A 68,894-nucleotide genomic window follows, 5' to 3' on the forward strand; every position below is an offset into this window, starting at 1 on the left:
TTTCTCAGAGAGTAAAGTATCACACAGGTGAGTCTCACTGGAGCAGGTGCAGCCGAGGCTCCGCCCACAGGAACTCAACTCCGCTGGGATTTTCACCAGTTCCACCTCGTTTACCGAGGAAAACAACACGAGAAGCACAAACCCTGGACGCTTGAGACCATTCCAGAAGCGGCTGACCTTTCCTGCTTCACACAGGAATTCCCCAGCCATCATTACTAAAGCGGACAAAAGGGCAAAACCTTTCGTTCTCAGAGGAAAAATGATAAAAAGTCCACCCACTCACATCTTTTGTTCACTCCACTTCCTGTCAGGCCAGAAACTGGCACACATGCAGAGCAAATGTGATCAGGTGTGTGTGTGTGTGAAGGCCAGCCATCAGCCGGTCATGAGACATGCATGTCCTCATATTGACCTTTTGACCCCTGCACATCCCAGAGACCATCTCCAACGGCAACCAGCAGCAGTATCACTGTCACATGCTGCATGACTGCACTAACACACACATATTCATGCACACACACTCATTCCCGCACACACACATACTCATTATCCAATTAAACTAGGCAGAGAGTGAAATAACAGCCAGCAATGTTGGAGATTCGCTGAGAACATCGGTTTCCGACAGAATGAACAATAATCCACGAGAAGTCTCAATAATTCACTTTAGTTTGCAGCTTGTTCGGTCAAACTGTAATTAAAAGAAACGCTGACAGAGACGTTTTTAATTGTAGCAAAGATAAGGTTTTCATGGATTAGTATCAATCAGCAAATGGTTTAGTTAATAAGCCTAAATCAGCCTCGGGCTCTCAATTTAAACGGGGTTTTTTAATAATAAATCTCGTGATTAAACAGCATTATCATATCGCACAAATACGGTCGCGTTAATAATAAACAGGAGAACATTTTCGACAATATCTTGCCTCAAAATTACCCTTTAAAAGTTTTATAAAATGTGTGTGTGTGTGTGTGTGTGTGTGTGTGTGTGTATATATATATATATATATATATATATATATATATATATATATATATATAATTATTAGTTATTTTTTTAAAGGTTGAACTTGACGGGAAACATTCATTTCAACGTTAAACGCGTCAGTGAGAGTCCTTCAGAAATAATTATCTACAGAGATACAACAATCATTATAAAATAAGAACGACGAAATATAATAGGCTTCAATAGTTTACATATAAATGATAGTTGTAACTATTGTTATTATCATTCAGTCTTTAAGACAAATTTGCATTGGAGACACAAACAGGATCATTCTGATATAGATCTCATTATATGAAAATCATTTTGACAGTATTTTGCTGTAAGTTTTAAACAAATAGCTATTTGCAATAAATAAGGCGCCTTATTTATGGATTAGTCCAGGTAACGACGAGCATCTCGCGCATCTGCGGGTTTAACTTTCTTCGACATAAATTAATTCTAAATGTAAAAATGTATAATTATAATTTCTGAACTATCCCAATTAATGAATGTATTATTATTCGTATCATTATCGTATAGGCTATACGATTCGTTGTAATTTAAAAATATACTTTTCATTAAAAAACTGAAATCTTTGCAAAGAACATGATTTATAATAATTTATAAACAAAAAAATAAATAAACAATCGACTTAAGACTAAATTAATTTATAGTAATAATTCTCAAAGCTCAAAAAATGTCAAGACGCGATAAAAGAAACTTCAGATCGCGATTATCAGAAGTGACAACTCACTCAAGAACACGGGAAGACAGTTTACCAGCTACACATCAGTTCAACACACAGAGAACAGCTGCATGATGAGTCCCTAAAAATGCTGATCTTTAGGATTCAAACGCTTGCAGACAAAGTGACGTGGGCAGTCATATTCCCACGTCTCCGCGCCTTTCCCAACTTCCCTAAAAGCAACCGGGAGAAACTCACATCAAAGCGTGCAGCAGGCCTCAGATCCGCGCGATTCCCGCGTACATCCACACCGCCGGGAGACGGAGACGCGCGGCGCTTTCCCGCTATATGTGTACGTTTGAAGCGACACGGAGAAAAGACGCTCTAAAGGGAGACGCGCGTCTTTTCTCTTTTCTTTTCTTTTTTATATACACAGAAGTGCTTTTTGTTCCTCATTTTTTCATTTAAGAGGGTAATGGAAGGGGGGTGTTCGTTTGATCACATGATTACAATTCACCTGAGATAAAACAAAGGACGCAAAGAGCGCCGGAGACCGAGACAGAGAGATGCTCTCATGGTCAGGATCCCCTTATCAGAGTCAACATTCATGGATAATGAAAAAGGCAATGATTTTGGCTTGGGTGGAGGGGGGCGTCGCGAGACGCAAATACAAGAGGTTATTGTTGACCAGAACAGCGCGCGTGTTTGTGTGCGTTTGGCCCGTCTCTTCTCGTCTTTCTATGTTTTCTGTTTAAACGCGTTAAATGCGCTCTCTGTGTATTTATGTGATGCAATTATGACACTAACACGTAGCACGACACGATGCTGCAGGAGTTCATTGCAGCGCAAAGCGCGCAAACGCGGGTCAGGACTGTAGGCCTGCATGAGCGCGCACTGTCCTGCGTATAAATATAAGGTTTAAAATCAGCAGATAAGTCGCAATCTATAGTCCAGATGAATTTACACTAACAGACAGTTTATTCTGGTAAGAAAGAAGACGCTGTTGCGCACAGCAGGTGCGCAGAGACGCGCTGCCGGAGCTGCTGCAGGTCCGATGGCGCTCGGTGGGGTGGAAGGGCTCCTCTGGTTCACCCCGCGGCACAAACAGTCCAACAACGCGCCAGTGTGATCGGAAACAGTTGAAAGAACACCCTAAAACCCCCGTGAGCCAGCAACCACCTGTGAAGGTCATTTAATGAACGACGAAATCATAAAACGGCATATAACAGAACAAACATAGCTAACATCATTTGAAAAAAAAATGCATTTTTACATTGCAGCAATGTCAGAACTTCATTGTCAGCCGAGAATCTTGGACAACAATAGGTTAATAATTATTTAAAATTAAATAAATAAATAAAATAGACAACGCATTTGCAGATTCACGTTTCCTGCCGGTTGACTGTCATATGACATAAAATGAAATAATAAACAAATACAATATTTATTTATTTTTTCACTGATTTATTTTGATTTGTTTTATTTTCCAATTATTTGTGTATTTGATAAAAAAAATTTTTTTAATCTAATTATCAGATTTAGATAATTATTCGATTATTTAATAATATCTCAAATCTTATTCCCAATGGTGTATTGGAATAGAACACAAATGTCTACTTTTTTATGTCAGAAATTAAATATCTAGTAATAATATGCGTTTAAGTCTCGTCATGAATATGAATGAGGACTGATTTTAAAATCACAGACTCCAAATATAATTTTGTTTATTAAACGCTTTGGTAACACTTTATTTTACTGTTTCCTTATTATACGTTACTTAAGGCCTACTTACTATTATAATAATAATAAATTATGCATTATTACATACAAGTAACCCTAAGCCAAACCTTAATCCTAACCCTACCAATATAGTAAGTGCATGTATTCAATTAATATCACGCAGTACTTAAATGTATAATTACACTGTAACAAGGACAACTTCAGAATGATTTCAGAATTGGGGGGGAAATGGGTTCCTCAAAGAACAGTTCTTAAAAGAACCATTATAGTGTGAATAACCTTTTATTATTATTATTTTCCACTATTAAGAACATTTAAAGTTCCCATGGATGTTAAAGTTTCTTCATAGAACTAAAATGCCACTAGAAATCTTTTATTTTTAAGAGCCTTATGACAATGACAGCATATAGCCTAACTAGACCTATTTGCAATAAAACAACTCCAGGCCAAACCTCTGTAACCTAGAGGGTTATCAAGAATATAAAGATCTAAGTATGTGAAAAAAATGAATAAAATGCTTAAACGCTCAAATAAAAGTGTGATTACACTCTAAGAGTCCACATATTAGAGTCGTTGATTTGCAGCAGAAATCACCGCCCTCCGTTGAGAGAGTTCAGGGAGAAGTCCGACAGCCAATCAGCGCGCGACCCGACGTGCCTCTGCTGCTCCTTTAAGAGATTTTTTTCCACGAATTAATTTTTTTTCTCGCTCCTCACACAACGAGGCTCTTTAAGCCCCGGCGCGCGACACAGAGCAGGCATTCAGAGCGCGAGCGAGGGGGCTGAACCGACGGACTCTCGCGCTGGGCGGGCGACCTGCTTCAGTGCAGTAAGAGCTTGACATTATTACCTCTCTCTCTATCACTTACTCTGTGTGGGAATATACGGCAATGCAATGTGTAGAGAAACCGATAAACGGAGAAATTTGTTGTATCGGTGTTGTTTATAATAGCCTACATATGCCCTGATTTGAGTCTGCTTGTTTAAGTGTAAATTCAGTTTTTCTCTGTTGTGGTTTGAGTGTTGGTAACGGGGGAAACTCTAAGGAATAAAGTTCGTTTCTTTCTTTCTGGATTAATAGTGTAAAATACTGCTGCCCTCTAATTTTATGAGCAAGAAACTCTTTAAAACTAAGTTGGTATCACGAGGTCTTCATTTCGAGATTTGCGCAAATGTGTAAACCAGAGACGTGTTTGGTTAATCTGTTTAAACGGGAAAAGTTGCTTAATCTGTATTTGAAGAAACAGTTTGACATGCACTTCGATCGTTAGGCAAAACGCTCGTTAACTGACGAATTTAAATACCTGGATTTTAAGTATCCTATTTTTTTATCCATGTAGGATGTTGCAGTCATAATAAATAATTTAATACATGTATTTTAAAAAACGTTTTTTAGAATTCAGCCAATATATTTATAGCCAATAGTCTATATTTGGTATCTTAGCCTTTGAAAAACGTTTTACTCGTGCATGATTGATCAAATGCTGTTTCTCTCCAAATTGCTGAACATAGCCATCAGCTGTAATATTCTAATATAAACATAGAAAAATGAGGAGTACAAAATCTATATAAAATTTTAAGTCTGACACATTCCTTTCACAAAAAAGATTAAAACAAAGAAAGAAAAAAAAAAGTTTCATGTGCCGATATTCTGATTCAAACTCTGAAACTGGTAGAAGTTTGAATCTATTTATTTATGCAAATAAAGTTGGTTTAAATGTCTGATTATTGTTCCATTCAGGAGAGAGGTGTTTTGGCATGAGTGAATTAGGGGCAAATTATTGCCAAACCAGGCGTAATGATCCGCCCTACTGTACTGTGTGAACCTTGTCAAGAATATGCCGAAATAATCCAGAGAAAAACGAAGTGAATAAAGTTTGAACAAATAAAGTTAGCGGTAGCAGACAAATTATAGTGAAGTGAGTGGTTAAAACGAATGAACAGAAAGTTTGTAAGTTCTCTCAAACAGTCGCTTTGTACTGAAATGAGTTGAACGGGAAAAAGAGCAAACCCAAAAGAGCAATTAGTTAAAGAAATTGACCGATACCTGTGTTAGCCCACTAAAAACTAATTATTATGTCTCATGAGGTGCATTATAGGCTATTTCTGTAGCAAAGAAACCTCCACACAAGTCAATCAGACGCAGATCATTAAACGGCTGTATTCCCGTGAGCCTGACAAATGTGATTATTGAATGAATATTAAACGGATCTGTTATCACAGAAGTGAAGTCTCCAGTGTCTGATCTTAATTAACACTGGTGTCGGACGGTTTGTTGTTCTTGTGTTCGGGTGAGATTCGATCCACTAGGACAACAAAAGCTAATTCAAGTTCAACTCTGCGTGACAAGTCGCATCTCTAGAGTTTATCTATAAAACAGTAGTTAATTGTTGTGTTCAGTTAAGAGAAAAGCTGATTATGTTACTGAACTTCACTCGGACTTGTACAAGCAAAGTTGATAATTTAATATAATGATCACAAGTATATATTCACCTGGCTGCTTGCTTGAGTTTTCCTAATCACACTGCATGACTCTCTGTGTTTGTCTGCTGGTTATAAGTCGTCGCTTGTGCTTTCAGCGACTAACACTGTGTGATTCAGCTGCCGCAGCAGCGCCGCTCCGTGTTTATCTAACAGCGGGAGGACTGAAGCCCGTATTATTCCAACACTTTCTCTCCCGGGAGCTTGAACAAACCGACAAACCTTCAACAGTAGCTTGTTAGCAGAAGTGAAGCTAAAATAACACACACACACTGACTGCCGCCGCATGATTGCTGGAAAAAAGACGAATTCTAAATAAAGTCAAAGCCTCAGTGTTTGTAGCAGTTTTTCATGAACAGGTTTATCTTGTTCGTGGGGCGTTTGGCTTATAAACAGCAAAGAGGTTGTGCGGTTATATCCCATTACAACTCCATATTCATAGTATTAGCCATATAGTAGCCTGCAAGATGTCTGTTAAAAATCGCTTGATCTGGAAAGCATCTGCTGTGTACAAATTTCCAACAGACGCCTGTAAGATGTCAGTTTTACACATTCTAAATAATAAAAATCTTAAAGAATTCTAATAGACCTGTTCTGATAGGAAACGTCCAAATGGAATGACGTATTGCAGATAAGTAAACACTCTAAAAAAAAAGGTCTTGCAGATGTCAAATGGATGTCTCCGTGATGTGGTCTGCGTGTGCTGTCAGCGGACATTGAGAAGATATACTTTACAAAAACATGTAAGGGTAGCGTGACAACCAATTATAATAATTAATAAAAATCCTTCTGTATGTGTTTTTGCAGGTTTTTCAGTAGATCTATATCCTTGGGAAGACGGCGGATGGATTCATTCTGAAAGAACGGCGATAGTGAAAGAATAAGAGTGTTGAATTTCCTCTGTAGGACCTCAAATACATATTCAACAACAATAATAATAATAAACATTGGCAACTGTTTTAGAGAGGAAAAAAGGCAGTTTTTAGAGAAAAAAAACCACATAAAAAACAGAGGCCCTCTGAGGAAAATCTAGACCTACCTTAGACACCTGTGGTCGCAGAGCAAGAGGACCGATGTCGGCGGAGGAGCACAGTATGTCAGAGGTGGAAATGAGTCCCGGGGTCTCGGATGACGGTCACTCCATGTCCCCCAGTCACTCGTCCGGAGCTCCCGGCGGGGCAGACTCCCCTCTTCCCGGTCAAGCGTCTCAGATGCCGGGCGTCGGTGATGATGAGCCTGGCGTCTCCGGGGTGTCGGTGAAGTCCGACGAAGACGACGACCGCTTCCCCATCGGCATCCGCGAGGCGGTCAGTCAGGTGCTCAACGGCTACGACTGGACACTGGTGCCGATGCCCGTGCGCGTGAACTCGGGCAGCAAGAGCAAGCCGCATGTTAAGCGTCCGATGAACGCGTTCATGGTGTGGGCGCAGGCGGCGCGCAGGAAACTGGCGGATCAATATCCGCACCTGCACAACGCCGAGCTCAGTAAAACACTCGGGAAACTCTGGAGGTGAGAGCAAAGAGTAACGTTTGACCCGTGTACCTCTTACTAGAGATGCTGGGGCGCCAACATGATTCCGTGATATTAGTATCATGGTATTTTGATATATACAGTCAACATTTGAAGTGGATCATCAAAGTTGTCCTAAAACCTCAATGCGTTCTTGTTTTAGGACAACTTTGATTAACGTTTTTGACCCGCTTCAAATGGTGTTCAATGCACAAATTCGTGTTTTTATTATTATTATTATCATGTAGCACTAAGGGCAACTTTATTTATATAGCACATTTGTGTTTTACATTAACTTTTTTTTATAATAAAAGATGCATATTAATAAATAATTATAGCAGAAATAAAAGTAAAAATGCATTAACACACAAGAATAGTAATTAATAATAATTGACAACCAAGTGTGACTCTAAACCACAAAATCAGTCATAAGGGTCAATATATATATATATATATATATATATATATATATATATATATATTACATTGAGATATATACATAATCTGAAAGCTTTCCATAGATGTATGGTTTTTTAGGATCTGTTAGAATCTAAATTCTACGAAAATCACCTTTAAATTTGTCCAAATGAATTCTTAGGAATGCATATTACTAATCAAAATATACGTTTTTATATATTTACAGTATATATATATATATATATATATATATATTTAGGAAAATTATTAAATATCTTCATGGAACACAATGTTGACTTAATATCCTATGATTTTTGGCATAAAAGAAAAATCTATAATTTTGACCCATACAATGTACTGTCAGCTATTGCTACAATTATACCCCAGAGACTTAAGACTCGTTTTGTGGTCCAGGGTCAAAAACAAGAAGAAACAAGGGTGCATCTCTATAAATTCAAAGTGACCAAATTGAAAGTCCATCTGCACATTCTCAATCCCTTCACTGTCAAAAAGCCACCACCAATTTATTAGTGTAATTCTATCAGTTAATAATAATTGATGCTGCAGTTTAATGGCTCTCTTAGGTTGTGCTGTCGATCTGATGGCCAAACCTCACTGTCACAGTTATATTAACTGCACGCCCCACCAGTGATGTTGTTAACTCAGCCTCTGGCTTTGAGTTTCTCAGGGGCTTTAGCTCAGAATAATCATTCCTTCAACATGCCAGATTAGAGGGACAAATCCCTTCAGGAGCTGCTGTGCAAAAGAGCAAAAACACACACATACAAAGGCCACAGTCTGTAAACAGCACTATTAAGCTGAGCTGGAAGGCCAACTTCAGCTATTACGGTGTGTATTTTTCTAAAAAAAGTTTATTTTTGTTAGAGAGCGAGTGTTTGGTTCTGCTGGATTTATAGATGCAGTGGCTGAATGAAAGTGTCTCGCTCTACAGATGACAGCATAACAGGTGGAGGTTTAAACTTTCATTTAACGATTTAAAGTTAATTCAGACACCAGCTGGAATATCAGACACAAAAAAAGGTTTTCACATTTAACTTATGTTTCTCATACTGTAAATAGGGCTAAGAGCACTGATGAACTGTTGAAATTCTGTTGACTGAAATAACATTTCATTATCATTTTATGAGTGCCTACCCACTGAGTTTATTCTGATGATTAAAAGCTCTTAATTTGTCCAGTGATTGGGTTACTACTTGACTATTAAATATTCTAGTATGCCTTTTATACTGTGCAAAATATAATCATATTACTCGTGTGTGTTTCAGGCTGCTGAATGAATCTGATAAGAGGCCGTTTATCGAGGAAGCCGAGCGTTTGAGGAAGCAGCATAAGAAAGATTACCCAGAGTACAAGTACCAGCCACGTCGACGCAAGAACGGCAAACCAGGATCCAACTCTGAGGCCGACGGCCACTCTGAGGGCGAGGTCAGTCACAGCCAATCGCATTACAAAAGCCTGCACCTGGAGGTGGCACATGGTGGGGCCGCAGGATCGCCATTGGGAGATGGACACCATCCTCACGCTACAGGTGAGCTACACCTGCCTACACTGCTGTCAAGACATCTAGGGTCCCTTTTATTCATCAAGGATGTATTCAATTGAAAGGTTACAGCAAATTGTTTATAGTGTTAAGGCCTGTTTACATCAAGAACAATAATGATAACTATAATTAGTTAACTTTAAAATTATAAACGCAACACTTTTGTTTTTGCCCCTTTTTCATGAGCTGAACTCAAAGATCTAAGACTTTTTCTATGTACACAAAAGGCCTATTCGTCTCAAATTTTGGTCACAAATCTGTCTAAATCTGTGTTTGTGAGCACTTCTCCTTTGCCGAGATAATCCATCCACCTCATAGGTGTGGCATATTAAGATGCTGATTAGACAGCATGATTATTGTGTGCCTTAGGCTGGCCACAATAAAATTGCATTGTGTCTTGGGCTTAAAAATCATAATTTTCTTCTTTCAGGTCAGAGTCATAGCCCTCCGACGCCCCCTACCACTCCTAAAACAGAATTGCAGGGGGGTAAATCCAGTGAGGGGAAGCGTGAGGGTGGAGCCTCCAGGAGCGGTTTAGGGGTCGGAGCAGACGGAAGCTCTGCCTCCTCATCCGCCAGCGGAAAACCGCATATTGATTTCGGAAATGTGGACATTGGCGAGATTAGCCATGATGTGATGGCCAACATGGAGCCATTTGATGTAAACGAGTTTGACCAGTACCTGCCGCCCAATGGGCACCCGCAGTCATCGAGTGGCACAAGCGCTGGTTCTTCAGCTTCGCCATACACTTACGGCATCTCCAGTGCGCTGGCAGCCGCTAGCGGTCACTCCACCGCCTGGCTTTCCAAGCAGCAGCTGCCGTCCCAGCAGCACTTGGGATCGGATGGCGTCAAAACACAGATTAAGAGTGAGACGCACTTCTCCAGTGATGCAGCGGCTGCAGCTAGTGGATCACACGTCACTTACCTGCCACACTACAGCGCCGCCTTCCCTTCGTTGGCATCCCGCGCGCAGTTCGCCGAATATGCTGAGCACCAGGCATCCGGCTCGTACTATGCCCACTCTAGCCAGACTTCTGGCCTCTACTCTGCCTTCTCCTACATGGGCCCTTCGCAGAGGCCCCTGTACACCGCCATTCCAGATCCTGGCTCCGTGCCACAGTCACACAGCCCGACGCACTGGGAGCAGCCCGTATACACCACCTTATCTCGACCATGACACAACGTTCTGGTTTGGTATCCAGTCGCTGAAGGGTCCAACAGAAGTGTGACTGAAAATCATGACAAACGCTCACCTACACCACAATCTGCACAGACTGAAATCTGAGAAAAACTTCTGCAGGGAACATATTCTCACATGCCTCAGGCTTATAAAACCTTCACGACCCAACACAGATTCACTCAACGCTAGATGAAATGAAGGAGGCAGAAATTTGACTCCAGTGGTCCTTCATGAGACAGATTACCAAAGTTCTGAGACCAAAACATTACAAAAATCCAACAAAAATTGGTGCAGTTTCTGAACTCTGTTTAGTTTGGCAGTAACACTCAAACCATACATCGACCCGCTCAACACTCAAAAATAAATACACACAAACAGACTTACACCTGATGCTATTATCTGTACATCCATGTGTGTGTGTTTTTTTTTTATTTGTATGAATGAATAATCTTTTATTAACCAAAATAAGGCCATATTGTATCAACAAATAATGACGTTTTCATTGTTGTAATCTTTTCTATTGTTGTTACTCTTGTTGTTTGTATTGCCATAACTACACTGAAAAGTCTTTACCACTGTCTAGTGTTTCTTAATGACATTTGTGTTTTATGACTTTCAGCGTGTGTAAATATCAGTGCCAGGATGCGATAATTACGTGTTTTTTTACCGATTACTCCAAACACACAGGTGGAGTACTGTAATGCAATGTTTCTGTCACATTGGAATTAGCCTAATTTCGAGTTTCCGGTATATGAATGACCTTTTTTTAGATAACACCGCAAGTGCTGCAGTCCATCGGCTACTGTTTGAAAAATATGAATTAAATCACACGAATCTATTTTCAAAGCGCAAATTTGATCACCCGTTAGCCTATAGGAATATTTTTATGCCCACGTGACAATGTAATGTGGGATTTTGCAAGAGCGCCGTTTTATATTTTGTGGAAATAACGTCATTGCGGTATTATTTTGTAAAGACAGTATGTTACTGTAAACTTTATTTAGTTATTCTAAATTTTCTTCCCTTTGGTACTTTTATAGTTTTGGCCCTCTTTATTAATACTATTCAGAAACAGCAAACCAACAGCTTTCTTGTTATATATTACATAATTTTATTTATAATTGTTGTTTTTGTTTGCATTTTTTATCAGTAGCGTTTTATTCTGATGTTGGAAACTTTGTGTAATTTTGTGGTGGGTAAAAGTGTTGTTGTTTTTCTTTATCAGTGTAAATAGATGAGATGCAGTGACTAACTTCCCTCACTTTAAATAAAGCTGCAGTCTGTACAAATGTGTCCTCGTCTTCATACTCACTTCAAACTTGCCTTTTTTTTTTTTGCTTTACTTGCTTTACTTATCTTCTCCACCTGTAAGATCAGGAAAAATCATTACTATGTTCAGATTAGCACACTACAAAAGTAGGCTATTATTTATTAATATTACAATGATTATACAAATATGTAGAAACAGTTTTCATTTAGAAATTGGTAGTAAATTCACAACTCAATTAAAGTTAAAAGTTTGAATTACTAATTTCTTCAAAACTGTTCAATAAATGTTTTACTTGTGTATTTAATAGACATTACCCAGCAGAATACAGTAGCCTATGTATACAATATATTACTTTTTTCTGCATTTTAGACACATGCCAAACTGCGTGCTGTATACAATAATGCAGTATGCTTGATTTAATACATTTAAAACACACTGAAGTCATGTGACAGTGTATACTAAGCATGTGTACACGCATTATGCTAGTATTCCAATGTAAACAAATTCAGCATGAGCTTGTAGGTTTCTTCTGATTGGCTGAAACCAATATCATGATAGCGACATTTCAAATACCTCTGCATTTCTGCACTGTGTGTGTGTGAATGCTGTCCTGCATGTGTGTGTGCTGAGAGTTGAGGCTGATTTCTAATTCCCCTGATTTAATCATCTGTGTGATACTTTGGTTAAACAAAGAGACTCATTCAGCTCCGGCTGAGCGAAGGGAGGGAGGGGGTCTGGCCTGCAGTTTCACTGGATACAAAGACACACACACACACACACACACACGCACACACACACACACTGCAGGTCTGCAACAGGATTTGGACATTCCTAAACAGTGAGAGAGAGAGAGAGAGAGAGAGAGAGAGATGGAGAGAGAGCAAACCAGAATCTGAGAACTTTTAATTTTCTGCTTCTGTATCATCATATGGTCCATGAGTCACAAGGACAAAATTAATTTCCCATAAGCCATTGCAAATGTGTGCTCAGAAATCAATCTGAGCGTACTAATTACTGAATACTGTGCAGGACTGTATATTGGCTCACATATTTAGCCTTGATGTGGATTGAAAATTAAACATGCAGCACATCGAGGCCATGCATAATACAGCATAAACAGTGTGCATGAGAGAGAGATGTTTGAAACTAAGTATATTGTTGGTTACTGCATACTATTTCACAAACAGTTTTTAATAGTATGCAGTATACTAGTATTTCATTCTGAAGTCCCTGTTTACATTCATTAAACTCCACCTACAGGAGTCTGACGCCTCAAAAGGCTGATTCAGCAACTTTACAGCACAAACACTGGCTGGCCAATACCTCATATTACATGATAGTAAGTAAAAAACAATTGTGTCTGAATTCCTGCTCTGCCTTCTAATGTTCATACTGTCCATCCTAAATATATCCAAGATTACAATAAATGTGTCCCAAACCATTGCATGTTGAAAAAGTATGCCCAAAGTCCTTGGATGGTCCACTATTTCAGGTATATTTTTGAAGTGGGGACTGCATACTCTGCTTATAATGCCACAAACATGGCAAATGAGCCCAACTGATGGTTATAGGGAGGTCTGACTCATTGAGTATTACTATCGATCAACATTTAACCTGGTAAATTATTTAATATTATGTGTGTAACATTTCATCTGCAACAATTTTATAATTTTTTTTAAGCTTATAAACATCTGATTTGGCCATTAACTTTTTAAATGCACCATTACGCAAAATAATCAGACTTTGACTAGGCAAGACGTGTTTGCATTAATTGTATTATGAACATGAACGCATATTTTAATTTTAGTGTATATTGTGTTTTACTCCATAATAATATTCTAGTTGAGGGCAGTAGTGTAGTCTAGTGGTGTATAGGTATGGGCCCAAACCTCAAGCCCAGGGGCCCTGTCCCCTAAGTCCTGCCCTGAATGTATAGGGTATGCCAATGTATTTAAGGAACCAAAGGAGCATTCCGTACGAAAGCTGAACACAGTGTGTCCCATATACGACATGACCACCTAAAAAAAAAAACTCCGAACTGATAAATAAGATCAGTTTTGGTGAATGCAAACAGCCAGATTATTGTACGTTTCCAGCATCCAGCCATGCAAGAAAACATGCAATCTACCTGAAGGAAGATGTAATCATAAAGAAAAGATGTCTTTTACTGTAAATGTTGTTAAACATTAAAAAACATTTTACATTTAACTTCTAACTTAGGCCTTTTCTTAACTTTGGACCCCATTCTTGAAACACAAAATGACCAGTAAAGCATCAGCACCAAAAACAGTCCATATCGAGGTCTGTTGTTAAGTGGCAGTTTCCGGGTCCAAGCCTCAACTCGCTTCACTTGAGAATACTATCTCACAGGGGCGATTACAAGATTTTCATTTCTAGTACAACCCTCTTTCCTTAGCTCAAGTGTGCAAACCTCTTTGCTACATGCACTGGAAATTGTATTCCCATCAGTAGATAGGGACTGATCGATATATGACAGAACAAAAGCACCCCCTAAAAATGGACTCGACGCCCATGCTACATTAGCATTAATTCAGATTAAACATTTAAGATAGTCTCGATGCTCACAACATCCCGAACAGAAATCAGTTTTATATTTTTATTTTCATTGTCTGGCTATCTTGGATTTCGGTATGAAGTTAAAGGTTAGGATCATATTTTTGGTAGTATTATAATCACATTGTTAGGGTATATTAGCACATTTTGTTGTTTTCTCCTGACACGTGACGTCAGACGTAACAAACGTTTTTTTTTTTAATCTCGACTGTCCCGTATTTTCTGAAGTTGGGAACCCGACTTTGGAGAGGATTAATTAAGGAAGTGAAGCGGCACAACACACACGGTAGGCCACACATGAATGACAACATGACGAATATATCCCGCACACATCCATCTACAGACATTAATATTACCGGACGAGCTTTTTTAACGGTCGTTTACAGCTCATTCAAAAGTACCGTTACTCACACTGTGATTTCTCTTTAGACCGGACCGCAGAGACGCTCTTCACGGACACTACTCCACCCACAGGAACTACACCAGCAGAACTTCCTTCACTTAGAAAAGTAGTTTCATCTCAAAAGGTGAATTCAGACACTTTAACCCGCGCAAACAATCAATAGCCTGTTTACATTTAGATCCCGCCGTTCGCGCGCCAGTTAAGTGGAAACGCTTAGTCATCGCTGACAAATTCGAAAGAAATCCCGCGAAACACTTTTCATGGCGCGAACTTTATCAGACATAACTTTCAAGAATTTATTTATATATATATATATATATATATATATATATATATATATATATATATATATATATATATATATATATATATGGTACATCATTGCAGTTTCCACCACTTTTTGAGCATTATTCAAAAACAATCCAATTCATTCAAAATTTTAACGCTGCCATTTTTACAAACTATTGTAATGAACAGCTGTAAATTAAATTATTTTTATTTAGTGGTAATCAACAGTTTTAACCTGCACGCATTTAGTATAAACTGTTAAACACATTCAGTGTGAATCTACAGATAATGTCACATTGTTTCACAACAATAATGAGAAAATAAAAGAGCACATCCTATGATTTTCTACAAAAAGAGTTTAATATTTCCTGAATAAAACAAAGGAATGAAGATGAAATCAAATGAAATTGAGAGTGGGCTCTTCCTCAGTGCACTGGGTGTTATTCGTGTATTTCTGCTGCCCTCCTGCGGACACACACATGTACTGCTGGGTGAAGTATAACACTCCAGAGCAGAAGACATGAGATCTGTGCTGTAAACACTGCAGTGACACACATCTGAGTGTGTGTGTGTGTGTGTGTGTGTGTGTGTGTGTGAGAGAGAGATTCTCAGTCAGTAATGATGAGCTCGTCGCAGCCCCAGTCCTCATAACTCCCATCCGGCAGATACCGACGGATGATGATGGGGATCTTCCTGCTCCTGATCAACACACACACACAGCATTACAACGCATACCACACACAAAAACACTAATTCTGAGAATGTGTCAGTTCTTTTGTCCATACACTGTTAATATCATTTTACTTTAAAATGTAAATCAAGAAGTAAAATAAAATATATATTTTCCCCATAGAAAAGTATAGTTTTTATTAAAGAACATACAGGTATTTAAATGTCTGTAATCACGTAAATAAGTAAATCATGAATAATTAATGAAACTTTATTATATCAGTAATGCAATAGCGTGTTTTGTCATACTTGAGCTCTTTCATGGCGATCTGCAGTGGATCCGTCTCTCCTTCCAGCTCCACCATCACCGGCGCACACATCCTGTCACACAGGAAGTGATATCACTGTTGATTACTGCAGCATTACGACCATTTATTAGTAGCAAATCTCAACTGCCTGATACTTCATATATTTTCAAATAAACAGTGTTATCATCCAGCTCTAAACTGCTTTACGTGACTAAGGCATTAATATATATTAAAATATTTTGAATACTGGCACATTTACAGAAATGTTAATAAATGTCTATTGTTCTGATAAATGATACAAAGATATAAAGTTCATGTTTTTATTGTTAAAAAAAACTTAATATGAAATGATGAAAAAAGGTTAATTGAAATAAGATGTAAACTAAAGGTAAATCAGAAATGCTGCTTTTGCAACAAAAAAAAAATAAAAAATACACTAATTGAGAATACAAAAACAAAACCAGAAAACTAAACCTGAAAACATTAATAAATACTGTATTAGTATATTAATAATAATAATAATAAAAAAAAACGGTTTAGAGACATTTCATCAGTCGTGATATCAAGAGAGAGACAGCACAGACACTAGACAGGGATGAAACACTCTGGTGTGTGTGTGTGTGTGTGTGTGTGTCAGTGCTATCAAACAGAGCTTACTCTGAAAGGCTACGCACTCCGCTGTGTATACACTTGTGTTTGCTTCAGAACTGATGTGTATGTGGTGTTAGAAGGGTCAGAGGTCACTCACGCGATCTGTAGTGCCCGTGTTCCCAGCACTCGCGCTCGCTCATATTTAGTCATGTATGGAGTGGTGATCCTCTTCTGATTGGCCTGCTGTCCTTCACCTGCCGGCAGGATCTGGACGTTCTCCTGATCCTCCTGCACACACACAGAGAGAGAGAGAGAGAGAGAGAGAGACACACACACACAGAGAGAGAGAGAGAGAGAGAGAGAGAGAGAGACACACACACACAGAGAGAGAGAGAGAGAGAGAGAGACGGACACATAAGACTGTCAGGAGAGTCTTGACACTGATGCACAATCAAACCGTAACTGAGATTATGAGCTGAGAAACGACCGAGACTAAATTACATTCAATACAAATACTTACCAGATGTAAAAAGATTCTTATTATACAATATTCTGCATTACAATAAAGAATGCTAGGGGTATTAATTGATTTAATTGACACTAACAATGTCAAAAAATAGAAACAAAATCTCATGGATCTAAAACATGCACCTAAAGTACTCAAGTGGGTTTTGGATTCTGAGCTTGAAACTCTAAAACTGCCTTATTTTCATTAAAAGTACTTAAACTCACATGCAGTGTTGCTAGACGTATGATAATCTTTACCTCTGTACGATCAATAATGAAAAAGATCCTCTAATGTACGGTAATTTCAGATTTTTATGAAGATTTAATTGAAGGCAGTTGCAGTCATAGGGCTTCTTTACTCATACACGAAATCGGCTCATTACAGACCCTCTAAATGTGTTCGTGTTCAACTCAGAGGATGGTGCCCTGCTTTAAAGCAAACGAGCACTATGTTGTGGTCTGGCAACACGCAGTCTTCCAATGAGATGTGGAGTTAACTGCACCACGCAGAAACAGCTAAATTCCTTCTACACTGGACGCAACAGAGCAAAATAATTTTAATATGTTTTTATATGCACCGCAAAGCAGAAAGTGACTGAAAATAATGGGATAGTATTTTGTTGCACTGCTTCCGTCCAACAATATGCCTTGTTATCTATTGTGGTAATTTGCAGGTCGTGTCAAAATGTTGTTGATTTAAAAAGGATAAATAACTCTTTTGACTCATGTACGGTAATTTTCTTCCAAATACGATAATTTCTAACTTCTGGTACGATACTTGGACATTTCCAATCTAGCAACACTGCTCACATGTGATACAACAATCACTCATAGTGTGGCAATGCAAGCAAACATGTCTGGTCCCAACAAGCTTCATTTAATACAGAAAAACCTTCTGATCTATATTAGTCAATGATTGTTTGTCAGAACAGTTGCTGTGATTTTACAAAGACAGACATGTTCCTGGATCAACATCACTGACTTATCCTGAATCCAGACTTAACCCTATCCCTAAACCTACCCATAATGTATTCCTAAAACCAGAGGGAAATGATAGCTGATTAACAAGAGTGTAATCCTGAGTGTAAGCCTAAAACAGATGTTCCCTGAAGAGTCTGATTGGTTGATGGGATGTTGATCCGGGAACACAGCTGTATTTGGTGAAATCACGTGCACCTGTCAGAAAACACTGCTCTCACATCTTCCGCGTTCTCCAGATCATCCAGAGCCTCTTCATCTTCAACATCATCGAAATCTCCGTCGTCAAAACTGAGAACAACAAAACACACGACCATGAGATAAACCAGACACAGGCTTGAGCTCACGACATTCAGTCCAGACATGAAAGCGCATAAACATGTATCTTGTAAAATTTAAAATATATCGTTTATTCTTTACAGGTTTCTAATGAACTCATCGTGTTGTTTACACACTCGCTGACTTTAAACGACAGTAAACATCTTATAAAAACCGTGACAGACGCATTCAGAACTCACTTGTCTTCGTTGTCGGACATTATTATGGTGTCGCGTGTCGTAAAAACGATTTAATAGTTAAATCCGTAGATAACTCCAGTGTATTGTTATCGTCTCGCGGAAGATCGACTGCAGGACGAGTGGAAGCGTGGAGTGAACTTCCGGCGGTGCTGCAGTTTTCACAGTCCGTGCAGAAACACGAGCAACAACACTGACGTGCCCCAAACAAACGCAAGTTAGTAGGACAAGTAAGTAACGTTCAGTAAGTTAATACATAAAATAAACGCTTGCATTCGTTTTGTAAAACATAAATATATATATTTTTGTTGCGCTTTCTGCATTTAGAGTCTTAACCAGCAGATGGCATCAGTTAGCTACAAAAGGGATTCGCATCAGCGTGAAATTATTTATCCAATGTTCACTTAATCTTAATGTTAAAAGTTACATGTTTAATAGCAATCTAATCTAAATGAATGATATTTCAAATTCAAAGTCAGTGTCAGTGTTTCCAGTCAGTGTTGTGTCTGACATGATGATGAAGAGACAGATGTCAGGAGTCAGACAAGATGAAGAACAGAATATCAACATGTCCAGCAGAGAAAACAGAGCTGAGACTGAGAGATGAGTATATTAATGAATATGAACATCAGTAAAACAGCTTTAAAATAAAACTACGTTGTATTCAAAGATGTGGACGTATGCAGGTGAGATTGTTGTATAGAGTCTCTTCAGGTACAGTATGAACATCTACTAAATGAATAAATGTAGATCATAAAAACATATGAAGGACAATTACTACAAGAGAAATGTGTCAGTCCTTTTGTGAGATTAACGATAGACAAGATTTATTCAAATGTCTAATCTAATATCTACTTCTAATGTTCTTAAAGTAAGAAGTTTCCACATTTCACTGTACTTGAGTATTTCTAAATAAAAGGGTATACATGTGTTTAAACATTCGCTGTCAGTCATGCTGCTGTTGATGTTTCACTTCACGAGTCTATCTGTTTCTGTAAGTTGTATGTTAGATGAGGTCTAGTGCTAATTAGTTTGTGCACAATAAGGACAATTCCACATCAGTTTGGTAACAGCGCCACCTATTAGTCAAAATTGATAAACCAATAAATCATAGTGGTTGTATTTATACCCTTTATTTTTCATCCATTTTGACTAAAATCATTTTAAAATGGCATCGCTTGCTCATTGTTGCACTTGGACTGATGATCGGTTGTACTTGGCACCACAATTGCTCCTTGCAGCTATATTTCACTTGTTTCGTTACTTGTTAGTTCTTTGAAATAGTTAAGGAAGTTTAGCAATTTCTGAGTGAAAATATTTCTATAAAATAAATAAAAAGGTTAAAAAAGTAGGTGTAGATGTTATAAATCTGTCAGCATCTGCCAGACTTGAAAACACACAGGTATCTCTACATGCATGGAAATTACACTCCGAATAAAATGTCCACTAAGCATAAAAACTTCTAAACTTAGAATATTATATTATCTGTATTTCTGTATATATATACAGTACAGACCAAAAGTTTGGACACACCTTCTCATTCAAAGGGTTTTCTTTATTTTCATGACTATGAACATTGTAGATAATAAGTATCATTATCATTTATCTAGCACAAAATTAATGAATGAATGATTTCTATTTTAAATGAAAACTGTTATTTTTTTAACCTTATTCATTTATAAATTAATGTAATGAATAAAAAAAATGTATTATTTCTAAAAATTAACCCGTTTCACCCCACCGGTCACAATAGTGTTTGTAAAAAAGGTTTTCATTTATAAAGCTCTATAACCCTTACTGACTGATGTGTTAGTGCACTTCCTGCAAATATGAAAAAGTCTCAATTAAATATGTTCAGTTTCACATGATTAGTGGATATTGTCACATGACCAGAGCAGTTTACTTCCTGTTTGCACCTTGAGAAGATGATGACTGCATCAAAGATCCAAAACTAAATATATGATGAAGATTTCTGGTACACGTGATCTTTAGGGTGTCTAGTATTAATATATTCAGTTTTGTTGAATGTGGTCATAGGATGAGTAAACATGTGGATGGTCACAATAGTGACCACTGGGATAACAGTGAACTTAGGTGTATACAATGTGAATTAAATTGCAGTTGCTAGTGAAAATAACAATAAAATGCTGCAATGACAAAACATTGCACTAAATTAAAAAATTCAAATGTAAACAAACAATTTCCAATAATGATGTTGTAATACTTAAAGTATTAATATAAAAATGAAATACAGCAAAAGTAACAATTTTCAAATGTGGCAATGGTTGAGTAAATGTCTGAATGATTAATGAGTGTATGAATCAGTATATAAATGGATTAAATGATTATTATAAATTATTATATGATTGAATGGAATAATAAACTGATTATATGATGAATTATTATAACTGAATGAATGAATGAATATATAAAGAATACAAGTGAAAGAGTGTAGAACAGCACAGACGTGTGGTTGATCTGTTGAAGCATCACACGCAGGTTGGTCTGGACATGAACACGGTCATGACAAACTCCCACAACACATGCTGAAAGAACATCTCCAAGAAGCTCATATCTACCCACTGCAAAAGCTGACATTCGCAAATGATGTCCATACTTGGTAAAGAATTGTGTAAATTCAGTGTTTTCACTGTGTTCCTCTTCTTCATCTCGTCTGTATCTCTGAGCATCTTCAAACATCTGATTACTGTAGTATCCTCCTCCGTTCTGCTCTATCATTGAGTCAATCTTCTGCAGTAGATCATTCACCTGCTCTCTGTTATTCAGATCTCTGTTGTTGAAGACGTGATATCTGCCTCCACACTGCTGAACTAGATGTCTTAATCTACAGTTCTCCTCAATGAGTGTCTCGAGGGGCTCTTCTTCCAGCAGATCTCCATGAGTGAAGACAATGATGGAGTATTTTAACACTTCTTCACCAAACATCATCTCAATCTGCTGAGGAATCTGCTGCTCCTGCTCAGTGATCCTCATATTCACAGCAAACACAATGAGAAAAGCATGAGGTCCAGGACTGGATAAATAAACACTTCTCCCTATTTCCATCCCTAAATTTCCAGGCCTCATCTCTGTGTCAAAGAATCCAGGAGTATCAACTACAGACACAGATCTGCCTGAAACAGTGGCGTGTGCTTCTGAACATTCAGTGGTTACTGCATTCATTCTCAATGCAGATCTGAACACTTTCTGTCCCAGTATTGTGTTTCCACATGCACTTTTCCCAACTCCAGTTTGACCCAGAAGAACAATCCTCCTGGACTCGAGACAGACAGCAGGAGCCTGTTCAGCATCTGCTCTGTTTGCTCTGTCAGGAATCACTCTGGTCAGTCTCCCTCCTTCTAATGCTGTATCAAACACAAAACAGATGTAAGTGAGAGTTTAGATGCTCATCATTTTACAAACCTCCACCACACACAGATCACATGTGAAAGGACTGATGTTGAAATCAATCACTGGTTGAAATCAGAAGATTGTGTCTTCTTTGTGATGGCTATGTCATGGGTTAGTGTTTGCTGTGAATTTTAATGTTTACTTTTTTGTGTGTGTGTGTGTGTAGAGATTGAGAAATAAAGCCTTGTAAAGGGATCATATGATGTAATTGTAATTTTTCCTCTCTCTTTGGAGTGTTACAAGCTCTTGATGCTTGAAGAAGATCTGTGAAGTTACAGAGACTAAAGTCTCAGATTGAACAGTCAGACACACTCTCCTAAAAACTGCTTGTTCTAACGCACCCCACATGTCTACGTCATGATGTGGGAAGTTTTACATAACACAGCCCAAATGTTCACGCAAAGAAAGAAGGCACAACTTTTATTCTCTCTGTTGCTGCCGCTGCCATGTTGTGAAGATGCTGATTAGTTGTGAAACTACTTTGTTTGTTCTTCCAAAAGAGGACACAACTAGACATCAGTGGTTAAGGTGTATTTACAACACTGTTCCAGAACAGTTAAACCCAAATATTCAGATGTGTCCAGCTCATTTTACAGAGGACTGTTTCCTGAACCTGGTACAATGTGTCTGTGGCACAAAGGCTGTTTCTGTCAAGTGGGCCATTTCCAACTTTTTTGGCTCATCTTGTCAGGGACACACAGCATCACAGTACGTTAAGGGGGCATGTCAACATTTTTGGCACATGCTTAAGGTATACAGCCAATCACAACACACTGGATAGCTGGCCAATCAGAGCACACCTCACTTTTCAGAATGATGAGCTTTGTAAAAATCATAAAGTTTAAAAAAATTAGTTTCAGAAAGGCGGGGCATAGAGGAGAAACAATAATGTACATTATGTGGAAACGAATGTGCTTTTTAAACCTTAAACCGCACGAATGCATTGCATTATACCAAATAATGTTCTTTTTAGCAACGTCATATGATCCCTTTAAAACTTTGATGGTTTTCTCTGATTGTTTCAGGAAAAGAGTTGAATTTCACAGCATCAGGAGTGTAAAAAACAGTATGCAGATCCATTAATTTAGTCTTTAGGCACAAAAAAAAGCCTGACAATGTTATATGTCTTCAAGAGTGATGAAATGAGATGTCAATCAGCAAAAAAAGTTGCAAGTAGTGAATTAATACCTAATAAATAATTTGTAATAGACTTTGACACAACTTTACTACCACAGTTTGTTACCAAAAACTTTTCATTAGGACCATATGATCTTTTAAAACCCTCACCGCTTAACCCCAAAGATCTCTGGAGAATGTTTATCAGCAGTAATCGAGCCTGGTCACTTGCTCCTCTCCTCTTGTTGTTGTTGAACACATGGTATCTCTGATCATATTTCTTAACAAGTGTCTTCAACCCTCTATTTCTATCAAGCAATTCTTGTATTGTCATGTTTTGATCCTCCAGTTCGTCTCCTCTGGTGAAGAGGATCCAGGTTTTATTCAGGCGTTCTTCTCCCAGCAGCTTCTCAATCTTCTCCACAGTTTTTCTCTCTTCTTCAGTGAAACGATCAGCTTTGATGACCAACAGAAACACACAGTGACCTGATTCACATTTCTGAAAAACATTCTCATCTTCGCTCAGCTCTGGGTCACAGAATCCTGTTGTGTCATAAACATTGACTGGAAACCCATCAACAGTCCCAGACTCAACAGTGCTATCAGGTCTGCTCTTTAATAGGAAAGCGTTTCGTCCCAGTATTGTGTTTCCTGAGATACTCTTTCCAGCACCTTTCGTCCCCAGTAAAATTAAGTTTAGATATGCTTTAGTCTCCATTTTTGTTGTGTGTGGCCTCCAACTAAATAGGAAAAAACAGAATGAGACACCAAAGACTAATTTAATTAGGTATTTATGTTTATATTCCATCTAATCATTTCTCTCTCGCTCGCTTTTTTTCTTGTTTCTTGACTTGTTTTGCCCTAACTAGCAATGACTGGTTCTGTGAGGACCAAATCTTTATGAATCCATAAATGTTGTTATCAAAGTATGTTTTCATAATATACTTCATAACACCTGTAAGTATTTGAAAGGACAACAACAAAATGGAAACATAAGCTCTTAGTGCTCCACTCTTGTACACATTAAGTGACTATAAGTTTAGCATGATTATGATTTGACTGAATAACAATAAAACAGAACGAAGTAGGCTTACACAAACACATGCTGTATTTAATTAGATGTCATGTAGGAGAATGCAGTGGTGTATTTCATTAGGAATGGAGCTGCAAAACCAGGTCTTAAGGTTGTTGTTTTTTTTTAGCTATTTTATGCAACTCCCTTTTTGTCTTATTGTTTTACGTATTTACATATGTCTTACTGTCATTAGCTTTACTAGTAAGATTAAATGTCACCTTAAGGCCATCAATAATACATGTATAGCATATATTTCCTGAGTACAGTTGTATTATATCATTATACTTAAATTAAATACTTCACAGTAATATTCAGTCAAGTTTTACTCTATCACTACTGTCATGACAAATGTAGTATTTCCTGATTTTTTCTGTCTTATTATAATATATCCAGTCAATGAACAATTGAAAACAATTTTAACATGCATGATATGAAGCAGTGAGGTCAAACCTGAGTGTTTCTGTCAAGCTCCTGAAGTCCAAATGAAAGTTTTCTGCTGGTCTTTAATCAGCCGGAGGTTAGTGAAACGACATATCAGAAAGTCAAAGTGATCTTTTTCGGTAACACATTATTTGAAGTTGTCCTTGTTACACATGTTAATTATTCATAATAAAATGTAAGTAATCCTAAACCTAATCCTAATCCTAATCAAATAGTAAGTACATGTAGTTCATTAATATAACTCACACCTTATAACTTAATATAAGTGAAAAAAAAAAGAAATGTATCATGAATAAATTTGCTAAAAGTTTTAAAGAAATTTATTGTGACTTCTACTTTATTTAGGTTCACACATGCACATGAATTCGTTCTTAACCTCGTCTGGTTTAAACACCTTAATTATTTTTTACGTTTAAGTGGATAAACACAGTAAGTACGATAATAGACAATGAGTACTCAATCTCTCTCTGAGCGTTAAATAAGAATAGTTCTCCACAGCTGTGGAACTGTACTCTGATCATTAAAAAATCTGAGATTGTAAAATAAAACGTGACAATTACCTGTTTTTCCTTTTACATCTGATCCTGATGAACCTTCTCTTTTCCAGACTAAAAGAGTCTTTGTTTTTCAACAGGAAGATATTTTGAGGCTCCATCTCATGGTATTTACATTTTTCTCTGTGATAAAATGTACCATGTGGTGATGACTTGCATGCTTTGAAGGCTGATGGAGGAGCTGAGGAATGAATTGAGATCTTCTGCAATGTGATGTCTCTGCCTGTCAGATTATTTGATTATACAGTAGATTATATCAGACTGACTAACCTCTCGGTTACTTGAATCAGGACCACTTTTGTCAAGTATATTTATTACAATATATTTATTATATAGTTAGCCTGTTAACTGTCACTCACGTTTTTGAAGATAGACTTGAATTTGCATGATACAAACCTACATTTTTATAATTCATGACTGAAAACATTTTGTAACATGATTTTGATGTGCCATTTACATGGTAATGCAATGTCTGATTTTAAAATGGGTTTTAAAGGATAAATTTTGAGATTTTATGTTTTAAAGTGATATATAACTTCTGATGATTTCTAAAAAGTGATAGAGAAAAAGGCAACGAGGAAGTCTTTTTTTTAAACAAAGGTCAAAGCTCCTTTTGTAATGTAGATTTCTGAGGGTGCACTCTTGTCATAAATTGATCTATTACTTTTCCTACATAATTTTAACAACAATTATTTGTATAATACATATTTGGGAGTCTTAGACCTTTCCAACGATATATAGTTTGTCAAGATTAGATTAAATTTGATTGTAATATAGTATAGTCAACGCAGGCGTCCCGTATACGGGACGGGGTGACATTTAACAGGCTTTAGTGTTGGGAGTATGGCTATGTTCTGGGCAACACTCCACATGCCTGTCATGTATTTATCCATGCGTGGACAGAGCGGGGAGATCAGCTGAACAGAACAGAACAGAACCATTATAAGCATACATAATTACAATTCATTATTACATGTGTTGTAACACAAAACGTGATAGAGAATGCTTCCAATGAAGTGACTGTAAAGGAAGAACAAAAGTCAGATCGGATAACAGGTTCAGTTGGTGGAGTTGGGGTTGGAGGAGGGAGTTAGTTTCAAGCAGCAATGCAATGGAAGAGACACTGAAGAATGGTAATTTAAATATACCTTTTGTGATCAGTCTCGAGACTGGATAGGTACAAGTCGGTTACAGCGGACTGTCGGCTGATGCAAGCTTGACTGACGTGGCCTGACTGAACTAACGTGATGCTGAATATATGCAACCCTCGTTCCCTGAAGGAGGAAATGGGAGACTTCACGTTGGTTATGATATAGGGTGGCCATTTGCGCCATTCATACGGGACAAGTCCCAGCCAGGATTATAATAATGCCTAAAACATCTAGAGCAGTTTGACCAATAACATGCAGGTATTGTACATAATCGACCAATCGTGGGGCTGCGTGTGAGAAGGTGAGATCTAGAGGGAACGATCAAAGCGCTGCAAATATGCGCACGTGTTTGTTCGTTCGATTGACTTGAAGTATCGCTGCACAACCACCCCTCCCACCCCCCCCCCCCCAAAAAAAAGGCACTAGCAACACACCAGGTTTCAAGAATTCATTGGCTGAAAGGCCTGGTGCTGGACGCTCCACCGCGTCTGGCCCTCGGAGTGCTGGAGGACCTCTCAGTGTCACTACCCATTTCAGATGAGAACACAGGAGGGAACCAGTTCGATACACAGGCTATAGAACCTAGCGAACTTGTTAGGAGTTGCCCAGCCTACAGCTCTACAAATGTCTGTTGGTGATGCACCATGAGCCAGGGCCCAGGATAATGTGACACCCCTGGTGGAGTGAGCACTCAGCCTGAGTGGACAGGGCACATCTTCTGCTTCGTAGGCCGAGGTAATGGCATCCACTATCGATCCAATGCTTATAGGCAGCCTCCCATTCTGCTGTCAACTGTTACAGACAAAAGAGCTGGTCTGAGGTCCTAAAACTCTCTGTTCTATCCACATACTGTGAGTGTACAGGACAGAGCAAAGCTAGGTCTGGGTCTGCGTCCTCCAGGGGCAGCGCTTGCAGGTTCCCCACCTGGTCCCTGAAGTGAGTGGTAGGAACCTTGGGCACGTAGCTATGCGGGGGTCTCAGTGTTGTCCTGGAATCAGCCGGTCCAATCTCAAGGCTCAGTTCGGTGATCAGGTGATCAGGTCCCCCACCCTCTTGATCAAGGCCAATGCAGTCAGGTGTAAGGTCTTTAGAGAAAGAACCTTCGACTTGACTGACTGCAATGACTCGAAGGTGGCAGCTTGTAGTACTCTAAGGACCAATGCCAAATCCTAGGAGAGAGGAAGGCCTAGGAGGATTTAACCTCATGGTCCCCCTAAGAAACCTGACAGTCAGATCATTCTTCTCTATTGACCTCCACTTTGTGGGGTCGTAATGGGCCGCAATAGCAGCAACTTAAACCTTAAGGGTGGAGGGGTACAGCCTACGCTTCAACCCTTGCTGCAAGAAGGGAATATCTCCAGGGCTCCTCCCTTTGGGAAGAACACCATTTGACCAACAGGATCCACTTCAGCGCATAGGCCTGTCTCGTAGACCGAGCACACAATTAAAAAATAGTGAATGCTGTAACGATAAACAAATCTCCATATTCATCGGGAAGAAGGAGGCGGGAACCGGCGCACAATCAAAACATAATTTTAATATTCAAAATAAACAAAACAGCGCGTCAGCCCCTCACGGGCGACTGACGCGCACAAATAAAAAGCAAACACATCAAATAATGTCCCAGGCCTGGTCCTCTCTCGTCCTCCATGGTCGTCACTCCAGTTTTATATCCTTCCATCTCCTACGTGGGACTCGATACTGGCGGTGGGGCGCAGGTGTAGCTCATCTCCAATCACTACACCTGGCCTCACTCCTCGTTCCCACGCCTCTCGGCCCCGCCCCACTCGCCACATACCCCCATCGCCCCTCGCAGGCCGGGGGGTACCCTCGAGACTGCGCTCTACTCAACACCCCCCTCCCCCCCTTCCCTCCGGGGGGGACCGCTCACGGGGACCTGCGGGAACCTGGGGGTAGGACAGACGAGGCGAGAGAAAAGGAGATGGAAGGAGGAGCGACAGGAACGAGAGAAGGGAGAGAGGAAAAAAAAAAAAAATCCGGTTCCCAGACGCACTGCTGCTCGGCCCTCCACCGGCTGGGTGATCTCCTCCGCGGTGCCCGGCGGTGGCACTGGACGGCCCTCGGCGGACGGCACGACACTCCTCCGCCGCCCGGTGGACGGCGACGGCTCCTCCGATTTTGGGCAGCGGCAGGAGTCCCCGGTTCCCTGCCCCTCCGGATTCCGTCACGGAGGCGGCAGGCTCCGGCCCCCTGGCGAACGGCGCCGACTCCTCCGCTCCCTCACGGACGGCAGCCGCCCCTCCATATCGTGGGCGGTCGGCAGCGAGCTCGCCCGTCCCCGGCAACTCGCTCCAGCCCACCGCCTCGAGCGTCCATGGCGGCACATACCTCGACCGCCCAAGGGCACCGCGGATTCACCACAGCGGCGAGGGATCTTCAGCAGCGCGTCCCTCCTTCTCCCGGGCTTCGGCACCACTGTAACGATACGAACTTCCTAATCATCTGGAAGAAGGAGGCGGGAACCGGCGCACAATCAAAATGAAACTTTAATTATTCAAAATAAATACAAAACGGCGCGTCAGCCCCTCATGGTGACTGACGCGCACAAATAAAAAGCAAACATAAAATAATATCCCAGGCCTGGTCCTCTCTCGTCCTCCACGGTCGTCACTCCAGTTTTATATCCTTCCATCTCCTACGTGGGACTCGATACTGGCGGTGGGGCGCAGGTGTAGCTCATCTCCAATCACTACACCTGGCCTCACTCCTCGTTCCCACGCCTCTCGGCCCCGCCCCACTCGCCACAAACGCTATCTCAGGAACAGCATGATGAACTTTTATATTTGTCTGTGATTTAAGGCAATCTTTTCATATAGTAGATCATGATCTTTTTTATACTTAATTATCCAGTTACTAAAAACATGTTTCTTTTAGAAAACTGCTTGTGGTGCCATTCTAACAGGGGTGCCTTAACCTGTTCCTGGAGATCTACCTTCCTGTAGAGTTCAGCTCCAATCCAGGACCAGGTTTAGTCATCCCTGACTTATAAACAAAGAAACACAGGGTTTACTAACTTTTACTTTAGACTTAACAACCATCATTAATTGTTATTGAAATTCTTTAGACTACCATATTTACTTAAAATACCCCCTAAGACTTTAATAGTTACATTTTTTTAATTATGATAAATTAATGTGCACATTTGAACAATGTGTAAGATCAGTGTAACAAATCTGCATGCTATATTCAAATTATAGTAAAACCTGAACACTGAAGTCTTCTGAATTTCAAATAACATGAACATCATTCCAGCCAAAGACTGAAAAATATGCATTGCACAGAGAGAATGACATATACTGATGTGCAAAAAGAGGCTTTTTAAAGAAAACTTCCAAACTTGTTAAGGTTTAGTAAAGTAAAAATTGGATCATGTTCTAAAAAAATTATTAAAAAAAACCTTGCTTCGTGTTCTGGGCTAGCCTTGTCATGGCACTTGTATACTGTTGTTGTTCTCTTGTTGGTCTGATTGCTTCCATTGTTCCCATTTGTAAGTCACTTTGGATGAAAGAGTCTGCTAAATGATTAAATGTAAAACAAAAAACAAACAAAGTAACTATGTATGATCTAGACAGTGAGATATCTGTTAAAGATCACTTGATCTGGAAAGTATCTGCAAACATCCGACAGACGTCTGCAAGATTTCAGTTTTACATAGCCTACTTTCTAAATCATCTTAAAGGCTACATCTTGCAGATATTAATTTAGATAGTAAAATAGACTTCAATGTGATGTACTTGTGCTATATTGTTATGCAGAAACTCAGATGTGAATTACAGATTTTGTCATTAGGAGACATGCACGCTAACTGGTGAAATGAAAATATAATCTCGCCGAGGAAAACAAACACTGACATGTCTGCACAGGCTTTAAGGTTTTGTATACCTGACTGTCTGGTGCAGTTTGAAAGCAGTCAGACATCTCTTTGTGTGTTTGTGTGTGTGATATAGATGCCAAACACTAACCCAAATAAAGAAGACCAGGATGTGTTGTAACAGTTTTTGTTTCAGCATCTTAATAAGTTGATTTTAAGTACATGGAGTGCCTTACAATCTGCAGGTGTGTTGTAACACATTCTGGGGTAAGTTGTAACAGTTGTACAAAAGAAGCAAACAAAGCAGCCACACAATGAAGTGATTCAGAAACAGGTTTATTGAGACAATCTTTAAGAACAATACAAAACAATGGCTCACTTTCTTGAGCTGCCAAAAAAGCACCATATAAACAAAATGAAAGTTCTAAGGTCTATATAAGAAGATGCAAAAATGTTTTACAATTTACCCCACCCCTGTTGTCCAATGTTTAGTTAGCTTTATTAGCATAATGGTTTAAAATCAGCAATGCATCATGCCCGAGAATCTACAGCTTATTCTAATGCAATAAAAAAAAATAGTTTTTTCTTTATAAAATCTGCATATATCTATTAACAGCCTTGACAGTCATTCACATACGACCAGTGGGGAAGTGAGTGAATACTGAAATGATCGTAGGACTCCTAGATTATACCTGATGTGGAAATGGTGTTGTTACAAAACCTGGTCTCCACACACAGCCCCGAAGAACCACAGCTTCCCTCAAAGCATGAAATGATGTAAATGTCTGTTTTATATTGTTATTCACTACACATTTACAGTCTTTTGTTTCAGATCAGTGGTTCAAGAGCTTGCAATCAAACTCAGCAAGTGACGTGACTTTAGGAAATGAGGCTTCACTGCATCGTGTGATCTGAAAACACTTTAATATGACACTGAGCTGGAGAACCCACGAGTGTCCGATGTTTTAACACGTCTTTGTTCAGTTTTATAAAGGTAGGTTCATTTTTAATATGAATGCATGTATAAAACAGAGATGAGAGTGATATGTACTTTCAAGCCCGACTAATAACACACAAAACAAGGAACATTTTACAGAAACGTCATATTTAATGCCATTTAATGATTTGTAGATTAATTCACTGAGCTTGGGCTGAATTTTAGTTTCATTTACTCTATTCTGACCAGCAGGAGTCACCAGCGCTTCAAAACATTGACTCAAACCCTAAGCAATCTGTTCATCTGATTTAAAGCTGGGAAAAGCTTGTTTTTCTTCCCACGAGGAGAGACAACAGAAAGAGATGGAGGACTGGCAATGATGAGATCATGGTTAGACTGGGACACATGCAATAACTAATGCTCAAGACATCTTAGCTAATAAATAAGTATGAAAATGGTAGATCTAAATGATAAATACTGTTAAGATGTGGCCATGCTACACACTTATAAACTCAGTATATATACAGCTCGAAATACACAGTTCAGTTTGTCCTGATGGCTGGGTTTATTTTCAGTTTTTGGACATTATTTAATGAACATGCTCTTTCCGTTCTTCAGCTGTTTTTCTTCTTTCTTCTGCTGGTGTTTTCAGTCTTACAGCTGGATTTCTTGAACATCTGAAGGCGTTTAAAGCTCCTGCTGCATTTGTCCAGCTGTGTGTCCGTCTGCGTCAGGAACTCTAGAGAGAGATGGAGAGTGTTGAAGCAGTAAAACTACAGCACAGTGAGAGAGAAGGAGAAAGAGAAAGTTTCTCACCCATCCTCTGGATCACAGCGGTCAGCATCGTGTCCTCCTCCTTCTCCCTGATGAAGAACAAGAACACATCCATCAGTAATAACACACAGTCATCATGTGACCTCCCACTGCTGACCACGTGACCTCTGACCTCTGCCTGTCCTGATCCAGGCTGCTGATGATGTCATTCCTCTGCTGGATGATTGACAGCAGGCGTGACATCAGCAGATGTTCCTGATGTCTGTCGTCAGAGCTCCAGTCCTGCTCTGAGAGTGACACACACACACATTCACAATCAGCTACAGGACTCAGATCGGTTCATTCACTGTAAACTCTGATGTTCTTACCTGGTTTGTTAAAGAGGCGTCTGATCTCAAACTCCACATCGGCCTGTTGATCCTCCAGACGCTGCTGCTTCACCCTGAGAGCACACACACGTTACACACACATTATTCTGCTGGTCATGTGATGTATCTGTGTGATGTGTGTACTCACATATACACCAGCTCTGTGTCTCTGCGCACTAACATGCTCTTCTCATGAACCAGAAGGAACCAGTCGACAAGAAGATTCTCTGACACACACACACACACACACACACAGTTAGCTTGGCTGTTTACTGCATCTGTTAGCAGCTACTATAGTAATTTACAGTAGACTAAATACTACTGTGTTTTTGATATGTAAAAAAAAAAGTTGTAGTTACATTTTCAAGTAACCTTTTCTTAATTAACCCTCTAGTTCAAGAAAATGATATTCTAAGTGCCCCACACATGAAGTTGTAATCATGACGTAAATGTTAAACAAATCACTTGTGTTTACCGTATCTGCTTACCATTGGTGCATCTCCTCATCTCGGTCTCCAGCTGCACTCCTCTCCTCTCCAGCTCCAGCAGACGCTCCTCCAGCTTCTTCTGCTCCACACACACCTGCTTCTCTGACACACGTGTGTCTGTGATCACCTGAACACAATCCATCAGTCATCCACACACTCAAACATCTGTGCTTACAGAGAGAAGCAGATTCAAGCCCAAAGCTCAGAGGCAGAAGTGTTGTGTTTGTGATCCTGTGCTTTATTAATAAGCGTTAATATCAAAATTATGTCATGAGGGTTGATTTTTTTAAACGAATCATCTGAAAGCTTAATAAATCAATTTGCCGTTGATGTATGGTTTTTTTTATGATAGGACAATTTTGGGTTTTCAACTATTTGAAAATCTGTAATTTTCTGAGAGTGCAAAGAAAAATATCTAAATACTGAGGAAATCGCCTTTAAAGATGTTCAAATTAAGTTCATAGCAATAAAAAATTTGTTTTAATATATTTATGCTAAGAAATGTATGGTAGCACTTTATTTTACAGTTCTGTTCCTCATGTACATACTATGTACTTATTATAGTAATTACAATAACTATGTAATAACTAGGTACTAACCCTGAACCTACCCCTAAACCTAACCCTACCCCATGTAGTTACCTTGTATTACCAGAACTTACTTAGATAAATACACTGTAAGTACACTATAAGTACATGTTAGTACACGTACTGTAAAATAAAGCAACCAATATCTTCACTGAACATGATCTTTACTTAATATCCTAATGATTTTTTAAATAAAAGGAAAAATGTATAATTTTGACCCATTGTCTGTTCTTGATGATACATGCTACGTTCGACTGGTTTTGTGCTCCAGGTTCACATTTACTGTTGGACAAACTCCAACTGAATTAAACTGCAACAGTCGCTGCAAATGTTTCATCGCAAAGATCTTTTCACATGTAACTTTGAAGAGACAAATATTTATGACTGTTTTTAAATCTGAATATACACAGAAACAAATGCATTGTTGAAACTGAAACCTAATCGAATGTATGAATTCATATAATAATTCAATTTAAAGGGTTACTTCACCCAAAAATGTAAATAAGCCTGCGTTTTATTCACCCTCAAGGCATCCTAGGTGTATATGACCTTCTTCTTTCAGATGAATCAAGTCGGAGTTACATTAAAAGCTGTCTTTGATATTTCAAGCTCTGTCATTGCAGTCAGTGTGTGTAACATTGCTTCAGTCCAAAAATGTGAAATAAAATTGGCTAATTTTTTGGACTGAAGCAATGTTACACACACTGACTGCAGCAACAGATCTTGAAAGATCAAAGACAGTTTATATACAGTATTATAACTCTGACTGGATTCATCTGAAAGAAGAAGGTCATATACACCTAGGATGCCTTGAGGGTGAGTAAAACATGGACTAATTTTCATTTTTGGGTGAACTAACCCTTTAAGGGTTTTTTTCCTCTAAGATTATCTTGTATTGTACGTGAACCTCTTTTTTTTTTGTTAATATGAAGTATTGTTCACTCCAGCAGCACAACAAAGACAGTTTGTGTCTCACCTTCCTCTTTATTAGCGGAAAACCATGAACAGAAGCTACAGTCTGGTGCATGCTGGGAACTGAAGATGAGGCTTTGTGTGCAACTGAGGCTTCGCAGCTGGTGGGGTTTTTCTTGACAAAGAGGAAAACAGAGAGACAGTCTCATGTTAAAACACACTCACACACACACACACGAGAGTCTGCAAAGAGAAAAATAACCCACAACCACAAACTGTGACTCTTGAGCGTCAGATGTTTGTTTGTCTGGTTCTCTGACTGAATGACGCTCACACACACACACACACACACACACACACACATCGACTAGAGACAAGTGATAACAGCTTCAACCACAGGTTGAACATTAGAGAGAGTTCACATGACTCTGAAAGGGAAATAAAGCTGCACTCTGTTCTCTATTTCAGTTCATTAAAGTGGAGATCCTGGTTCTTGGTCTGAATTTGCTCTAAACTCAGATCTGATCTCATCACGACTAAGTGATGAATTAGGTTTAAGGTTCTTCACCTTCCGTGATTATACAATCACATGTGGCACAAATTTGGTCCGTTTTGAGTTTTGCTTACAGTTTTTTATTCAACTGCTTACACACAATATTTACTTGTCACACAGTTTCTGAAAGCTGACACTCAAATAGCAGAAGCACACACCAAATCACAAGGCCATAAGCTTATTCTGGCCTTTGACTGAGTTTTCAATTTCATAAAACACTTTTTACAGAACACAACACACAGTTCTCTATGTAACACACATAAATCTAACAGGAATTAATAATATGGCAAAGGTGTTTGCAAATGTTTGTCATATTTTGAATGCAGTGCTTCATTTTGCAAGAGATGTGAGGATCCCTGAAATGTGTGCGTTCAATTTTTGGATGTGTATAAAGTTTTTTTTTTTTTTTGTTTTTTTTTTAAAGATGCACTTTTTTAAAAATGTAAGTAGTTAAAAATAAAAATCTGTAACTAAGTCAAAGACTGTGAATCAGTGTTTCTCAGGTAAACCTGATACTGAAACCTCTGCTTACAGCAGCAACTCTATTCCCAGCCTAGAGATCACATGACTCGTCTAAACCAGAGGAGGCTAAATATAGAGGAGGCCAAACTTAAACTAGAGTCCAACCCAGTGTTGGTTGACTAAACCTGCTGGTTTGTGTCAGTTCTTCAGAAACTAACTTATTCAGTACCTCTTTATCCTTGGACTTGTCCTGCAGGAAGGGGTTAAAGGTCATGGGCCAGTGGCGGGAATGAGAGGATGGAGCCGCAGGAAGATGAGACCAAGGACCAGGATCAACCAGCTTCATCCAGGGATGTTCCTTACGGACAGTGCTCTGAGACGACACTGAGACCAGAACGAGAAAAACACACGAGACACAATAAAACATGCACTTCAACTGATACAAATTTCAGATTTCATGACTGAATGTAAAACATCAAGGGAAACCATCACTGTAATAATCACCAATTTAAAATTAAATATACTTTATGAAGCCATTATATATAGCAGGAACAGAAATAACAAATGAACAAAATGAGGAAAAATGTATTTGTTTTGTGAGTACTGATTTGAGCAAGACATTAAAAACAAGGTGAAGCACTTGATATAGAGCCACATGCATAAAAGAAAATCTAATTAAGCTATCATTACTGTACCAATATATATTTAGATTCATTTAAAGAATGTTGTTTTAACAACTATTGAGTGATATTAACCTAAAAATGGTTTTGTACTGATATTACTTTATATAGTTATAAATTGTTTAGCATTATGTATTTCATGTTTTCAGACCTATGCACATGAACACTCACAAAAAAAAAAAAAAAAACTCATCTAATCTTTAATAATAGTGATGATAATACTATTGTCAACAGTGTATGTAGAAATGGTAAGTCAATCAATGTAACACTATTATTTATGCATTGTCCAGTGCATGCTGGGAAGAGAATGAATGGGACGGAACAGAAAAGCTTCTGTCTGTTTGAACTCAAATAAATGCATTTATCATTAATTATCACTGGACAACTACTGGAAACACATAAGTTGAATGTACCGAAACAGTCTGTTTTATGACGTTTACACTGTAGCAATAGTAAAAGTAGCATAGTAACACAGAGATATAGATTCTAACCGTTTTCAGGGCGATGATCTGGTGATCTGGGGGTGGGGCGAAGAGGGTCCTGAGGCTCCGCCCTCTTTCTGGGAGCAGGTTTGGGAGGTTCTTGTATGTCACTCTCTAATGAGGTGGATAAACGTCCATTATCCATTTTGTCTTCATCTGTCTCACTCCGGTCTCTGTCCGTCTCACTCCAGTCTCCATCTGTCTCGCTCTTGCCTCCATCCATTTCACTCCTGTCTCTGTCCGTCTCACTCCTGTCTCCATCCGTCTCACTCCTGTGTCCGTCCATTTCACTCCTGTCTCTGTCCGTCTCACTCCTGTCTCCATCCGTCTCACTCCTGTGTCCGTCCATTTCACTCATGTCTCTGTCCGTCTCACTCCTTTGTCCATCCATTTCACTCCTGTCTCTGTCCGTCTCACTCCTGTCTCTGTCCGTCTCACTTCTGTCTCCATCCATCTCACTCCTGTGTCCGTCCATTTCACTCATGTCTCTGTCCGTCTCACTCCTTTGTCCATCCATTTCACTCCTGTCTCTGTCCGTCTCACTCCTGTCTCTGTCCGTCTCACTTCTGTCTCCATCCATCTCACTCCTGTGTCCGTCCATTTCACTCATGTCTCTGTCCGTCTCACTCCTGTCTCTGTCTGTCTCACTCCTGTATAAGTCCATCTCAATCCTGTCATCGCCCGTCTCATTGTCTCTGTCTGTCTCACTCTTGTCTCTGTCTGTCTCACCCCTGTATCCATCCATTTCACTCCTGTCTCTGTCCGTCTCACTCCTGTGTCCATCCATTTCACTCCTGTCTCTGTCCGTCTCACACCTGTCTCCGTCCGTGTCACTCCTGTCTCTGTCCATCTCACTCCTGCCTCTGTCCATCTCACTCCTGTCTCTGTCCGCCTCACTCCTGTCTCCATCCGTCTCACTCCTGTCTCTGTCCATCTCACTCCTGCCTCTGTCCATCTCACTCCTGTCTCTGTCCGTCTCACTCCTGTCTCCGTCCATCTCACTTCTGTCTCTGTCCATCTCACTGGTGTTGTTCTGTGAGTATTGATCTGCGGGCCGGTCGTGACCAGAAGCAGGTTTGCAGGGATAACTGCACTGCAGTGAACCCGTCTCAGTGTTCACTGTGAAAGAGATCGGCAGCAGAGAGCGACGACAGCGACTGCATCTGAAACACACCGGCAGACGATCAGGACAGTGAGTGTGGGAGAGGTTTAGATGATTATGTAGAGGTTAAGCTATACCTGTGAGGGTCAAATGTCCTCAATTATATACTGTAATATCAGGACAAATGACAACGGACATTTGACACTGGTCCTCACTAGTTAAAGGTTTCTGTGATGGTTATCTTTAGGGGTTGGGTTAGGCCATAAAAATATAGTCTATATGAAGTCTATATGTCTAATGTTTTTACAAATACAGTGAAACGAACGTGTGTGTATTCAGAGAGTGTGTGTGTGTTCAGTGTTTGTGACAATGTGTGTGTGTGTTTTACCTGAAGCAGGAGCGGTGATACAGTTGTCCCTTCACCAAAACCCTCTGAATGAGATGAACACGTGTGTGACAGACACTACAGACACTTTTATCTGAAGATCTGACCACGTCTGATGAGAACTGAGAGAATGAGAGCAGAGTGATGAGTTACCAGACAGACCGATGGACAGACAAATGGGTGAAGAGTTGGACAGACGAAAGGACAGGCAGGCAAACAGACAAAAAACACATGTAGATATATAGATAGATAGATAGATAGATAGATAGATAGATAGATAGATAGATAGATAGATAGATAGATAGATAGATAGATAGATAGATAGATAGATAGATAGACAGATAGATAGATAGATACCTGAGTGTGTGTCTGTTTTTGTGTTTTGGTGCTGCTGGATTCTTTGTTCACAGGAATCTTCTGACCGACTGATGATGAAATACAGATGAATCATGATGAACATGCGTGATCTTTAACAGTCAATGGTGTCTCATGATCAGTACCGTAAGAGTTTCCTCTGAAGAAACAGTATAGCTGAGAGACATATGTGATGATGGACAGTAGATCCGGCTTCTCCACAGACACCAGCTCATCCGGATCTAAAAGAGCAGGAATTCCCAGCTCACGCTCCGCAACATCAAACGCCTGATGAAGAGGAAGAAAGTACATGAGATCACAGGTACGGTAATCACAGGGAGCTTCTCTGGAGCAACAACCTGAGATGGTTTCTTACTATTTCTAAGGATAAATGAAACTCTTTGAGTGTTTTTTTTTTTCTGAAGACACTCCTCCATTTCACATGCCATGTTTCAATCTCTTTAACAATAGGAACTTAAAACTCACCAGACGCATGTTCTCGTAGATGTTGTGTTTGGACAGGGAGTGAAAATCTCTGCAGAGAGAAACAAACAGAGAGATGAAGACTCATCAGATACATGCAGAACACATCTGGATAGGAGAAGAAACGGAAGACACACAGTATTTCTAAACAGACCAGAAAACACTGCAGATATTTACATTTGAATAACTGGGCTATAGAGGAATCAATCAAACAAACAATCAATCAATGTACATTTATGACTGTGGAATGTTTAAATGTGCACCTATGTTAATATTTAATATATTTTTATGATCAATTACACTCATTCATAAAACTGTATACAATTTGGGTAACACTTTAGAATAAGGTTCCATTAGTTAATGTTAGTTAATGTATTAATTAACATGAACTAAGCAAGAACAATCCTTCTACAGCATTTATAAGTCTTAGTTCATGTTAATTTCAACATTTACTAATGCATTATTTAAATCAAAAGTTGTGATTGTTAACATTAGTTAATGCACCGTGAATTACCACGAACTAACAATGAATAACTGTATTTTCATTAACTAACATTAAGAAAGATGAATAAATACAGTAATAAATGTATTATTCATTGTTTGTTCATGTTAATTAATACATTAACTAACATTAACTAATGGAACCTTATTCTAAAGTGTTACCACAATTTCTTATAATTTCGTCATCACTTCATTATGCATATCATAAACCGCAGGAATTTAAATTGTTTTATTAAGCTGACGCCATTAGTTTTTAACATTTAACAATGGGGAAAACTAAAATAACTGTGTCACCAGTGTGACCAGCTGGCATTCCTAAAAAAAGGTGATACCATGGTACAAGAAACATCCCATACTGAAAGATTACCATTGAATACCATGGTAAAGGTATTGTTTTCATGTGCATGACTCATAATAATATTATGATAATACAGTGATGTGTTGATAATTTATGCAAGTTTCTCTCTTTAACTAGTTCTGTTTCATAGGCTATCCTTTTAAAGGAGAAGATGTATTTTTTCAGTATTCATTGACTCTTACAGTAGATCAGGTCTGTGTTTGTGGATGATGGCACAGAAAGCAAGTCCATCTGTGAAGGAGGAGCTCATGTCTGTGATGAGAACATCAGAGTAACCTTCACAGACATCTCCACACCAGTCCTGAAGAGCTTTCAGTGAACACATGACCAGACAAACAAACAAACAAACAGTTAAAGGCTCCTTCAGTGACTCTTCAGACCGGAACAGAACACGAGACACAGATCAAACCAAACATGACTTTGTTCAGCGATCTAGAGATGGGTTTCCAGTTCCGTTGCTTTCCCACAGCTTCAAAATCTTCTGGTTTATAAACGGACAAACAGCTCCATCATAAATTAACCCGTTCGGGATCCGCATCTGTTTTCAGTAGGTCCGTCAATCTGGCTCCGGTTAAACGGGTAACATTAGATTAGATCAAACCGACTGATGATGGCGATCACAGTAAACACCAGCAGCAAACAAACACTGATCCAAAAACTGTTAATCCAGCAGAAGAGTTCAGATTCTCGTAAAACACGTCACCCGCACACGTCCGAAAACAAACTCATTTAAACACAAACACGCTGCGTCTGAAAGTCTGAAAGAGAATTTCCTCTGCGGCTGTGGATGACAGAACAACTACAGAGAGCAGAGCGTGTGCAAAACACTCACGCACACACACCTACACACACACACACACACACACACACACACACACACAAGCACAGCGCCAGCAGTGTTTCAAGGATTCAGCAAATGAAATTAGACATATTTAAACTGTCAGACAAATAAACAAATATATTCAAAAGATTTAGGTTTAGGATGTTTTAAAACAGATTTGAACGGTTTACAACACTGTGCATTATGTTATATGATATGTTATATTATATGACAACAACGCTCGAGCAGCAATCCTTTGTTAGGCAGCTCGGGAGTCACAGCGTCATCTACCGGAAACAAACAGCGTCACGTGACTCAAAAGTGAAAGTGAAACTTGGTACCTTTTGATGAAGCTGAATTCTAACGGAAGATATTTCACCTCGTGTGTCTTGTGTGCTTCTCAGTACCGCCACAGAGTCGACAAGCTCGAAAATAAAGTTGTAGTTATATTTAATACACTGTAAATCATACTGAACGTTCACTCTGCATTTAAATGAATGTTTTCTGAATGTTGCATAAACTATTCACCTCTCTTTTTTTGTATTTGTTTATTAAACACTGGCCACATTCTTAAAGTCAGCATAAAGAGAGACCAAATATTGAAAGAAAAATGACTTGGCTAACAGCAACTTAAGAAAGTCTTAACAAAAACCACATGGTTTTCCATTGGTCTCAAACTGCTAGTTGAAATTATGTTATTTTATATATATATGTATATATATAAAATTATAATTATTATTAAGACTACTTTATGTTGAGATCAGGCAAGCTTATAAACACTAATCAGAAGCTAGTACAGACTGTCATAAACATTTACAAAACAATTCAACTGTATTCATTAAACCCTTGAATTCTGGGTGGTGCTATGTGAACGTTTTCTGGATTAAGTTTTCACACACACCAGGAGACACAAGCAATTATCTGTAAGAAAAGAAAAGACTTGCAGTGCAATGTTTGAGCACGCTCACTGTAGGTGGAGGCAGAACCGTTGAACCTGTCAGTAGTGCAAATCAACATTTGATCGTTTTGTTTTTTATTGTTGCTTTACACATCCATTTGCTGAGAAAGCACATTTAAACAGATTCATTCACACACTTTAGGCATTATGAAAGTATTTAATACCCGTCAGATACAGAATAACACACACACACACACAAACATGTCAGAAAAAAAAGTTGGTGTTGGTGTTTCAGTTGGTGTCTGATGTGGAGGAGGAAGAGATTTCACAAGCATGTCTGACATTGGCAAAAACAAACAAACAAAATAACAACAACAATGTGGGGGAAAATAATAAATAATAAAATAATAAAATTTCATGACATAAAACATGAAAGATCAAAATCCTCATTATGAAGGTTTACATCAAGAACAGACGTATGAATTTCTTGCAAACAACAAATTATCCACATTTTGCTTGTATTTCTAAACATGACTAGATGGCTTAAATACTCTTTAACACCTCCTCCACATCTGAGGAATCTTCTCTTCCTGTTCAGTGATCCTCACAATGAGAAGGACATGAGGTCCAGGACTGGATAAATAAACACTCTTCATGATCTCTGTCATTAACTCTTCAGGGCTCATCTCTGTAACTAAGAAAACAAGAGGATCAACTACAGACGTTTTTCTTCCTGAAACAGTGATGTGTTTCTCTTCACTGGTTTCTGATTTTGTGTCAGGTATAGATTTAAACACCTACTGTCCCAGTATTGTGTTCCAGCTTAACTTTTCCCAGAACCACTTTTACCCAGAAGAACCATCCTCCTGCATGAGACACTATCATCAGAAGTGCTCTGCCAAGGATTCTGGGAGACTGTCTAAAAAGAGAAAACCGATTACAAAACATCCACTTTTTTCACCCTGGAAAATACTCCTGTGCTGAACAAAATTATAAACGCAACACTTTTGTTTTTGCCCCCATTTTTCATGAGCTGAACTCAAAGATCGAAGACTTTTTCTATGTACACAAGAGGCCTATTTCTCTCAAATATTGTTCACAAATCTGTCTAAAACTGTGTTAGTGAGCACTTCTCCTTTGCTGTATATTAGGGCTTAAAACACAAATTTTCCCATACACACTTAAACAGAAATTTAACTATTTCTTTCCAGGTAAAATAACCGAGTACGTGTATAATATTTTTGACCCAGTGTGGCAACGTTATAAAAATAACAGATGAACTTTTAACAGCAATTATGAATGCATCTTTTAGACCAGAATGCACAATGAATACTAAGAGTCAAAGATAAATGTTGTATGTTACTGATGTCACATCACTAGTACATCATTAGAAATGAAATAAATGAAAAGAAAGCAAATCTTTCAGCAGATCTTTCAACTTGAGCCATCTTCTCTCTGTCATCTGCCAATGAAGGCTGTATTACCAGAGCTCAGAGGAGCAGCACAAGCCTGGAGGAAAGCTGACCCAATGTTATCTGAAAACATTTCCTAAATAAGTGTTTGTTTGTCTGGTCATGTGTTCACTGAAAGCTCTTCAGGACTGGTGTGGAGATATTTGTGAAGGTTACTCTGATGTTTTCATCACAGACATGAGCTCTTCATTCACAGATGGACTTGCTTTCTGTGCCATCATCCACAAACACAGACCTGATCTACTGTAAGAGTCAACACTGAGTCTTGAGTTTTATTTCAGTTTTTACAGTGTCTAATCTATTCATACACACATATACATTTCCAGCTACTTTTTGGTCCCGCGTTTTAAGTTCTCTCTAACTGGTTTCTTGTTCTTCTGATGGATCTTTCTATTCTTGTGCTTATATTGTGAAATACTGTGAATCTTCTTATTCAGCACAAAATAGGTGACATCCATCATTAATTTGCACGATATCCTCGAACATCTGCAGAAGATCACAAGGAGAACTGCTTCTATGAAGACTGAAGTGTCTGTTTGCACATTTCTGAATGATTTTCTGTAGGATGTCATTGGTTTCAGTGGGCTCTTGTGTTGTGAGCACCATGGTGTGTTGATAAATGCGCTCGGAGAAAGAGTCCAGCACCTTCTCCACACACTCTTGATCTTCTGTTGAACACTGATCATGACTGAGGAGCAGAACGATCACATTTGTAGTTACAGCTTTGAAGATTTATAACACAGTGAACTCATGTTGTTCACATTGACACTATCTACAATCTCAATTAGGAGTGTCAATGCTCCATTTGAGAGATAGGTGGCAGTAATGCACTTATAAGTCTGCAATCTGCCATAAAGCATGACGATTAAGATGATTTCTTCAGGCAACTGTTGGTGAGAAAGGTCTCAGGACAGAGGTTGAATCAGAGGTAAAAAACAACCACATAAATACTGTTCAGTTTCTTGCACAGACCGATCGTTTTGTGTCTTTACACATCAATGTATTGTCACGATCTGCAGGGTTTCATTTGGTTTTGTTTTTTAGACTCTCAAAGCCTTGATTTCCATCCACCTGCATTATATTACTGACAGACTGCAACATTTTAAGTTATATAGCTCTGTTTGTCACCCAATTGTCTAAATAAAGACAACAGTGTTGAATGTATTGAGTCACACACCAAGTGACATTAAACCTGAAAATATCAGAATACTCTATTATTATTTCATAGCAATTAATGAAAGCCTTTTAGAAAGTTGCACTTCTTCTAGAATTTAATTATCTTCTCTCCTTTCAATGTTGTCACAAGCTATCAACCAATAACAACAGACTTGCACAATTGACATTAATCTATTGTATCTTAAAAATGGAATTGGACATTTGGATGATCAGAACACATAAATGACCTACAGTAGTCAGTTAAACATCAAAGCATTGGCATCTGACATTTTTCTGGTGTACAAACAACTCCTCTCTAAAATGACACTCCTCTGTCAGTTCAGCAAAAAAAAAAAAAAAAATTAAATAAATAAAACAACTGCCATTTTTTGGTTCATGATGTTTCACTTTAAATGTAACTTGACCATTCATGTTTCTGGTCATCAAGTTTCATTGCTTTGCTGAGAAACAATCCAGTTATTTTCAGTAACTGCTGGTTCTGGAAGTAATTTAACGTGCATTTGCATGTTTGCAGTTTGATTAATGGTCACACTGGCATGCAGTGAACAAATTTAATATTTATATTTTAGTGTCCAAGTGTTCAAATAATTTATTTCACAGTTTTTATGATTTATTTAATTATTAGCTTTTAATTAACTCACAAACTCACTGCAGTTCTTACATTAAGCCTAGCATGGGAAACCCCGATGTAATGTAATGTTTAATGCACTGATGATTATATAAAAAGTGGAATCTATTTTCTTTCTCTTTGCTTTTTATATCAGTATCGTATTCAATGGTACATTTTAGATAACACATAATCTAAAAGCAATATAAAATGGAGTCAGAATACATTATTACAGAATACAGTTACTTATGTTACCAATTAGAGTTTTAATCATATAATCTGTAATCACAATTGGACAATTTGTAAAGCCGCGTTTCCACCGCAGGAACTTTACCCAGGAACTAGTGACTTTGGGCTGGTACCCATCTCTGGATATAAAGTTACGGCTACAATCAACTATGATTAATAAATAAATAAACTGCAAGCAAGTAAAAACATAGCAAAATAATCATTGTTTTCCTTCATTCTTTGGAGACAAACATCAACAAAACTATCACAGCACTCACACACACAAAAGGGTTTTGAAAATTAGGCAATGCATATACATATATATCGTAATATGTGCTTCAGGTGATACAGTATGTCCCAATTTATCTAAAGTGAGCTCGACACTGAGTGATCCAACGCACAAATTCTTCAAGAGAACCAACTAAACCTCCAGCAGCTCCTCCAATACCAGGAATACACTGACTCCAGTCACGAGCTCGCTTTGCAGAGATCGGGAGCTTTTCTTCAGCTTCTTCTAAAGCTTTGGCCACTTCTTTCTCAAGTTTTTCGCGATATTCACATTCTGCTTGTTTTCTTGTTTTTCTTTCAGTTCTCTTCTGGAGCTTTTGTTTTTCTTTCTCATGTTTTTCTTCCAGGTATTTTACGATGTTCTGTTGTTGTTCTTCTGAAGCCTTTTCTTTGATTTTATTCCCCTCTTCAAATTCCTTCTGCTTCTCTTTCAGTTTTCTCTGTAGCTCTTTTCTCAGATTCTCATTTGTTTCTTTCTTGATCTCTTCCTCTCTCTTTTTAAATTCCTCTCCTCTTTTTCTCAGTTCATTCTGCATCTCTTGTCGTTCTCTCTCCTTTTCTTTCTTAATTTCTTCAATTTCTGCTTCATATTTGGCTCTCAGCTCCTCTTCTGTTCTCTTGATCTCTTCTTCTTTCTCTTTCATGATTCTGTCTTGTTCCTCTCTGATGTTCTTCTCCACCTGCTGGAACATCTCAATGGTGTAGAAACTCCCTCCATTAGCTGCCAGCATACAGTCAATCTTCTCCAGCAGCTCAGAAACCTGCGTCTGATCTTTAGTCTCAGTGTTACTGAACACATGGTATCTCTTTCCAAACTGCTGTATGAGGTTCTTCAAGCTATCATCATCTTCAACAAAATCTTCAATTCTTGCTCCTCTAAGATCATCTCCTCTGGTGAAAAGCACCATGGTGTACATTCTGGATTTCTCTCCAAAAGTCTCCTGGATCAGCTTCACTGCATCTTTCTCCTCTTGAGTGAATCGTCCCAGTTGAATCACCAGCAGAAACACATGTGGACCTGGAGCCGCCATTGAGATGCACTTCACAATCTCCTTCCTGGTCTCAACATTATCAACTCCAGTATCAAACAGGCCTGGAGTGTCGATCACAGTTATCTCTCTGCTGTCGAACTCAGAGGTTTCTTTCTGACATTCTCTGGTCACTGACCGTGAAGTTAATTTAGAAACAAAAGCGTTTCTTGACAGTATAGTGTTTGCTGTTGCACTCTTTCCAACTCCTGTCTTTCCCAGCAGCACAATCCTCAAATCATCATCATCATCATCATCAATGCGTGTAACACCTGCGAACAATATGACAATGACAGTTAAATGCTTCTAATTCTGATTTTTAAGTTGATGCAAAATTGCAATAAATATATATATATATAAATAATTAAAATTGCAGCTTTGGTCAGTCTTTCCCAATGCTAATTGCTAATCTTCACATCAATAATGTTACATGCTTTCAGAATGTGCGTGTTTGAAATTTGCAATGTAAAGTTGAAAAACGATTTATCATGATGCTAGCATAGTGAAATTTAAATAATGAAAATCTACACATCATCACCAATATATATGAACTTGTACCTGCTGTTTTCATCACAGATCTTCTCACTTCCTCTATTTGAGATGTGCATTTACTTCTCTCCAGTTCTACTTGAGCCTGAAAGCACATGTAGGTCGTGTAGCATCTTCCTCGATTCTCTTGTACCATGTTCTCTACATCTTGCAGTAGAGTAGGAACCTGTGAGCTGTTCTCCAGAACAAACTGGTGACCTTCAAATGACTGAAGAGATGACTCAGTAGCCGAAGAATGAAACAGACCGATTTTACCAATTAGTTTACTAATCACGTTTTTCTCTTTGATTCTGAGGACCATGATGTGTTTTTTGATTCTTGAGCTGAATATCCTCTGGATCTCCTCCATTTCTGCTTTGTCTTCACTGGTCAATGGAGCATCAGGAATAATAAGGAGGAAAGCATGAACTCCAGGATGACAGAGAGACACACAGCGGAGAGTCTGACGCATCACTTCCTCTTCTGAGTGCCGAGTGTTGCACAGAGCTGGAAGCTCCAGCAGACTGACCAGACGTCCATGAAGCTCCACGTCTCTCCTCACACACTCTGATCTTCTCTCTCTCTCATGTTTCTTAATCCCTCTTATAAGCTTGGATACGGAGGTCTTCAGTGAATCATCACTTCCCCATAGCACTAAGTTCAGTTTCTGTTGTCTAGTGACACTTGCACCACCTTAAACAACAACAAAACATTTTATACTGAAATACATTTCATTATAAACTGATTACAGACAAATTTCCAGTTGATACAATTTTCAATGGAAAAAGTCTGGCCATAAAAGTATGAATGTACTATAACATAAATGTCCTGGAATAGCTAACAATTACCATTTTTCGTACTTTGTCACTTTAGAAAAAGTTGGATCTGCAAGCCTAGGACACGACTGAAAGTCAAACCTTTGGAGCAACTGCAAAGTGAGTTCTGGGAATACTGTTTGTTGTTTGTTCAAACAGAAGGTTCTGGGGAACATCTGATTTGAGCCGTTCTGTTTGACACTTGTCTGATTTTAATGTTAAGTTGTTTTCAGAAAGCTGTGCATACTTTGGAAGTAAAGTGGGTGATGAAGAATGGGTAGTACTAATCCAATGGGATGATTTCAAGGGGGTGTCAAAAAAGATGTAGCAAGCACCAAGACTAAGGACACAACATCTGTGGTCAACCAGAGATGGCCAACAAGAGTAAGAGGGACATTGAGTGTCCTTCATATGCATACTCACATGTACTTTAACTAACTTCTGCTGAGTGTGAGCTGATGATGATATTGACATGTCTGACCAGTTTGCAGGGGAGCATTTGGACATTTGCAAACAGAAGAGATCTCATGATAAAATCTCTATATTTAGCCAGGAGAAATCAGGATTATGTGCAACAAGCCTACATATAGCTAGAAGAAATTGCAGTCTTGTGTTTGACTGAATATTGAGAGGTTGATGGTCTTTTTTCCCATCTACTGCTGTGGTTGTAAAGGAGGAACACAAGGCACAGTAGATAGATTTGGACATCTGACTAGCTCATAGTTGATAATGGCGAATAATAATAGATGAAAATTGCAAGTAGTGCAAGAAACAATTAAAGCAAAAACTAGTTAGTTATCAGTTTCAATGTATACAGTTGCTGGGACTTGGAGACAGCCATTAGCAAGTGATTGAGACAGATTAGGGTTCACTCAAAAGGGATGGAGTTTAAGTTGAAGATGGTTGAAGGTAGAAAATATGAATTTGAGCCAAAGTAGAAACATATTTTCCCCCCTTTATTGTCTTTCCCTTTCATTATGAAAGAGGCATGCCTGTCAATCTCCATAGGTTCTGAAGACGGAAACAAGGAACGTTGGGACAGTCTTGGTCTAATGTTTAGAAAGGCAGACTTGTAACCCGAATCATTGCCTGGCAGAACTATGGAGAGGGAGGTCTCTGGTGCTGTGAGTTATTACTGTCTAGATTTAAATTCAATGTGAAGAAAGACAAGGAGGGGGAGGGGCAATCAAAATCACCCTAATTGTGAAAAAAAAATGGATGCATAAAGATCTGTTCCTGGAATACAGCGGTTAGTACCTACCTGTACCAAAATGGGTGTAAGGAAAGACAACCAGTGAATCAGCATCAAGGTCATGGGCCCTCGAGGCTCATTGATGTACTTAAGGAGAGAAGGCTAGGCCGAGTAGACCAATCATAAAGAAGAGCTACTGTAGCTCAAATTGCTGAAAAGCGTAATGCCGGCCATGACAGGAAGGTCTCAGAACTCACAGTGCATTGCAGTTTGCTGCTTACGTTGCTATGTAGACAGAGACCAGTCAGACAGGTTAAAATCTTTTCAGGTGGATGGCCAGGTGCATGTGCGTTGTTTACCTGGGAAACAGATGGCAGCAGGATGCACTATGGGAAGGTGGAGGCCAGAGGCAGTGTAATGCTCTGGCCAATGTTCTGCTGGAAAATCTAGGATCCTGGCATTCACGTGGATGTTACATTGATATTTACCACCTACCTAAAAATTATTGTACACCACATACACATACACCCCTTCATGGCAATGGCATTCCCTAATGGTGGTGACCTCTTTTAGCAGGACAATACAGCCTGCAAAAATTGACCAGGAGTGGTTTGAGGAACATGAAATTCCCCATATCTCAGTACGACTGAGCATCTATGACAAGATCCATCAAAGCCCACCTCGCAACTTGCAGGAGCTAACTGATCTGCTGATAATGTGTTGGTGCCAGATACCACAGTACACATGCAGAGATCTTGTCTCGACAAATGATGGCTCTTTTCACACCACAAGGGGGATATTGGGCAGGTGGATTTTAATGTTGTGGTAGATCAATGTGGGGTCCCATTAATAGAACATTTTAAAAATACCTTTTGCTTCCTTTATCGCTGTATTATTGTCTTTGCGTTTTCCATCATCATGTTTATAAGAACCTTCCTTTTGCTCCTTAGTTCTGACTGAACCTACAGAACTGCTCTGCTCTTCAACTACTGATGTTTCTTCAGCATTATCATACAGCTCACAGATGAGAAATTCTTCACGGTTTTCTCTAAGTATCTTCTCTAAACATTGGGATATTCCAGAGCGAAATATCTCCTTTTCATTATCAAACTTAAGATGTCCTCCTCCAGACCCTGCAGTTAACTGTTCAGTTAATTCATTTGCTCTCACAGAGGCCCTTTTATCAGTGTCTTTATCAGTCGTGATCACTATAGTGCGTCTCATCGCCTCTTCACTGAATTCTTTCATGACATAATTCACTCTTCTGATGTCCTTCTCAATGATGTCTTCACACTGTAGTACAAGAATGAATGCATGAGGTCCTGGTTCAGACAGATACACACACTCTCTCACTGTCTGTGTGATCTGATGGAGTGACAAATGTGTCTGGAGCAGCTGAGGACTGTTGATGATGATCACATGTCTGTCCTTCAATCTTCCTCCGACTCTCTCCACAACATCTGGAGGAGCTTCACTGTCAAATGCTGCTCGTCCTAATATGAAGTTTCCCACTCGACTGTTATCTGACACACTCTTCCCCAGCAGAACAATCCTCACTACAAAGAGTGAAATCACACATTTAGTATACATAATCCTCAAACACAGGAACACACAACATATCAACAATTCTCTGTTAGATTGAAAGACATTTGATCAAAGACATTTGTTTTCCTGTTCCAACCCTCCCTTTCTTTCCAAAAGGTTCACTGGAATTAACGAAGAAACAGAGGTGCTAAGAGTGATTAAGGTCTGTAAGCAAAGTTGTGTATACACTGAAGGTCTGCTGATTACAACACCTGTAGTAGTACAGTGTGGGAAGCTGTAATCTGCTGATTGGTCAGTTTAGTTTTTAGGGCATAGTACCACTTTATTTTTATTTTATTTGTTTAGGCTGTGCTCCCACATTTTTTACCAAATGAGCCATAAATCATGATCTATTTTTATACATTTGTGGCAAGACCTCTTTTCCTCGCTCTGTGTTATGGATTATTTTACTTTGTATTATGTTGTTATGATCTGCTCATATGTTTTGACAAGTAAAATGCCATGAATAATTAACTGAAATATACAACCTTCCTGTACTTTTACACAAGTGTTTACGTTTATTCATGGACTACTGTAAGTACTTTAGCAAGTTTTTAATTATTTTCCCCCTTGATGTACACTGGTTAAAGGTTTGGAAAAATAATATATCCTAATTACCTTACTGTACACTAGATTTAATGTTTAACAAAATTTCTTAGATGCTTATAACTGGGTACATAATGATATAATCTTTGAACAATTTATTCTTACTCTCTTATAGTTTATGGTTTAATCCCCCCCCCCCCACACCCCCACCCCCCAATTTGTGCTAAGCATCATGGGGCATTTCAAACATTTAAATTAGAAAATAGTCCACAGAATATTATTTACTTACAGTTGGTGCGAGAGAAATCTGGACTGCTTTCCACTGCAAACAAACAAACAAACAAACAAACAAACAAACAAACAAACAAACAAACAAACAAACAAACAAACGCATGTTATTATGAACTAGTCAACACAACGCAAAATAATATTCAGAATACATTAAAAGTAGCCCTACTTCATTTCAGTTACCACTTAAACTAAAGAATAACATGAAGTAATCATATCAAGGTAAAAAAAGGGAACCAATCCTACAAATTTAGGAAAGAGAAAAAAGCTAAAAAATAAAATAATATAAAAAACCCTCACATGTTCTTTTTCTTCTCACAACCGGGACCATTTGAGAGCCTGAGAAAAAAATATGGTATAAACCCAGATGAATGCAACACACAAACAATTAAAGAGTGCCTATTTCTAAATTCATTTGCGAGTCGTATGCCTTTTAAATGTGTAAATACCTTTTAAATGTGTAAATACTTAAATGTGTAAATACTTTAAATGTGTAAATACTGCTCGATTTGTCGTTGATTTAGTAGGCTACTTGTTGAAATCCAACGAGATAGATTAATCTTAAAACAACTGATCGTTTCGCTTAATCAATAAAGCGTATTATGACGTATCATTGAAGAAACATTTAGAGTAGGCTAATAATAAAAACGGGCCTATTCATATTCTCTTAATTTCAATATTACCTGCACCGTGCGCCATTTTACCACCTACACCTTGAAGTATCCAAAAATGAAACTGAAAGCTTGACTGACGTGCGGATAAAACGAGTCTATTCAAATTCATCTGCGTCCCTCTGTCACCATTAAATAAAAATAAGATTTTTTTTAATAGAATACTGTAGCGTTTATTATAAATAATTTATCCGTTCACTTAATTTTTTTTTTTTTTATTCATGCTTCCTGGTAATCTTTCATCAAAAACTTTAACTTCCCCTGGTATACTGATTGAAAGTCTCCTCACATCCCAATAGCGATAATTAAGTTAAGTGGTTTAAATTTATTTATCCGTATTTATATATTCTGTGGAAGGCTTAAGGACGAAGAAATGTACGCTCAATCAAAAGACTCGGTCCGAGCGTTTTAAATAGCTTTCCTACCAGCAGGGGCGGATCCACCGGGGTCACCCCAGTTGGCAACGAATTAAAAGTTATGGCCAATTTACGAGAGGACGACAGAGCGGCAATAGACTATTTACATTTTTTGGGAAAACTTTATGGGTGCGCGCGAAGCGAGGGAACCAGGAGTAGTGATGGGAAGTTCGATTCTTTTCCGCGAACCGGTTCTTTCGGACGGTTCGATTCAATAAACCGGTTGAAAAAACCGGTTCATCGGTTCTTTTACGCTCGACGTAATGACGTCATTGGCGATGACGTAATGGCGTCACGTCTATCAAACATTCAGATATATAAAGTCAGTAATCATAACTTTAGTCAGTTAAAAACCTCAAAATCATGAAAAGTTTACATTAGAGTTTTGCAACAACACCTAAATACAGTAACAGCAATAATGTGCATATGAGGATTTAAGTCTTGAAGATATAAAGTAAATAAATTAGGTGTCATCAGCGCAGAAACCATGATCCACTTACTAAACATAATCCATTGCGATGTATTTGTTATTAAATGAACTTACGTTTCGCCAGATTGCCCTTCATCCAAGCCCTCGAAATACCCGCGCTCATAACATTACTAGTACAGAATCAGAATCAATCACCAAAAGAATCCCTTCGGTTCAGAGACATGCTGTGAGTCAGTTGGCTTCATGCTGAATCGCGCATGCGCAGTATCATCAGTTCATCGGTTCTCAATTCGGACGCGTCCGACAGAAACGATTCTCGGTTGAGTGTACTGGTGATCCGAAAACCGAAGCAACCGGTTGACTCGAGAACGAGAACTGCTCCAGCAGTGGGCGTGTTTGTTCATTATCTGGCTCGGCTCAGTGTTCATCTTCAGTTCGGTCTTCACAGCATTTCATTCAGTGTACTGTTTGAGTAAATGGATTACCCCGGGATATTGGTTTATTCTGACTCAGAGGGAGTGTCAGTCACATTAAAAAAAGTTAACAGCTTAAGTCATTTGTGGATTTATGCTTATTGGAGACGTGAACCGTTTCAAACGATTCAGTTCGATTTGGTGAACTGGTTCAACCGGTTCACTAAGAAGAACCAGTTAAATTGAACGATTCGTTCACGAATCGGCCATCACTAACCAGGAGTCGCGAGGAGACACAGGAGGAAAGAGGTAAAAAAAATTTATTATCTGTGCAAAGCGACAGGGATCGAATCGCAGAATTCAGTCACAAAGAGAACTTGCTGTATAAAGCAGAACGTCACGGAATTCGGCCATTTTTGAATGAATAAATAAAAAATTGTGCTGTACATTTAATCAAACATCGATATGGACTATTGTCTGTGAATATTAACGGTCAAAGATACTGCAATTGTTGTTCTACACGTCTCTGGGATCTATGTGTGCTCTACTACTACTACACACACAGAAGCACGCGTGGTGTTTTCAGCTATTTACTATATTGACACATGATGTAGGCTACACATGTGCACAGCGCACTATGAGAGGATTTCACCATTTCATTGAGACTTAGGTCTCTGCAGAACAAAAGTTAGCGTTTATCACCATGTGGGTGTTTTCAAACTGCTGGGTGTTTATAAATCATGCAATCTAAATGATCCTCCTTACCCAACCCCACCTCTAAACCTAACGTCACTGTTACGTCAACCAATCAGGTATCATGGTGTAAAAACCATGTCTGGTAACCTAATCTGGTAACTCCCATTACTTTCCTGCAGAGACTATTAAAGAGCCACGCAGATGGGAAATCAAAAATTACCTGTATTACAGTGTATGATGTGGCTGTCCATCAGTGTAAACAATGTGCAAATAATTAAACCAAAAAGTACACGATTTATAAAGTTATTGGCTTCTAAAGTAAGGAGTCGACTCTGAATCGCTGAAACGAGTCGTTATAGATTTCAAATCTTTTGCCCATCTCTATGTACGTCACTAGGAACACTTTGCATAATAATCTCCGCCTACCGTCTTGGGAGAAACAAAACTACTCTGACCTGCCCCACACCCCCCCCCACACACACACACACAGACGCTCTGGTTGGTGTGAGAGCATCATGTCGAGGAGACAGTGTGTTTTAATTGTAAAGGAAAGTTTGTTTTATTTTCACTGCCAAAGAATGAAGATCAGAAGAACCAATGGCTAAAATTCATTTTTACCACAATAACAGAGCAGTACAACAAATCCCTTTTGTTGTGTCACAACATTTCACTGATGACTGCTTTTCTAATCTCGGTGAGTACAGCAGGATTTTCAAAGCGTTTGGCCATAAAAGAGGGTTCATTACCAACTTTATTTAGACCAACGAGCATCTCCGAATCACAACGCGGAGTATGATAATGAAGTTATGTGTTTGTTTTCTCCCGAGCATCTTATCAGTATGTGTGCTGTCTGCGCTGATCTTTTACAAACACGTCATTAAAATGAAGTGTAACAAGTGCTGCTAACAGATATTCTGTGATAAAGTAATCCATATGAAAACAACGCGATGTCCGTTTTTCACGTCTACTTTCGTTATATCTAATGAGACCACGCCCCCACGCTGAACACGCTATTCAGATTCAAACTAAAGCGCGCGGCTTGAATACACCCACACAGAAGAAAAAGCAGCGAGACTGTGTCGATGCATACTGTATGGATTAGTGAGAAACAAAGTTTAAAATGTAACACTGGTGTAAATGGTGTAAATTCTGCTGAATATGAAGCAGTATTTTTTTATCTTTCTTATTTTATATAAACAGTCACAGTCAAAAAAAAACAAACAGTTTGCTTCCCCTCTCACACATCTGCCACTCATCACCTATGTCTTAACCTTAATGTCTTTCCTGTGATAATGCCCCTTACTTCTGTCACACTTCTATCTCCTATTAAGAGAGATCACATTGTATGGTCACTTATTCCTTATATTGTCTCAAATGCAAGACATTGATTGCATGAGATTAAGTTTGTAAATGGCAGCCTTTGTCATTTTGTAGTGTGCACATATACTATTTATCATCAAACTGATAACTGTGACTAAATGTCAGTATATATATGTCTGCCATATGTTGCCACCCCTCAAAAATTCCTGCCCCCTTTTTGCCACCCCATCAATATTTTTCTAGATCTGCCCCGCTACAAGCCTGTCAACGTATTTGCATACCTCTGCGCACTCTGTCATTACTTGGTGGGGCAGTGTTTAAATGTACTCCCTCTCAGCCGTGTGAATAATGAAAATGACATGAAAACCCCAATTTTCAAAGCATGAAATTGCAGTTCTTTTGGAGGAGGTGGAAAATAATAAAGTGTATGTGTGTGTATGTGTCTCTCTCTCTCTCTCTCTCTCGGAGTGGATGCTGGGAACGAGTGGGCGGAGCGTGTGTGAGCGGTAGCCGACTGTGGCTGGTGCGAATGTGCGAGCGTTTGCGGAGCGAGTGAGAAGAGTGCGTGGTGAGCGACACCTGAGTGTGTTTTCTAACCTTTTTTTGTGTTTGTTTGTTTGTTTATGTTTTGTGTGTGTTTTTTTGTGTATGAGGAGTAGTTTCTTTTAGAGAAAGTTGTGGAAGTCTGCTCCCGGCGTTTTTGTTGCCGGGAAGCATGGCTGCTTCAGGTGTTGCGAGTAGTGATGGTCTAACTCGGTGTCATGGGATTAAGATTTTGTGTAAATTCAGTGTGGAGGAATGTGTTTTAGCGGTTGGCAATGTAGTTGGTTGCAACGCTATTGTTTCTGCATCTAAAATGAACAACGTGGTTGTTTTATTTTTAAACACGATCGAAAAAGCTAATGAGCTTGTTCAAACGGGAGTCGTGATGAATGATGCATTTACGCATGTTCTGCCGCTAATTAGCCCTTCTAGAAAGATTGTTGTGTCGAATGTTCCTCCTTTTGTTTCTGATGCAAGTATTGCTAAAGAATTGTCTTTCTTTGGTAAGATTGTTTCTCCCATTGGGAAAATTGCTTTTAGTTGCAAATCACCCTTGTTGAAACATGTAGTGTCATTACGGAGACAGGTCTATATGATTTTGAAAAACAACGCTGATGAGCTGAACCTGTCCTTTAATGTTAAAGTTGAAGACTTTAACTATACAGTTTATGCAACATCTGAAAGTATAATGAAATGCTTTGGCTGTGGCAAAATTAACCATCTGATACGTGCTTGTCCTGAAAAAATAGATGAAAATGCTACTGTACAGACTAACACTCAGAGTAATCCTTCTGAAGTTGTGTCTGTTACAGAGGATGTTGTGGACCCTGTTGCTGCTGTTGCGTCAGTTTCTGGTGGGTCAGTTGGGAATAAACCCACTATGGCTGAGGTTACTGCAGATCGTTTCTCTGTTTCTGATCTTATGATTTTTGACACTGTTAATTTGAGCAGTGACATCAATACAGATAAAACGATAACTACTGGTAAACAGGTCAGTGTGGGTGTTGTTGGAGAATTGGAGGTGGAAACAGGTGGAGGTGGAATATTCTCAAGGATAAAAAAAAATCATTGCACAACCATCAATTAGGTGCCAATATGCACTAAGAATGTAAAATACCAGTGAACAAAAGAAAAAGGAAAAAAGCAGCATGGCGCGCTTTTTCTCAGTGTCCATTTTCATAGTGACTCGTCGATTTGTCGCTCTGTTGAGAATGTCTTGAGTCTAAACCAGGAGCATACTCTTAACTGAATGAACTTACTCCCGGACGTGTTTTTGGAATCACATACCCCGAGTAAGCAAGTTTTGGGGTTAATCAACCGAAAGTTCAGGGTACTGCTGACAGTGAGTTAAAGGTACAGCTTGTAGGACCTGCCACTAGAGGGGGCACTACAAAAACAATAACAATTGCGTGATTTGAGTTCAATCCCCGGCTCCACCTGACCATTACACAGTTACTCAATCCCTGTCCTCAAAAGCTGAGTGGACGAGCAGAAGTCATCAGATGGAGATGGAAATGTGCCTAGTACTTTGAAAGAATGATAGTAGCTTCAACTAAAGTAACATTTTATTAATCTATTAGATCTTTAACTTTTGTCAGCATCTGATTAACATAGAGGTACAGATACATTTTATAGTAATGTCAGGACATGTAGGACAGAGAAAATACTGTATGCACTCTTTGATTAAGATGATGCTATAGAAAACCATACATAAGTACAAAACCACAGTATAAGAGCAGGAGGTTTTCCATAACATTTTTGACAGTTAATAAGATATTTTAGAAAATTAAGCAAAACATATTTGTCACAGAAAATCTATATTCCATTATCTCTATAAAATAGCAAGTAAATAAGTACTGATCATCTGCTTCAAATAAACCACTGCTAAAATGCTTAAAAGCTGGTAAATAGAGTCATATTTATCACTTATCGTATAAATGGCTTGGTTTGCTAATTTAGATCACACTTTAAGTAAACAAATGTATTTATTTTTATTTTATCATCAGGAAAAATAATCTATGTTCATGATTTTATAAAACAAACAATGTTTAACAGAAAGTGTTAAATGTGACATATTTCCACAGAAAACCTCACATGCTCTAATCTCCAGTCAGTTTCTTCTTTGGGTTCATCTTTGGTCCAGCAGCTCAGAAAATCTTCCCCTGCAGCCTCCAGTCACCAGACTCTTCCAGTTTCATAACAGCATGAAGTGCCACTCATTCAGCTCTATTTCATTGTGTTCAAATGCTGCATTAAAATGATGTAAACCTATTTTAATGTTACATGATGTAGACAGACTGAAAGAAGATGCAAATAGGGTTTATTTATATCTCTGAGAAAAAGAAGGTAATGGCAGGTTCAATATTGCAGAGAATGAAGATAAGAGTGATAAACAGACTTTCCTGTTTGCAGGTGCAGGAGATCGTGGATGGTGGAGCAGATCTGGAGTAGGGGTAATTATTCAGGTAATCTTGTCTACACAACACAGGGAACATGAGAAAGGGAAGACAGGAGGAAATCGCTGGAGATAATCACTGGAGATATTTGTTGGAGCACAGGAAAATGAAATAGAGTCTACTTCGAATAAACAAGACTGAACAATGAGGTGGGACAAGGTGTGAGGTGGAATCTCACTTTCATACATTCATTTGAATCTCACCTTAACATAGCAAACAGTGATGGAAATTCTAAATTAATTATTTTATCTTTTGACACTGAATACATTTAATTCAGATTCTTTTTAATTTCTTTAAGAATAACAAGATAATGCTCCATCTCTCTAATAGTACCGCTACCATTTAATTAAGCTTTTTTTCACCCTAACTTCCCATAACCCAATATATATTCTGAATTGTAAAATGGATGATAACTGTAAATGTATTAATACAACCATTTATTGAACAAAGTTATTTACTGATCAAGGACTGGTGTGGTATAGCAACAGCTCCACACAGGGCTTTCACAAGGAACCCTGGACCATGTGAATGTTTAGATTTACAGTTACAGTATTTGGCAGAAGCATGCACCATCTCTACCCTAAACCTGTGGGTCATGAGGATTTGTCACACATTACACCTAACTTTACTAATAACTGCACCAGCAGCTCCACCAACAGCTGCTCCAACAGCTCCACCAACAAATACACCAAAAGCTATACCAGCCGGGCCACCGATAAGTCCACAAGCTGCACCAACAGCTCCACCAATACATACACCCATAAATTCACCAGCAACCATATTTTTACTAAGCGCAAAAGCTGATAGACGCAATGTAGCCTGATACTTGGTTAAAAATTGTTTAAACTCAGGATTTTCACTTTTTCTTTCTACTTCCTCTTTTACCATCCCCCCAGTCTCATCTTGTCTTTGCTCCGCCTCTTGTTGTTTTCTCTCCTCTTCCTCTCTCAGCTTCCTCTCTTCTTCCTCTTGTCTGTATCTCTGAGCATCTTCAAACATCTGATTACTGTAGTGTTCTCCTCCGTTCTGCTCTATCATTGAGTCAATCTTCTGTAGTAGTTCATTCACCTGCTTACTGTTATTCTGATATTCATTGTTGAAGACGTGATATCTGCCTCCACACTGTTCAAGTAGATGTCTAAAAGCACAGTTCTCATCAGTGAGGTTCTCTATATGTTGTCCTTTCAGCAGATCTCCATGAGTGAAGAGAATGATGGAGTATTTTAACATGTCCTGACCAAACATTATCTCAATCTGCTGAGGAATTTGTTGCTCCTGTTCAGTGAATCTGTCAATAACTCTGAACACAATGATAAAAGCATGAGGTCCAGGACTGGATAAATAAAAACTTTGTGCTATTTCTGTCATTAACTCTTCAGGGCTCATCTCTGTATCAAAGAATCCAGGAGTATCAACTACAGACACGGATCTTCCTGAAACAGTGGCATGTTTCTCTGAACATCCACGGGTTACTGAATTCATTTTCAGCACAGATCTGAACTCCTTCTGTCCTAGTATTGTGTTTCCAGCTGCACTTTTCCCAACTCCAGTTTTACCCAGAAGAACAATCCTTCTGGATGAATGACTTGAGACAGGAGTGTCTGGTTCATTACGAGTGTTTGGACTGACATGAATCTGTTCGACTTCTCCTCCATCTGATGATTTAAAAAGAAAAGAAAACAGATGTAAGTAGTCATTTACAGGAAAATCCTTCAAGAACACCATGATTGATGAAGTGCAGTTAGAAAACTAACAACTTTCCAGTTAACAGTCATGAGTTGTTGTTTTTTTGCACTTTTTAAGCACTTTTCCTGGATGAGGTTAGAAAAAGAAACAGGAGTTTAAAATTTTTTATTTGATAATTTTTTTAAAGACTCACCCTTTACTCCAAAAGATCTCTGGAGAATTTTTACCAGCAGTAATCGAGGTTGGTCACTATGTCCTCTTATCTTGTTGTTGAACACATGGTATCTCTGATCATATTTCTGAACGAGTTTCTTCAGTTCTTCAGTCTCGTTGATGAATTCATTTATGGTCTTGTTTTCATCTTTTAGTTCGTCTCCTCTGGTGAACAGAATCCAGGTTTTTTTAAAGCGTTTTTCCCCCAGCAGCTTCTCAATCTTCTCCACAGTTTTTATCTCTTCTTCAGTGAAACTATCAGCTTTGATAACCAGCAAAAATGCACAGGGACCAGATTCACATTTCAGGAGAACCTTATCCAGTATCTTCTGAATGTCTTCTGTACTCATCGCTGGGTCAAAGAATCCAGGTGTGTCGTAAACAGTGACTGGAAACCCATTTACAGTCCCAGATTTCACAACTGCATCTCGAGTGACTGATTTGGAGCTTTTCTTTGACATGAAAACTTCTTGTCCCAGTATTGTGTTTCCTGATGCACTCTTCCCAGCTCGTTTCTTCCCCAGTAAAATTAAGTTCAGGTGTGTATTTGATTCCATTTCTGATGTGTAACCTAAAAAAACAACTCTGTAAAAATCTGTCATGTATAAGAAACATGCAAACATTTGAAAAAGACATAGGAAAAAAAACGTAATTCTTACCAGACGGATGTTCACGACTTTCCAGCTCTTTTTTCCTTATTGATGCAGTGTTGAGCATCTCTCCAGTGTAGCACTGCTGTTGATTCTCATTAAACAGATGCTCAATCTTCTTCATCAAGTCTCTCATCTCTGATTGGTTGTTCATCATCATGTTACAGGTGTGATATCTTCCTCCACATTTCTCCAGTAGCTGCTTCAGATCAGGGTTTCTCTTCAGATCATATTTTATAGTGTTACACTCCTTTTCTCTCTCGTAGGTAAAGAGAATCATCACAAACTGAAGAACTTTGTCACCAAACACACTCTGAAGCCATTCCAGACTCATCTTATCATCATTGGTTAACTGCCCCAGTCGCACAACAAAGATGAAAACGTGGATTTCATTTTCATTCACAAGCTGACCAATGTGATGATCCACACAGTCCTGATAAAGTTCAGCCTCATGTAAGTCAATCAGGTTGAACACAGAGATGTGGCATTCTGATATCTTCTTCTGTAAAGGCTCAATCCTGGATACTTCAGTGTTTTCCACATGTGTCTGTTTTTCTCCAATTAGAAGGTTTTCATGTCCAAACTGGACAGATGAAGAACTTCCAAATAACACAATGGACAGACTGGGAAACTTATTGTCTAGAATAGATAAATAGCTATATTGATTTGTTGTTATACACATCAATACACTGCAATGTACAGTTGCTTCTCAATAAATTTAAATGTCGTGAAAAAGTTCATTTATTTCAGTAATTCAACTCGAATTGTGAAACGTTTGTATTAAATAAATTAAATAAACACAGATTGAAGTAGTTTAAGTCTTTGGTTCTTTTAATTGTGATGATTTGGCTCACATTTAACAAAAACCCACCAATTCACTATCTCAACAAATTAGAGTATGGTGACATGCAAATCTGAGCCTTCAAAATGGTCTCTCAGTTTGGTTCATTAGGCTACACAATCATGGGAAAGACTGATCTGACAGTTGTCCAGAAGACAATCATTGACATCCTTCACAAGGAGGGTAAGCCACAAAGATTTATTGCCAAAGAAGCTGGCTGTTCACAGAGTGCTGTATCCAAGCATGTTAACAGAAAGTTGAGTGGAAGGAAAAAGTGTGGAGAATAAAATATGCTGTAGCATCTGCTTTGTATCATGTAAGATCTTTGGGACTATATATATATATATATATATATATATATATATATATATATATATATATATATATATATATATATATATAATATATATATATATATATATATATATACATATATATACATATATATACATATATATACATACATATATATATATATACATACATATATATATATATATATATATATATATATATATATATATAAGAAATCCCTTTTAGCCTTGTGACATTTGCATATAAATTGTAGACATGGCCTCACATTCTACTTTTATCGGTGCTAAATTGCCAGGGGTTCCCCACGCCCATTATCAAGATGATGTTAAACAGCAACTTTCTGCTACTCTCCATCAGACTTCAAATGCATTCCAGGAGGAGCAAATGGCCCCTGTGCTAGGAACCAATGGCCTGACTAAACCAGTGGTCTGACTTCACAATTTTAAAACACATCACACACACAAACACACACACACACACACACACACAAAGATGTTTTCTTTATTTTAGACTATAATCAATTATTTACAAATGCATCTACTACTATATATGCATGCATTGTCAGTATGTTTCCCTATTATATTAGTTTAGTTACCACTGTTTATTGGCATTAGTTGAGCTCTAAATGCTAATATTCAAGTGTTTGAATGTATCTGGTTTAATATCTTCTAAATGTTTCTTACTTGGTATCCAAATGATCTCTTTATTCCTCAAACCATTATGTACTCTGTGTGATCATGAAATTAATTACTCCTATCATAAAGAATGCAAGTGAGGTGTCAAAGGGACAAAGAAACACTTTCCTGCCGAAACTATATGCCTTCTTACTGGTCAGTCTATCCAATATGGGTGTTACAGGGAAACCAGAGAAAAACTCTTCCACATCCAACTTGTGGTTCCCTGGGACACCCATCACCCTGGAAATCTTGCGATTCCCCTTCCAGGGTGTCTGATCTTCTGGCAGTTTTCAGCAACTTTGTTGCTTCACTTTGGAGCAGTCAACCCGTGGATGAAATGACAGGTTTCACTCCTAACAGGATTCAACAGTAATCTATGCATTATACAGGCACCGGGACACTTTACTCTGCAACTACAGAACCAATGCAAGTACCCTCTTGTTAACTATTTAGATGTGCTTCTAGGCTTTGACCCCTTTTAAATAAGCTGATGAGATTCTTTAATGGTTCTTAACAGGTTGTGATTTAGTTTATGAGAAAATACTGCCATGACTTTCCACTGTCTTGGGCATGAGCGCTCGCTCTTGCTCTTTCTCTTTCTGCAGTGCGCTCTCTCTCTCTGTGCAGTGTGCTCTCTCTCTCTCTCTCTCTCTTTTAATATGTGTATGTTTGTGTCTAGTCAGATGTTGCATGTTACCCTGTAGTCTAGTTTAATAAACATTCATATGTATTCACACTTGGTTGTCCGTGTTTGCTGCTCATGATTACTTGTTACTTGCTCTGGGAGCAATGTATTAGTAGTAAAATAATTTTTTTGTGGCCAGATAAATAATTTTACTTAGAGAAAAAAATAAACGGTTTACACTGTCCGCCCTGTGGATGAACGAATCATTTTATTATACTATTAATGCTATAATGCTACAAATAATTCCTGAAGATGAATGCAATTAATAATAACCCCTTTATGACCCTTTTTAAACCTTTTGTTACAGCGCACAACCAACCGAGAAAACTGCAGCCAAGAATTTGAGTGAACTTCACAAGGAATGTACTGAGGCTGGTGTCAAGGCATCAAAAGCCACCACACAGAGACGTGTCAAGGAATTTGAATACAGTTGTTGTATTCCTCTTGTTAAGCCACTCCTGAGGCATCTTACCTGGGTTAAGGAGAAGAAGAACTGGACTGTTGCCCAGTATTCCAAAGTCCTCTTTTCAGATGAGAGCAAGTTTTGTTTTTTTTATTTGGAAACCAAGCTCCTAGAGTCTGGAGGAAGGATGGAGAAGCTCATAGCCCAAGTTGCTTGAAGTCCACTGTTAAGTTTCCACAGTCTGTGATGATTTGGTGTGCAATGTCATCTGCTGGTGTAGGTCCATTGTGTTTTATGAAAACCAAAGTCCCTGCACCCGTTTACCAAGAAATCTTGGAGCACTTCATGCTTCCTTCTGCTGACCAGCTTTTTACAGATGCTGATTTCATTTTCCAGCAGGATTTGGCACCTGCCCACACTGCCAAAAGCACCAAAAGTTGGTTGAATGACAATGGTGTTGGTGTGCTTGACTGGCCAGCAAACTCATCAGCCCTTAACCCCAGAGAGAATCTATGGGGTATTGTCAAGAGGAAGATGAGAAACAAGAGACCAAACAATGCAGATGAGCTGAAGGCCACTGTCAAAGAAACCCAGGCTTCCAGACCACCTCAGCAGAGCCACAAACTGATCACCTCCATGCCACGCTGAACTGAGGCAGTAATTAAAGCAAAAGGAGCCCCTACCAAGTATTGAGTACATGTACAGTAAATTAACACTTTCCAGAAGGCCAACAGTTCACTAAATGTTTTTATTTTATTTATTTTTTTGATTGGTCTTATGAAGAATTCTAATTTGTTGAGATAGTGAATTGGTGGGTTTTTGTTAAACGTGAGCCAAAATCATCACAATTAAAATACTTCAGTCTGTGTGCAATGAATTTATTTAATACACAAGTTTCACAATTTGGAGTTGAATTACTGAAATAAAATAACTTTTTCACAACATTCTAATTCGCTGAGAAGCAACTATAAGTCTTTTTACAAAAAGTTTGTTTTGTTTTGCTACTGATGCTCTTGTCTGATAAATAAGAGTCACACTATTGTTCAATCTATATAAATGAGTCCATTGTATAATTTGTAAACTTATTATATCACTGGAAAACAATATTATAAATTATATAAGAACCTATATACATCTCTAAAATCTCATCCCTGTTACTCATAAACAGGGCCCATGAAGCCTCCGACTGGAGATTAAGACTAAGGACGACGGACGTCTGGGTCCTCTCGGTTTGGCAGATAAAAAGGTTTTTGGGCTGACCGACAAGAAGACTCTTGCGACATCAGACGGGAGGTCGATACTCATGACATCAGATGGATGAGACTCGCTTGCGGCCAGTAAGTATGGAACCTGACCAGGAGAACTCTCACCGACGTCTGACGGGAGCACATGCATCAGACGGGTAAGCCTCGCCGGACAGGGAGAGGAAAAGAAAACCCGTGCTGGGAGGCTCTCGCTGCATCCGATGGGGTATCAACTCTTTTTTTTACAGTATTTGACGGGAGGTTGAGACTCGTGTCGTCAAATGGAAAAGTAAAGTCATGTGGCCGGGAGACTCTCACCAATGTCTGACGGGGGCTCACATGATCGAACGGGTAAGTCTCTCTGACCATAGATTGGAAAATAAGGTTGTCTGGCCAGGAGGCTCTCGCCGACGTTTGATGGGAGCACACACGATCCAATGGGTAAACCTCTCTGTCCATAGAAAAGGAAAAGGTAAGTTTGTCTAGCCGAGAGACTCTCGACTGTATCGGCTGGGTCAGCATCGCAGGCTGTAGGATGGAAGAGGTAAGTTTGGGTGGCCACGGGACACTCGCCGATGTCCGATGGGAGCACATTGCATCGGACGAGTAAGCCTTGCTGGCCATAAAATAGAAGATGTAAGGTTGTCTAGCCAGGACAAAGGTTCACACAAACGAGGGGAGTCGGCTTTTAACATTTAAGTTACTATGCCGCCCGCAGTTGGTATCAGCTTCCAGAAGAGATCAGATGTGCTAATTTACTAGTCACATTTTCAAGTAAATTTTTAAAATAATTTTTAAAAAGTTAAAAAATTGCGTTTTATTTATTTATTATATTATTATTTTACTTCATAATTATTTCACTTTTGTTTTATGTAAAGCACTTTGAATTACCATTGTGTACGAAATGTGCTATGTAAATAAACTTGCCTTACCTTAATAAATAGGTCCTGCCAGAATAATTGCATGCAACTTATGTCTGGATCATCTCAGTGATGTTTAAACATGTATGGTAGGGCAAATGTAATGTCTTCAGACATGTCTGTGAGGATGTTTTGCCTTGAAAAAATGCCTTGGCTTCGTGGTTAAATGGCATCGTCATCCGACAGAATTACGTCATGACGTCGTTTAACAAATTTAGCCGAAAAACCTGCATTAGCATCTTCACCTGAAGAATGCCTTGATTTACGACCAGCGGTCTGCGCTGCTAGAGGAGGCAGCCTCAAACTGCGCTATGGTCGGAAAAGCGGCGGTGAAAAGGCTGAGCCGGGAAGTGAGAGAGACTTGCTGCGGTGAGAACTGGGGTGCGGCCCAGGCTGGTTGAATGCCTGCTGCTGCTGCGATCCAGCGCTCGAGGAGAGCCCGGTCTTGAGCGGGAGCATCTGTATACCTATGTTCTCGTCTCCCGAGACTTCCCCTTACATTCTCGTTCTTCCAAGTTCCCGTACTGTTTCATCCGGTTCCTTCTTTTGTTTTGTTTTGTTTGTCTCCTTGGACTGTTTATTTTGTATTCCCTTTTTGTGCAATAAATACCAGCAATTGGATCTTACCCTCTCCTTGTGTTTTCCCTAAACACACACCGTCACAGAAGGACTCCATCAACCAAGATCCAGCGGTATGTCTTTTCGTGTCTCCTCCCCAACCAGCATGGTGGAGCGGAGGAATAGATATTTAAAGTTGGCCTCTTTCCAGCAAGAGGGCAATGAAGTGGGTGCCATGGCACTGGTGTTTTGGTCCCTGGCAGAGGGCATAGGCTACAATGATGCGGCCCTTAAGGCCTATTTTAACTCTGGACTGGATGACCCGGTCCCTCAGGAGGAACTCGATCAGTTGGACACATTCGGGTTCTGGGAGTTTGTGTGCTACCTGCAGCATCGGCTTCCGTGGGATACCCCAGCCACTCCTGTCTCGTCCGGTAGGATGGCCGCCAGTCCAGAGCCACTGCCCAAGATGGTCACCAGCCCAGAGCCACAGCACAAAATGGCCACCAGCCCAGCGAAACAGCACAAAATGGCCGCCAGCCCAGCGCCACAGGACAACATGGCCACCAGCCCAGCGCCACAGCACAAGATGGCCGCTAGCTTAGAGCCACAGCACAATATGGCCACCAGCCCAGCGCCACAGCACAAGATGGCCGACTCAACGCCTGAGTCTCCAGACAAGGTGCCACCGACTCGCCATCATAGAGGACGGAGGAGGAGGAGACAGGCGTCTACCTTTCCTCAAAGCCCGGAGAACGTCCCCGAGCAGGCCGCTGCCGTCCAGGAGGACGTTCCCGAGCGGGCCACTGCCATCTAGGAGGACGTTCCCGAGCGGGCCGCTAACGTCCAGGAGGACGTTCCCGAGCAGGCTGCTGTCGTCCCCGAGGTGGTGCCAGAGTTAGTTACCGTTGACCCTCCAGAGTCAGGGCTAGTTCCTGCTGTTCCGAAGGCCGAGGCAGTGCCCGATGCTGTTCCGGAGGCCGAGGCGGTGCCCGATGCTGTTCCGGGGGCTGAGGTGGTGCCCGATGCCGAGGCAGTGTCCGTTGCTGTTCCGGAGGCCGAGGCGGTGCCTGATGCTGTTCCGGAGGCTGAGGCGGTGCCCGATGCCGAGGCAGTGTCCGTAGCTGTTCTGGAGGCCGAGGCGGGGCCCGAGGCCATTCCCGATGCGGTGCCCGATGCCGCTCCCGATGCTTTTCCGGAGGCCGAGGCAGTGTCCTTTGCTGTTCCGGAGGCCGAGGCGGTGCCCGATGCTGTTCCGGAGGCCGAGGTGGTGCCCGATGCCGAGGCAGTGTCCGTTGCTGTTCCGGAGGCCGAGGCGGTGCCCGAGGCCGTTCCCGATATGGTGCCCGATGCCGCTCCGGAGGCCGAGGCGGTGACCGAGGCCGTTCCCGATGAGGTGACCGAGGCGGTGCCCGAGGCCGTTCCAGAGGCGGTGCCCGAAGCCGAGGCGCCTCACGTCTCCACAGGCAGTCCAGAGTCAAGTCAGGTACCCATTGACTTTCCAGAGTTGAGTCAGTTCTCGGTTGATCCTCCTGAGTTGAGTCAGGTGTTTATGGACCCTCCAGAGTCAGGGTTAGTCACCGTCGACCTTCCAGAGTCAGAGTTAGTTACCGTTGACCCTCCAGAGTCAGGGCTAGTTCCTGCTGACCATCCAGAGTCGAGTCATGTTCCAGTCGTCCTCTTTAATCAAGTCAGATTCCTGTTGACCTTCCTGAGTCAAGTCAGGTGCCCGTTGACTTTCCAGAGTTGAGTCAGTTTCCGGTTGACCCTCCAGAGTCCAGTCAGGTGTTCATGGACCCTCCAGAGTCAGGGTTAGTTACCGTTGACCCTACAGAGTCAGGGCTAGTTCCTGTTGACCTTCCTGAGTCGAGTCAGGTTCCAGTGAACTCCCCAGAGTCGAGTCAGGTTCCAGTGAACTCCCCAGAGTCGAGTCAGGCTCCAGTGAACTCTCCAGAGTCGAGTCAGGTTCCAGTGAACTCTCCAGAGTCAGGACTAGTCACTGATGACCTTCCAGAGTCAGGACTAGGTACCATGGATTTTCCTTATACAAGGCTAGTCACAGGTGATCTTCGTCCTCCCATTGGGCCGACCACAAAGACATGGTGGTTTTCCGCTCCACCCTGGGGGGGTTTCTGCCTTGACCACATGGGTGTGGTGGTCCTCTGTTCCGCCCGGGTGGGCTTCACTTGATGTCCTCCATGGACCCATGTTTTTGTGTTTTTGTTTTCTTTTGTTTTTCTGTCTGTCTCCTTCTTTGGGCCTGGCCCTCCGTCCCTCCCCTTATCCTCCGCCGGTCCACCACCCTCCTGGACTCCTTGTTTTGTGTTACACCTCTCCTGCCTCTGCCTTTCCATTTCACCTGGTTGTTCCATCTCTGTTTTTCCATTTTACCTGGTTGTCCTGTCTTGTTCTTCCCATTCTATCTGGTTCCACTGTCTCTGTTTTCTGACCCTCCGTCCCTCCCCCTAGTCCGCCGCCACTCCACCTCCCTCCTACCTCTTTTTCTGTTGGGTTTTCCTGGGTTTCAGGTGGAGCATCTGGCAGCTGCTCCGTAGGGGAGGGGGTAATGTCATGCTGTCAGTCTCTGTTTTCCTGGGTGTTCCCTAGTGAGCTCACTTCTCCTT

At 39.6% G+C, this 68,894-nt stretch overlaps 4 protein-coding genes and 1 long non-coding RNA gene across 16 annotated transcripts in view; 1 reads left to right on the forward strand and 4 right to left on the reverse strand.

Moving 5' to 3' along the window:
* Positions 1 to 2,126, reverse strand: part of LOC127952632 (uncharacterized) — a 33,878-nt gene extending 31,752 nt beyond the window's left edge. Inside the window, exon 1 of the long non-coding RNA XR_008152998.1 lies at positions 1,923 to 2,126. This is a non-coding gene — a long non-coding RNA (uncharacterized LOC127952632). The remainder of the gene's footprint in view (positions 1 to 1,922) is intronic.
* Positions 2,127 to 4,117: 1,991 nt separating this feature from the next.
* On the forward strand, positions 4,118 to 11,843 carry LOC127952550 (transcription factor Sox-10-like). Its single transcript, XM_052551164.1, has 4 exons — positions 4,118 to 4,232; positions 6,692 to 7,394; positions 9,098 to 9,360; positions 9,803 to 11,843. Exons 2-4 carry the CDS (start codon positions 6,958 to 6,960, stop codon positions 10,549 to 10,551), a joined length of 1,449 nt encoding a protein of 482 aa, XP_052407124.1. The 5' UTR covers positions 4,118 to 4,232; positions 6,692 to 6,957; the 3' UTR covers positions 10,552 to 11,843.
* Positions 11,844 to 15,427: 3,584 nt separating this feature from the next.
* LOC127952619 (DNA-directed RNA polymerases I, II, and III subunit RPABC2) lies at positions 15,428 to 18,840 on the reverse strand. The gene is made up of 5 exons (XM_052551276.1): positions 18,661 to 18,840; positions 18,364 to 18,433; positions 16,815 to 16,945; positions 16,068 to 16,139; positions 15,428 to 15,788 (listed from the first exon to the last, which is right to left on the reverse strand). Exons 1-5 carry the CDS (start codon positions 18,678 to 18,680, stop codon positions 15,698 to 15,700), a joined length of 384 nt encoding a protein of 127 aa, XP_052407236.1. The 5' UTR covers positions 18,681 to 18,840; the 3' UTR covers positions 15,428 to 15,697.
* An 11,716-nt stretch (positions 18,841 to 30,556) lies between these two features.
* micall1b.2 (MICAL like 1b, duplicate 2) lies at positions 30,557 to 40,526 on the reverse strand. Of its 12 annotated transcripts, none has more exons than XM_052551032.1 (16): positions 39,846 to 40,526; positions 38,808 to 38,856; positions 38,468 to 38,609; positions 38,325 to 38,392; positions 37,971 to 38,089; positions 37,485 to 37,643; positions 37,296 to 37,358; positions 36,490 to 37,253; positions 35,548 to 35,702; positions 34,368 to 34,478; positions 32,805 to 32,931; positions 32,465 to 32,543; positions 32,317 to 32,390; positions 32,121 to 32,235; positions 31,991 to 32,037; positions 30,557 to 31,913 (listed from the first exon to the last, which is right to left on the reverse strand). In XM_052551032.1, the coding sequence occupies exons 1-16, from the start codon at positions 39,986 to 39,988 to the stop codon at positions 31,789 to 31,791; spliced, it is 2,340 nt and encodes a 779-aa protein (XP_052406992.1). In that variant the 5' UTR covers positions 39,989 to 40,526; the 3' UTR covers positions 30,557 to 31,788. The 12 variants fall into 12 exon arrangements, with proteins under 12 accessions (XP_052406992.1, XP_052406999.1, XP_052406996.1 ...); XM_052551039.1 differs by having other exon boundaries at positions 36,490 to 36,899; positions 39,846 to 40,525; XM_052551036.1 differs by having other exon boundaries at positions 36,490 to 37,025; positions 39,846 to 40,525.
* A 4,460-nt stretch (positions 40,527 to 44,986) lies between these two features.
* On the reverse strand, positions 44,987 to 60,534 carry LOC127952069 (uncharacterized). The gene is made up of 5 exons (XM_052550333.1): positions 59,958 to 60,534; positions 58,939 to 59,733; positions 49,585 to 50,271; positions 46,739 to 47,401; positions 44,987 to 46,452 (listed from the first exon to the last, which is right to left on the reverse strand). Exons 1-5 carry the CDS (start codon positions 60,532 to 60,534, stop codon positions 45,227 to 45,229), a joined length of 3,948 nt encoding a protein of 1,315 aa, XP_052406293.1. The 3' UTR covers positions 44,987 to 45,226.
* Positions 60,535 to 68,894: the final 8,360 nt, after the last annotated feature.

This window comes from Carassius gibelio, chromosome B3 (genome assembly GCF_023724105.1).
Source record: "Carassius gibelio isolate Cgi1373 ecotype wild population from Czech Republic chromosome B3, carGib1.2-hapl.c, whole genome shotgun sequence".
Taxonomy (NCBI): Eukaryota; Metazoa; Chordata; class Actinopteri; order Cypriniformes; family Cyprinidae; genus Carassius; species Carassius gibelio.

What these genes read in the sequence shown, in the direction of transcription:
- micall1b.2 (XM_052551029.1), bottom strand. Translation starts at nt 39,988, where the DNA reads ATGTGTTCACTGAAAGCTCTTCAGGACTGGTGTGGAGATGTCTGTGAA. An exon ending in TCTACGAGAACATGCGTCTG is followed by an intron (nt 38,610 to 38,807) that starts GTGAGTTTTAAG and finishes CCTCTTCATCAG; the next exon opens with GCGTTTGATGTTGCGGAGCG. An exon ending in AAAAACAGACACACACTCAG is followed by an intron (nt 38,090 to 38,324) that starts GTATCTATCTAT and finishes TCATTCTCTCAG; the next exon opens with TTCTCATCAGACGTGGTCAG.
- LOC127952550 (XM_052551164.1), top strand. Translation starts at nt 6,958, where the DNA reads ATGTCGGCGGAGGAGCACAGTATGTCAGAGGTGGAAATGAGTCCCGGG. An exon ending in ACACTCGGGAAACTCTGGAG is followed by an intron (nt 7,395 to 9,097) that starts GTGAGAGCAAAG and finishes TGTGTGTTTCAG; the next exon opens with GCTGCTGAATGAATCTGATA. An exon ending in ACACCATCCTCACGCTACAG is followed by an intron (nt 9,361 to 9,802) that starts GTGAGCTACACC and finishes TTCTTCTTTCAG; the next exon opens with GTCAGAGTCATAGCCCTCCG.
- LOC127952619 (XM_052551276.1), bottom strand. Translation starts at nt 18,680, where the DNA reads ATGTCCGACAACGAAGACAA. An exon ending in ATGTCCGACAACGAAGACAA is followed by an intron (nt 18,434 to 18,660) that starts GTGAGTTCTGAA and finishes TGTTGTTCTCAG; the next exon opens with TTTTGACGACGGAGATTTCG. An exon ending in ATCTGGAGAACGCGGAAGAT is followed by an intron (nt 16,946 to 18,363) that starts GTGAGAGCAGTG and finishes GTGTGTGTGCAG; the next exon opens with GAGGATCAGGAGAACGTCCA.
- LOC127952069 (XM_052550333.1), bottom strand. Translation starts at nt 60,534, where the DNA reads ATGGAATCAAATACACACCTGAACTTAATTTTACTGGGGAAGAAACGA. An exon ending in GAGATCTTTTGGAGTAAAGG is followed by an intron (nt 59,734 to 59,957) that starts GTGAGTCTTTAA and finishes TTAAATCATCAG; the next exon opens with ATGGAGGAGAAGTCGAACAG. An exon ending in ATCTGTGATGAAAACAGCAG is followed by an intron (nt 46,453 to 46,738) that starts GTACAAGTTCAT and finishes TATTGTTCGCAG; the next exon opens with GTGTTACACGCATTGATGAT.